At 32.4% G+C, this 60,948-nt stretch overlaps 3 protein-coding genes across 3 annotated transcripts; 1 reads left to right on the top strand and 2 right to left on the bottom strand.

Moving 5' to 3' along the window:
* The first annotated feature begins 10,259 nt into the window (after positions 1 to 10,259).
* Positions 10,260 to 15,694, top strand: TADA (tRNA arginine adenosine deaminase). Its single transcript, XM_039035874.2, has 4 exons — positions 10,260 to 14,516; positions 14,592 to 14,679; positions 14,969 to 15,096; positions 15,342 to 15,694. The coding sequence occupies exons 1-4, from the start codon at positions 10,945 to 10,947 to the stop codon at positions 15,601 to 15,603; spliced, it is 4,050 nt and encodes a 1,349-aa protein (XP_038891802.1). The 5' UTR covers positions 10,260 to 10,944; the 3' UTR covers positions 15,604 to 15,694.
* Positions 15,695 to 15,727: 33 nt separating this feature from the next.
* On the bottom strand, positions 15,728 to 18,169 carry LOC120081184 (Zim17-type zinc finger protein). Its single transcript, XM_039035875.2, has 4 exons — positions 17,857 to 18,169; positions 17,625 to 17,748; positions 17,415 to 17,543; positions 15,728 to 16,200 (listed from the first exon to the last, which is right to left on the bottom strand). The coding sequence occupies exons 1-4, from the start codon at positions 18,003 to 18,005 to the stop codon at positions 16,090 to 16,092; spliced, it is 513 nt and encodes a 170-aa protein (XP_038891803.1). The 5' UTR covers positions 18,006 to 18,169; the 3' UTR covers positions 15,728 to 16,089.
* Positions 18,170 to 19,816: 1,647 nt separating this feature from the next.
* Positions 19,817 to 24,956, bottom strand: PHO1;H1 (EXS (ERD1/XPR1/SYG1) family protein). Its single transcript, XM_039035843.2, has 14 exons — positions 24,447 to 24,956; positions 24,057 to 24,357; positions 23,397 to 23,793; positions 23,241 to 23,289; positions 23,080 to 23,151; positions 22,747 to 22,876; positions 22,269 to 22,389; positions 21,940 to 22,189; positions 21,721 to 21,825; positions 21,542 to 21,586; positions 21,278 to 21,430; positions 20,884 to 21,168; positions 20,339 to 20,475; positions 19,817 to 20,231 (listed from the first exon to the last, which is right to left on the bottom strand). The coding sequence occupies exons 1-14, from the start codon at positions 24,774 to 24,776 to the stop codon at positions 20,141 to 20,143; spliced, it is 2,466 nt and encodes an 821-aa protein (XP_038891771.1). The 5' UTR covers positions 24,777 to 24,956; the 3' UTR covers positions 19,817 to 20,140.
* Between the last annotated feature and the right edge of the window lie 35,992 nt (positions 24,957 to 60,948).

Raw genomic sequence — 60,948 nt, 5'->3', positions numbered from 1 at the left:
CGACAAATCCATATTTGGAACAACTTCCAAATCTAAAAGGAACTTTCTCAGCCAAACAGCCTCCTTAGCTGCTTCGCAAGTAGCTATGTATTCGGCTTCCATAGTGGAGTTCGTGATGCATCCTTGCTTGTTGCTTCGCCACACTACAACCCCTCTATTCAGAGTGAATACTGACTCCGATGTCGATTTACGAGAATCTCTATCAGTCTGCAAGTCAGAGTCTGTGTATCCTGTAAGGATCAGATTCTTATCTCCATACACGAACATGTAGTCCCTCGTTCTCCGAAGATACTTGAGGATCGTCTTGACCATCATTCAGTGATCAAATCCTGGATTGGACTGATAACGACCGAAAATCCTTACTGCATAACAAATGTCGGGTCTGGTACACAACATTGCATACATTAAGCTTCCTACAGCTGAAGCATAGTGAATCCGTCTCATCTCCTCAACCTCTTGAGGTGTCTTAGGACATTGGTCTTTAGACAAAACGATTCCATGCTTGAAAGGTAACAAACCCCCTTTGGAATCTACATCTTGTACCTGATCAACATTTGATCGATGTACAATGCCTGAGACAAGGCTAATCTCTTGTTCTTACGATCCCGTATGATCTGGATCCCTAGAATATACTGTGCCTCACCCAAATCTTTCATTTGGAGCTGGGCAGCTAGCCATTTCTTAATGTCAGTCACAAACCTTACATCATTCCCAATGAGTAGAATATCATCCACATATAGTACCAGGAAAACTACTGAGCTGTTGATGATCTTCTTGTATACACAAGGTTCATCAACATTCTGATCAAAGCCAAACGAATTAACCACACTGTCAAATCTAATGTTCCATAATCGAGACACTTGTTTTAGCCCATAAATGAACTTATTAAGCTTGCAAACTCTTTGCTCTTGATCTGGAACTACGAACCCCTCTGGTTGAGCCATATAGATGGTCTACTTAAGATTACCATTAAGAAAGACAGTCTTGGCATCCATTTGCCATATCTCATAATTATAAAATGTAGCTATGGACAGGAGTATTCTAATAGACTTAAACATGGCAACAGGTGAGAAAGTTTCCTCATAGTCCACTCCTTCAACCTGGGTATAACCCTTTGCCTCGAGTTTAGCCTTAAAGGTTTGCACCTTTCCATTTACACCTTTCTTTTGCTTATAGATCCACTTACAACCTATAGCTCTTACCCCATCGGGCGGATCCACAAGCTCCCAGACGTTATTGATGTACATAGACTCCATTTCCTTGTTCATGGCTTTAATCCATTCATCATTGTCAACATCCTCCATTGATTTCTTAAAAGACAATGGATCCTCGACTCTATCATTAGAAATGACGTTTTGGGCTTCAGTTAAGCCCATGTAGCGATCTGGTGGGTTCATAACCCTTCCACTATGTCGAGGGAGTCTCAACTCTTGTTGGTTGACTAGATGCACTGACCTCGACAACTCTTATTGATCTATCAGTCTGTTCAACAACTCTTGTTGAATCCTCAATAGTCTCGGTCTCACTAGAAATCTCACATAAAATGAGCTTACTTCGTGGTTTATGATCCCCGATGTGGTATTCTTCTAAGAAGATAACATTTGTAGATACAAACACTTTGTTCTCACTCGGATCATAGAAGTATCTACCCCTCGTTTCCCTGGGGTAGCCTACAAAGAGGCAAACTTTCGAACGCGGTTCCAACTTCTTCGGGTTAGTCATAAACATATGTGCCGGAAAATCCCAAATCCTGAAGTGGCGTAAACTACCTTTACGGCCTCTCCACAACTCAAAAAGTGTTTCAGAAACACTTTTCGAGGGAATGTTGTTCAAAATGTAGCATGCAGTCTCCACTGTAAAACCCTAAAACGAGTCTGGAATATGAGCATAACTCATCATAGATCGAACCATGTCCAACAAGGTCCTGTTTCTCCTTTTTGATACACCATTCTGCTGAGGTGTACCTGGGGCCAAGAGTTGGGACGCAATCCCATGTTCTATCATATAGTTCTGGAATTGGAGGTCCATATACTCTCCACCACGATCAGATCGTAGTGTTTTTATCTTCATACTTAACAAGTTTTCAACTTCAGCCTTATACTCCTTGAACTTGTCAAGGGCTTTAGACTTACATTGCATTAGGTAGAGATACTCGTACCTTTAATAATCATCTATGAAAGAGATGAAATATATGCCCACCTTGAGCCCTAACACTCATAGGACCATATAGGTCTGAATGTACAAGTTTCAAGGCTTTCTTGGCTCTGTAACCTTTTCCCGTAAAAGGTGGTTTGGTCATCTTGCCTTCGAGGCATGATTCACATACCGGCAAGAAGTTTTCTTCTAAAGCCTTTAGAAGTCCACTTTTCACCAACTGTTCAATCCTATTGAGGTTGATGTGACCTAACCTTAGATGCCAAAGATGAGCATTTTCTTTAGGAGAAACCTTTGGTCTTTTAGTTGTTGTTGCTGTAATGAACATTTCAGTATTAAACAAGGCTTTTATGACTAACGACTTTAGTATATATAAGTTACTTTCCATTGAACCAAAACCAATCTCCATTCCGTTCTTGTAAATAAACACTTTATTCTCATAAAAGGAGACGGTATAAACTTTTTCAATGAGACAAGAAATCGAGATTAAATTCCTCTTAATATGAGGAACTACGAAAGCATTATCTAGTAATAGGTAACATTTCTTATCCAAAAAATACTTTAGCCTGCCTACAGCAACAGCTGAAACAACCTCATCAGTGCCGACTCGTAGAGTCAAATCTCCCTGTGGCAACATTTGCCAGGAATTGAATCCCTGGTAAGAGAAACTGACGTGATCAGTAGCACTCGAATCTAGGATCCAGGCAGAATCATCATTCTCTACCAAACACGTCTCCAAGACTAATAAATCAGATTTACTGTCTTTAGTCATCTTCCTCTTTTGGAGAGTAGTGGGATCAGTATTAGGACTTAAATAAACTCCAAGTTCCATTTTAGAGAATATTTCTCTTCTATGAACCTCAAAAGAGTCAGTAACATTTGCTTCATCTTCCTAGAGTTTAACTTGGGAACTTACATTACTGGTTTTGTCATCCATCCCTCTGTGCTTGAATAGTAAGAACTAGTGTTCAAACAAATCTTGCAACGAGTCCATGATCTCACATGCAATAACCATGTTCTCAACCCTTTTGGCCAAAACATCTGGTATGCTAGTTAAAATGTGAAGTCGAGCCAATGAATTAGCCTTCATCCACACTTCATATGTATTACGAACGCTTCGTGATGCATCAAGGGTTGTGACTTGAGGACATTCTTCAACCATGACAAATTCGAGGTTGTTTACCACGAAATATGTTTTACAAGACTCTTTCCACTGTATGTAACTGGTCAAATTAGAGGCATTACACGAAAATACAAACATGTTGCAAAAAACAAAAACACATTGACCTACGTTAGGTTTTAAGCAATACCCGTGAAAAAACATACAATATCCAATAAGGTTTAGCAAAACTAACATGAACCCCGTGTGACATCTAGTTTCACAATGACGCTTCAAAGGTTTAGAACAAAAGCCACCAAAGGGAGGTCAATTATCCCTCCTCTGAATTGAGAAATTCTCAACCAGTCATTAATACCAAAACAACTTTTGCTCCTATAACGACTAGCCATCATTGATTTGATCAAGAAATCATTAACTTACTTGACAATTTCTCCGTAAGTGTGGTCCGCCATTTTAGGCCCTAAAGATCCACCCCAAGTAGCCAATCCGAAGGGAAAAAATCCGATTGGGGAAAAACCTAAAATGACCCTATCCATTTCTGGAGTTCACCTTGATCTTGCCCAACTGCACAAAACTCATCCGAAGGGGGACGCTCCCAGGGTGCCACGAGGGAGTACATAATGATCTCATGGTGTGAACCAATGACAGAGACCATAGGACGTGTTGACACACACCCTTCACCCACTTACTATAAACACTCTCTCCATCCATCTTGATATTGACTCATGCAAACACCATCCAAAGGTGGATGCTCCCAGGGCACCATAAGGCCAAGCATGAATATCACGACGTGAACATTTAGGGAGAAACGTGAGTGGAATCATTAACATATCATATACATTTTATCCTCCCATTGAGTATTTTATAACCTAGGGTTTAGTTTACTTAGAAAAAACACGACTAAGAATTTTAACTAAGTGACTGTTTAGGTTTGCCCAAGAGTAACTTTTACCTTGGATAGTTGAAAGAACTTTTGATCATCATCCATTAAACTCTTTAAAAGAGTCTTTAACCAACTGTCGCATGCTTGAAGAAAATCTATCTAATTCACCTTTCCAGATAGGTTCCCAGGTAGGGGTGTTCTGTTTCAGTCAGCTTAAGTACCCCAGCCTAGACAAAAGATCCATTATAGATAGATTTAATACAATTTTAATCTTTTATGCCAATCAATTTAATCATATTAAACTGATTTAAAAATATTAAACTAGGTTGCTAATCCCATTAGAACCTTGAACTTAGGTTTATCTCAATCCAATTTTAAAACCTTTTTAAGACATGAGTTCACCCTAAGTCCGCATGCAACTCTTTCTTATCGATTTTAGTTCCAATTTCTATTATAACGCTTATAACAAAAACAACAAAAACTAACCACAACGCAAAGCTAACACATACAAGGCATTCATCACATTTATAAATAGCCTAAGTGTCATGCTTCATGCATTGTTCATTCATTGCTACCTTTTTATATAACACTTATATAAACAAGCAACAAATCAAGCAAAATATGCTTCCATTCACCCTGATACTATAACGCTTATAATATAAAGATGATGCATGAATATGCTCACTGCATGCACAAATATAACTCTTATATTTTCATGATGCATGTGCATGCTTTCATGTAATTTCTTCATGTCATATTATAACTCTTATAATACATGATGCATGAATGATTGCACAACTTAAGGTGGGTTTCAAATCTATATGTCAAGCACTTTGCCATATAAACCATATACATCTCATGTATAATAAAAAAAAAATATTGATGAACTGGGAAAAATTGCCTTAAAATCCTTAAAACAAAAGCTAACTATTACAAAAACAAGGAGTCTCCGATTCAAACAGGCGAACCGGGTTTTGAACCATCTGGTCGAAGTCTACGTCTCTACTGATCGTGTACCAAACTTCTGCGCGATCGTCTACAGAAAGAGCAAACACTTTACTCAATCGTTTACTTACGCTTCTAGAGCTAAACGATTGTTTAGCAATGATTGTATACCTTTTACTATGCAATGAAGCACAAGGTACACAATCATGCAGCACGCTTCGCAACACAAGCCTTATACGATTGTCTAAACGACAACAATTCGATGAAGCACGATCGTTTAAACGATCAATGAGCGAGCTCCTTCGTATCGTATACCGCGTGATCGTGTAGTTAATAACTATGCGATGAGACATGCTAACTACACGATCTTTTAGCGCGCGTCTTTTTCTAAACGATAAGCATCAAATGCTCCCACTCGATCGTCTACCTCTAGTGTCTACATGATTGGGCAACCAACGCTACATGATGGAGTAAACGATTTACCCAACGATCGTTTAGTAAATACTATACGATCGTATAGAAAAATCTACACGACCGTTTAGCTAAATCCAACGATCGTTTACCTGAGTCTACACGACACGACCAACTCTTGGTCTTCTTCTTCGCTGAGAACCGCATCTCTATGCTTCGAAACTTCATCACGAACGACTCAAATAACTCAAACACTTTGAATTACATACTCAATAGCATGTTAATTATGTCCAAAAACACAGGGGCCCTTACAAATTAACACTTTGTAATTTAAAGAAAGCTTTAAACAGAGGCAATTAACCCATAAACATTCATCAATGTCATCCACAAACGCATTTAACAATTAAACGCAATGCAGAAAACCCACCATGACTTTAAAAGAAGTTCAAAACAGAAGTGAAATTTGGAATATCAGAATAACCTGGCTCTGATACCAATTAAAGGATACCATATATGAGGATTTCCATGAGCAGCTGAATGATCGTTCCAAATTTCATTCGTATATGAACATTAACAATTACAATCAAGAAACAGAAACATGCAGGCTATGCGCAAAACCGAACTTACAACATGCTTTACTATACGATCAAGGGAAAAAAATACATATACCTTTGAAGACTTATCTTCAATCTTCCTGGATCACAAACACTCGAACAATCAGCAAGACTGCAAACCTGAATGCTCGAACACTACGACTGCACAAACACAGCACAATCATAGCAGCCACAAACACAACGAACTCCAAGACCACGAACACAGCGAATGACCTCCAAAAACCTCGAACAATGTCAAGTTAAGTACGACACCACCACAATGGCTACCTTGGTATTCTCGGTGTGAGAATCTAGAAATGTGGGCTCGTGTGACTTGATTAGAGGACGAGACTGGAGGAATAATCATATAAATGATTGAGCAAGTGGGAGTAGACAATGTCTATCGTATAGATGATGCCCAATCGTTTAGAAGAAGCTCTGCGATCGTTTAGTAAAAGCTTTATGATCGTTAGCTAATCGGCCAGCTGAGTGATCTATCGTATAGAAACACTCCACGATCGTCTAGTCTCTCTTCAGCTGCTATTTAGTAAACTCATTTACTTGACAGACACCGTGAGTAACTTACTGAGAATAGCAACTCTAAAAAACTTACTAAATTTTGGAAAACATTTTTCCTTTTATCTCACAGTTACCATGAAACTACCAATAACCTCCCACTCAATTGGTTATTAGAGAAAAAGAGATAATTATCTAATAATTAATATTATTATAAATATATATGATAACCAACTTACCATATTATATTTATAACCTATAGTTTTAATATTTCATCTCATGAAACATGTAAACTATAGCTCCTTTTCTATTCCATGATCCTGAATGTAAATCTTATTTATATTAACCATCCACTTGATGTATCTCATAAATCATACCGATCATATCATATATAATCAAATTACCTCTTGTTAATTTGAACATTTCAAATCAACACCAAAAACTGATTCTCAACTTGAATCCATCGAGCTACCAAGGGGACCTTATGGACCTGTAGCTCGAAGCTCCAATGGTATGTAAATAACTGACTAAACTCTTTAGTCACGGGATCCGCCATCCGTTAACTACCAGGCACTCCACTAAAGACCGACAACTGAACTCTCCTTCTACAGATATATTACGTGTCCATATCAACCAACCAATAGCGCGATAACCCTTCACAGATCGCTCGTAAGTACAGTTGGGCCAATAACTGTTATGCCCCTGTAGTTACATCTAACTTCTTAAGTACCATTAATCCCTCTAATGAACATAAGTTATAGTCCTACTATGACTTAGTCCTCTCTTCCAAAGAGAAGTTGTGACCACTATGTTCAAGACCTAAAATCAGGCCTTAAGGGAGCAATCTATCTGCTTACCTTTGCTTCGGGGAAGGAGTGAATTCCATCTTGTGTAACTGAGTTCCCAGCTCCCAAATCAGACAAGTCCCCAAAAAGGTAGACATGTTGAGTTGGCAATCTGGCCACTCTCACCCATACTAATCAAAGAACCGTCCTCAAAGGCAAGAGTTTCTAAAATACTCAGGATTGAGGTCATGTCACCTATGGTTGTTTAGGTGAGATGTAAGTCTCCAATATCAACAACGTTATATACAAAGACTAGTCATTTCATGACCCTTATAGATCTGTTGGTGAATGATATTAAGCGAACAGATGGTTTTCTAGCCATTCCACCACTATTAAGGAAAAGGTATTGCATGCGATTGTTGGGCAAAACTAACTAATTACGTTCTCGGTGTTTGAAAGTTGGTTTGTTATTACTTTTTTGTAACTTCCCCTAGTCTCTTATTCCATAGTTATCATATATTTATTGATTTTTTTTTTTACATGTACAAATGACTTGTGGTATGTGGTCCTTAGATACGAATGCAAATATTTCTAATCAAGTTGTAAAATGGCCATGTACAAGACCATCAAATTATGTAAAATCTTTTGAGGGGAATGCATTTAATGAAATTCATATCCGATCTAAATTAACAAATGCATTTAATGAAATTCATATCCGATCTAAATTAACACTATTGTTTAATACCTGGCTTTCTTTGATGAGAAATTTGGAATAAATAATATAAAGTTGAACTGTATACCATATCTTGAGATTGGAAAGAATAAAAAAAAAATGCAATCAATGTCTTATTCCAAATAGGATGGATACAATAATTAGATTATAAGATTTTCTTTTTTAAATAATGTTTGTACAGGCAAATTATTATAGAGTACAAAAATTGAACTAGATAACACTGACATAACAACCTAAACACAAACATTTGAACTCAGACATAACAACTCTGCACACCCAAATACCGACATATGAACTCAGACATAACAACTCTGCACACCTAAACACAGACATCAAAACTCCACAGACATCAGAACTCTCCAGACATCAGAACTTCCCACATCCTACATTATCTCAGTGCCCTAAACAACTCCTTAGTATATTTTTACTATTTATGTAAATAGTTTGCCTTTTTTTGTCTGTGGATTTTTTTTTAGTAGATTAATTTCCATTTTTTTTTGCAAAGGTAATTGTAATTATAGTGTGAAGTGGGGGAATCGAACCTCTAACCTCAAAGTCGATAGTACAAAAATTTTCTTATTTATTTATATGTTAAATTAGATTTAATATATTATTTAAATAATCTCTCCATTCATCAACTTCTCAATCCATCACCTCTTTGGGATTCTATATGAGTTATAGAACAACAAAAGAAAAATTCTCTCATGAACACTAAAAATCTCTCTGTTCTCTTCTCTTTGATCTTCCAAAATAAGGACCTTACAATCATATTTCTTGTCCTGAGAATAGCAAGGAAGGCCCGGTGGTGGTGTCTTGGTGATTGATCGTGTTCTTGGAAGGAGCTTCGAATTCGAAGGAGATTTTCTCAGTTCGTGTTCTTAGAAGGTCTACAAGAGTATGTTCCTCTTCCTTGTAAAAGCATGTTTATGATGTATGTTTATCTTGTGTATTCTAATTTCTATGGTTCTATATCCTTCAAAACGAATTTCATTGACACACGCGTTCATACACTTCTGCTGAAGAATTTGATTCCTTCACCAGGGTATATAGAATTTATTATTCTATCACAAAAAATAGCAATATGTGTTGGTAGGTCACGTGTCAACATGATTCCATCTGCTAGAGAACACTGCTCAACCCAAAAGTGCAATAGGTGTTAGCAGCCAGGACTAGGGTTGGCAAAAAAACCCGACGTGGCGGGTCCCCCCCATTCGGACCGGGGATGGGGTCAAACCGGAGAATTTATTTGGGGCCCCGTCGAACACTGCTCAACCCAAAAGTGCAATAGGTGTTAGCAGCCAGGACTAGGGTTGGTAAAAAAACCCAACGGGGCGGGTCCTCGCGGGGACTCGCCCTGTTCGGACCGGGGATGAGGTCAAACCGGGGAATTTATTTGGGGCCCCGTCCGGGGACGGGGTGGGGATGGGGGCAGTATCCCCGCCCCGACTCTGACCCTGACCCCGACCCCGAATATATATATATATATATATTATCCCTTCCCCAGTCCCTTCTCGCTCTCTGCAACAGAACATCCCTCCCCTCTCACTCTCGCTCTCTGCATTCCTCCCCTCTCCCTTCTGTTGAAGTCTGCCACGAATGGGGCCCCACGGGGACCCCGTTTCCCCTACGGGGCTGGGGACGGGGGACGCCCCCTCGCCCCGCCCCAGCCCCGTTGCCAACCCTAGCCAGGACACGACAGGTCAACGCGCAACTAGTCTTTAACTTGTAATCGAAATAGTGAACAATGGGGATAGAAGTAATAAACGTACCCATAATGAGACCCTTCTTATATCGAGCTTCTCCTTAAATGTTGAGTTCAATTTTCAAAATTGGGCTTTCTTTTTTGAATCGGGTAGGACATTGTAGGTGGTAGTTAGGTTGGGTGGGGCATTCCTATCGCGAATGGAAGGTGCATGGTTCCCAATTGGTGAACGTATAGAACAGAACAAGGTTGTATTTCTAATGTCACGCTTTCTATTTGAATTTGGGTAAGGGCTTTGCAGGTTTAATCGGGTTGAGGTGGGGTATCTTATCGCGAGTAGAAGGTGCGTCAACGGTGAACAGAGTTTTAGTATAAATAATAATTATCAAACAATTTATTCATATATATGTATAATCTAAATTTAAATACTGAATTCAAGTATATTCATTATCTCGATCCTTAAACAATAAAATTAAAAAATAAAAATAATATTTATATAATAATAATAATAATAATAACATTAAATTATTATATTAAATAAAAAGAAAAGAGGCTAACTCGGCGGGGATGGGGATGAAGAATGGTCCCATCCTCATTTAGCTTATCAAAAATTCTTCTCAGCTCCCTTCCTCATTTTCCGCTCCGTTCTCGTGGGAAAAAATGGGCATCTCTATAATTCCAAGCTGCCCAATTCACCATTTGGGCCGGGCCGGGCCGTCTTGATATAGCTCTTTTCTAGATATAACATTTGGGCCAGGCTGAACACATTTGAACTTTGAAGCCCAGAAATCTGGCCGAAGTAATCGTCCATCGATGCCTTCTTTGTTCCGAACTGAAATTCCAGAACCGGCGAGTCAACCCACCGATACAAAGCAGAATCGGCGAGTCAGCCCACCGATTCAAAGCTCAGTCAATTTGTTTTTTTTACTTCCATGGTCGCAGCCGAGCTAATCTGCTATTCAAAATCCAGACGGCCACAGATGGTTGTTCTACTTTGAGCTTCAGCTTACGCGATCTGCGAACCCCTCGAGGCCCCTTTTTTTTCCTCAGGTAAGTAAAATTCCACCCATCTCTTTCACTTTGCTGGAAACTTAACAAAATTATGTACAACACTTGTGTCAGCTCAACTGTATATTCGATTCGGAGTAATGGGCCTCTTTCCCATTGCTTTAATGAGCGTCCCATCTTCTTAAATGAAAGATGTAATGGAAACCGATTTCATCCTTCATCGTCGTCATCATTATGTTGTTCTTGTTGTGTTTGTTATACATTTCCAACCCAGAGAGTGCCTGTAGGCCCTAGCATTTTCTATGGGCCGAGGCAATCCACCCTGCTTCAATGGTCGATATCTAGGAGGTTGATGTTGGGAGGCCGAAACCGGTTCTGTTACACGCTTCCTGAATATGGGCGTGTTCTGGATTGTTATGAGGTTCCTTTTTCTATAAGTGATGGTGGGACTTGTCATTGTAGTGAGGGAAGGAGGTATAGAAGATCTTGTATGATTTCTGATAGTGATTGTGAATTTGACAAATCGCATGGATTTGATGAAGAGGACATTGCTGAAGCAATGATCAGTTTGATAAGGGAGGGTTTTGGAAGCCAGGAAAGAATTAAGACATCTAAGAGAGTGGAAGTTGGAAACCAAAGAAAGTGCGGAGCAAAGGAGGGAAATTTAAGTTCATCGAGACGAGTAGAACTGGAGAAAAAGATGAGAAGAGGTGTCGAGGAGAAAAGGTTTAGTTCATTTGAAAAGATAAGAGTAGATAAGAAAAGAGAGAGTAACAGTCAGCAAGAAAGAGAAGAGAGGAAAAGCAATAAGTTCGATTCTTTAAATAGTAAACATAATAATAAAGTTGGATCAATGGCAGTTGAGTTGAGGAAAGATGGATATAGGCTGAATAGTGATCAGTTAGTTAATTCAAGAGCTGATAGTCAGAGTTTAAGAAAAGAAGGGTCTACTTGTTCATCTTATTATTCACTCTCCTCCACTGGGGATATTGAGAGTGATGCTGAAGTTGAAGACAAGAATGTGCAATTTGTTGAAGAATCGTCCAGTGGGTACAGATACGAATCTGTGAGTGATGTGGGAGAAAAATTAGATGGGCAGATCAAGGAAGCGTTCAAGAGACAAGCAGAGAATGAGAAGAGGCGAGAAGAGGAATCAGTGGTCCGCGATCCTACAGTTGGGAATAGTGCCGATTGGCATTTGAGGAAGAACTCAGATAATAAACTTAAAATGTTAACAACAGTAACATCCTCCGTGAGTGGAACCTCTGATATGAACTCAAGATTGTCAAGGGCCAGGGAAAGTGGTTATGCATGTACTTCAAGTCCCAAGAAGAAGTTTGTTGACAAGAAAGAGGAATCGAAAATGGCTGTGACTTTGAATGAGCAATCAAAACAATATGATGTATCAGGTAAGAAAGTGGGTGGTGTGTTTATAAATGAAGGGAAAAAACTTGCAGAAGTATCAGAAATCAGCCACAGTAGTGCAGAAGAAATTTCGCATTCTCATAAAAGACTAACCATTAAGAATGAAAACCTAGAATTAGATGCAAATCTCATCAAGAAAGCAAGCAACAACAATCATGGTACTGGCCGTCCTGTCCTTCAAGAAAAAAGTTCAAGACGAAGTTCATCATTTCAACAACTTTTGGGAGTTTCAGAAAATAGGAGAACTGAGAGAGAAAGTATCTCTCATCAGACAAGCCAGTCTGATGCAAGTGAAAGTACAGGTCTCCATGTAACTTCTAATCAAAAGGCTGAAGAAGAACATCATCAAATAGGAAATCATCCCACTGGAGAAGTGGATTCGAGACAAAAGTTTCTTCATCTTGGTGTTATATCGGTAATCAAAGAGGGTAATACCAACATCTCAAGTTCTGAAATTAGAACACAAAATGAGGAACAAAATGCAGCATTAGTTAATGCATCAAATTTTGTGGCTAAAGACATAAAGTCTTCGACAGATCAGAAAGATTCTCAGAGAGTTATGTCCAGAAAAGGTTCCCGAGATGCCTCTGACATTTCAATGGTTCATGGTACCGATAAAATATCTGCTACACATTCTGAAAAAACATTTGAAAGCAGAATCTTCAAGCAAGAAACTAATAAATCATTAGTGGAAAAAACCGTCAAGGAAACCATAATAAGACGTGGTCAAAATAATAATCGTCTGGTGCAAACTGAATCGGGAAAAGAGGCTAAAAATCATGTAGAAAAATCAGAAGTTCAAGGATCCATTAATTTAAGTTCCCAAAGTAGTTATCAAGGGATTGGTTTGAATAATGAAGAAAATAAAAGGTCACAGGCAGTGTTAATGCCTCCTCCATCTCAGCTTGTAGCTAGAGAACCATTGCGAATAGATTCTACTAGTGAAATGGCAAGCCAAGTAGTTTCCAGAAGAACATCAGGAAGCAGTTCAGGTGCTTCCTACATGCAGCCAGGAGGAAGCCCAGCTTTGGACCGTACATCCTACCGAGGAAGTGGGGCAGATGAGAGTATCGAGGATTCTGTATACCTTATCACTCCTGATGATACTCTAGGTTCAGCTGACCGTTTAGAGAGATCATCTGCACAGTTTGTTGGTGAGTTTATTGAGAAGTCCAGGGATGAACTCTTAATTTCTGAAATTCATAAGGAGAAAAATATCTCTGAGGTTGATTTACTACATGAAGAGAAGCATGGAGAACATAATTTGGTAGATTACCGTATGAAGGACCATGACTCAAGGCTCTCGTCTGGGAGTTCTGGAACCAAGGGTCCTTCTGATGAAATGTGGCATGTAATGGACTCAACTACCGAGCAGCCTCCCAAAACTGATGATCCTGAGATTAGTGCACACAGTGAGAATGCAATTGTCAAGAGAAGTGGCAAATCCTTGTGGAATGTCATTTCAGACATAGTTCGTCTCCGTTGGAATTCACGTGCTGAAACCTCTGAGTCAGCTTTAAGATCAGGAGGAAGAAATTCACCAAATGAGTCTGTTAGTAATGAGACCTGGTTTTCTGGCCGTGAACATGAGGAGACTGATAATAAGAAAATGGAAAGGACCACAGTTTCTGAATTCACTTATTTGGATCAGTTGGAAGAACCAAATCTTTCTGCCCAAGGCCAAGATTTATCTGATGATAAGACAGCCAAAAGTATATACTCTGAAGTAGATAATACATCTTTCCCAAATATAATGGAGACCAAACCATCAGGTGGGACTTTGTTAGTTTCTGGAGAAGCCATCTTAACTGATGGTAGGAAGGTTGACGTTATTTCTTCTGGTTTGGATATAGAACAGTCATCATTACCACTGTCTACCCAAGGCATAAGAGGATCTTCTATTCAAGAAATGTTTCGTAGTGGTAAAACTGATGCCTTTGCAAGCAGCTCTGCAGATCAGTTGGGGCATTCTTCTGATGCTACACTATCAGATATATCAACAACTGGAACCAAGGATGTGGAAGTGAAACAGAGGAAGCTTCAAAGAAACAAGCAAGTTCTAAAAGACAGGTTTGATGAATGGGAAGAAGCATATCTACTCGAAACTGAGCAGCGAAAAATTGATGAAATATTCATGAGGGAAGCACTAGCTGAAGCCAAGAAGGCTGCAGATACTTGGGAAGTGCCTGTTGGAGCAGTATTGGTGAAACATGGAAAGATTATTGCTCGTGGCTGCAACCTGTAAGTACTTTGGCGGAATGCCTATCTTGTTCACTTAATTGCTATTATTTGGATGTTGATGAGTTCATTTTTTAGGGTCGAAGAGTTGCGAGATTCCACAGCCCATGCAGAAATGATTTGTATTCGGGAGGCTTCAAAGCAATTAAAGACATGGAGGCTTGCTGTAATTTTCTGTTACTACTTCTATCACCTATTTATCATATGGTGTTCTTAATTGAGCATAATGCTTTTTATTACTATTAAACATATGATTGGTATTGAAGAACCGGATGTCTTTTGATGGGAGAGAGCATCCATACACCATAGTTTAAGGGCTGTAATATACACCTCGGCTTGCTGAAATGTCTGTGTAGAACACTAGAACGGATTTCCTTTGCATAGGATCTTATTGTTTTCTTTAGAAGAACTATTGTGATATCTAATTTGACTTCGATCATGTTTTATATTCACAGGACACAACTCTTTACGTGACACTTGAGCCGTGTCCTATGTGTGCTGGAGCGATACTACAAGCACGAATAGAAAATCTTGTGTGGGGAGCACCAAATAAGCTTCTTGGAGCTGATGGCAGCTGGATCAGGTAAGCATTTTACGATCAAATTATCTACTGATTACAATAATAATTGGACTTTCTTTTCATTCAATGGTATTTTGTGAATTGCTTAGTCAGTCTGAGTTTGATTGAGCAGATTGAAGTAAAATTTCTGGTTATAATGTGTATGTGAAAAAGTTTCAGAAATTGAAATTTTGATGTGTCCTGTTATTTTGGGTTTATCAATTTATAATCTTTCATATTTGCTCTGATTTGTTTTACCTTTTACACAGACTTTTTCCTGATGGTGGGGAGGGAAATGTCTCAGAACAGTCCGAGAAGTCTGCTGCACCCGTCCACCCATTCCACCCGAAAATGACGATCCGGCGAGGTGTGTTGGGATCTGAATGTGCTGATGTAATGCAACAATTCTTTCAGCTGAGGAGGAGAAAGAAGCAAAAGAAAGAAAACACTCCACCTCTAGCTATTACGCATCATCCATCAAAATTTATTACTAAGATGCATAACATTTTCCACATATTGTTCTGTTTGTAATGGAAATGAGATGATCAGAGTGCATATGTCCATTTGTATCTAACAATAAGCGAGCAAGTAGTAAATTGATCATTCCTTTTCTAGAGTTCAACAATTGCAAGGGTTGGAGATTGAAACATCGACCTTTGAAATAAGTACTGATAATTCCTTGCAAATTGGAACCTGAATTTTTTAATAATCCTTATCAGCTCATATGAAGCATATGATGGTCAGAGTTATACATCAACATGGCTAGCTGTAGATATAAGCCCAACATGACTAGCTGCAGTTATAAGCCTACCTATACCCCGATCAAATGCTATAAATAACAATCCATTTTGTGTGCCAAACTGTGTTATATCCTGGTGATATATCCGTCCCTGGAGGAATAGATAGGATTGCAAAGAACCCAGGAGGGATAAGGGAAAAAGAGGGGTGCATCAGCCTTCTGCATGAATTTTCAAGAACGCATTGTGTTGCAAAGGAAAATGACATCGTTGAACCATATCAAACTTGATCTGAATTTGAGTCCATATCCATGTCCTCCTCCCGGAAGTCATACTCTACTATAAGGCCAAGATTATCAACCAATTTGTGATACTTCTGACACCCTGCACACTGTACAGAATATTGATGGGAAGTATCTGATCAACCAAATTAAGAAACAGTAGATAGTATTTACTATGATAAAACAACCATATCACTAACGAATGGAGGTCCTACACAGCAAATACGTGGAGTGGGGAAATTGAACCTCAAACCTTATAAGACCAAAGCTATCATAATTGCTAGCATTCAAGGGTATTCCAACATCATAAAACCATCTTGCAATACATATGATGAGAGCTCCCTCATTTCTATTTTTGTAAGCATCATTTACAATTGATTGTGCATTTATTGAACTCTTGTGCTTCTTCCTAGAAGATTTAACCGATCCTAAACTATCTTTTTTATTGCTTCGACTTTATGTCACCTCTTCCTTGAACAAGTTACCACCAAATCATCATCTTCCTTATCATGAGTTCTACATCTTCAACTTCTTGTACAAAATTTCTTTGAACCTTCAATTCCTTTTTCCTAGATATATATTCTCTAATTTCTTCTTTGGAATGATTTGGACATTTATTGCAAGTAGTTACATTTCTATAACCACCAGAAAGATGCTGCTTCACTCTATATACTACTAGTTTTGTTGTTTTGGAACAAAAGTTGCAAACACAAGTAAATATGTCGTGAGAATTTTCTAAGTGTGCATGTTTCCATGCTGTATCTTTTCTTGGACCTTCGTTAGACACCCTAATCAATCAAATCAACATTCTCTAGCTTTTAGGAATTGTTAATTATTATTAGAGAGAATTCAAAGAGAGACAGAGAGGAGGGAGAGATGAGCAGAAAATATCTTCCCTCAAATTCTAGACATATAAGGAGAAATATGAGTACTAATCTTCTAAGAATATTTTTGAATTATAGCAAAGGACTATAACTATGCACAGTTGACCATCCATCCTTCATGAGTTGTAAACGTTGGGGTTTCAAGAGGAGTTATTTACAGCAGTCCAGTCAAAAAGAATAGTGCATGCTTAAACTTGAAAAAAGTTTGAAGAAGCTTGGGGTTTCAGGGTGTAATTCCATAGTATTGCAACACTTTCAGTCAGAACAAATCCACACATTCGTTTGAAGCGAAAGAAAGAACAATGATCAGCTTACTCGAATTGCTAATGTAAAATGGTTCATCATATCATTGAGATTTTGCAACATAATAGAATGTAAAATGGTTCATCATATCATTGAGATTTTGCAACATAATAGAACATTGAAAGATAATGGTGTACCTGAACAAAAACAAGCCCCCGTTCATAAGCTAACCGATTGATGAGCCTCTTCGTTCTCTCACTACATTGGTTACAAGTAAACGTTACCATCAAACTTCTTCTTGGAAGCTTTATGTCAATGGCTGCCGCCTGCAAATGGAAGAAAGATAAATACAAGCCATAAGTTCAAGAATCTCTAGCGCAGTTCAAGATCCATTACGGAATTCATACCGTATCCGAATTTCTCTGTGCAGATTCATCGTCGTCTCCAGGATAACCATCCACCAACCTAGAAACCGTAAGCACCTTATATCTGCGTTCCCGAGTAACTGGTACAGTGCGGAAGTTTCTACTCCTGGAAAAGAAATGCTCAGTTTGCTCGTGTAAAGAGATCAAAGAAACAATAAAGAAGGCAGAAATTGAAGATACAGTGAGAAGGAAAAGAAGAAATTTGATTATTCACCTAATGAAGACGCCATTGCTAGGGTTTGCTTTTGAAAAGAGTATAGATTTGAATGAGTTGATAGATGAAAGCGGCCGAGTCTCCGAAGAGTTGAAGGAGTGGTGAAGAAGCGCGGGAGAAGAGAAGTATACAGTCTTTGCCGCGGCCATGGATGAAGTTGTCGCTTATACAGTAAGCTTTCCTCCTGGTGCTCTCTTCATACTCTAGAAAGCCGACATGTCGTTTTCCTTTTCCTGCAGCCTCCAATTAACCAACGACACTTGACGAACGAACAGTATTGGTAATTTGGTATTCTTTCATTCTTTGGTAACTGGCTAGTGGCTAATTGCAGTTCATTGGGAAAGTAGTTGGGAAAGGTGTAGATAGCGATATTTTTACTATATCGTAAAAAAATTTATGAAAAGCAAAAAGTAAATAATAAAATATTATTAATATAAAAATGATATAAATGATAGACGTCTTGACTTATTTAAAAATCATAGATAGTTTTTTTGTTAATTTATTTTTTTGTTTTTATAAGTTTTTCAGAAATATCCATTGAAATTCGACATTTTATCAATATTTCTATAGAAATTTTCATAAAATTAAGACCTTGATATTTCCATCGATATCAACATTTTAAACCTTGGTTGGAAATAATCTCGATTTTCATAAAAGAAAAAGGAAAAAAAATACATTTTTACACCTAGGTTTTGGATCTAATTTCTATTTAATTTTAGGTTTCAAAATATTAAACATTAAGTTGTTTTGAGTTCAGTTTCAATTTAGTCTATAGATTTTAAAATGCTACAATTTTACTCTTTGCTTCAACCTGGTATTTATGTTTCAAAATTTAAACTTTTAACTTAGATTTTGCACTAAATACGCACTTTCCGTCTTTAGAATTAATGAAATAAAAATCATTAAGAGAATTATAACTAATTAAGTTTCACTATTTTTTTTCAATTTTAAAATTAAATTTAAAATTCCACTTCAATAATTATTTTTTATTAATTAAAAGAAATTGACGTCAATGATTGAAAGTAAACATTTAATAAAAAATTGAGGTTAAAAATGTAAAATCTTGAAACTCAGGACTAAATCGAAAGAAAATTCAAATCTTGAAAGTAAAATTGTAACATTTTGAAACTCAAGGACTAAATTGAAACAAAACTCAAAAAATGACTAAATGTGTAATATTTTAAAACCTAAGAATCAAATAGAAACTATAGTCAAAACGACTAAAAAGGTATTATTCCAAAAAAGAAAAATAGCATCTTGAAGCTCATGAACTAAATGGAAACCAAACCCAAAACTTAAATACTAGGTCCGGTTTGGTAATCATTTTGTTTTTTGTTTTTTTTTTAAAAAAAATTAAGTCTATTTTCTCCTATTTTCTTACCATTATTTGCATTTTTAAAATTATAATGGCTGAATTCTTAACTAAATTACAAAAACAAAAACAAGTTTTTAAAAACTTTTTCAAAATTTGGCTTGGTTTTTTAAACCATCGATAAAAAGTAGATATCAATAGAAGAAATTTGGGGGTGAAAATAGTGTTTATAGGCTTAAATTTTAAAAATAAATAAATAAATAAATAAAACGAAATGTTAATGAACAAGGCCTTATGTGTAACATTGTAAAACCAGAGACTAAATAAAGATTAAACCCAAAACCTAAGAATGAAAATGGTATTTTCTCACAATGTTATAACTTGCAATTCAATCATTTATTTCTTTCAGTAGAATGAAATTCTTTTGCCAAAATTTCAACTAAAAAAGTTTTCTGTTATGCTATTTCGGTGCTTTTAGAGTACGAAGTTGAATTTCAGGCAATTTGCTGCTTTGGATTATGGCTTCATTTGATCATATGAAATTAGGTATGATTCTCAAGTAAATAATGAACAAACTCTTTATATTTTGAAATGCTGAGTTATTTTCTGCTTCTCTTTTGTGAATGATGAGTATTGCTGACACTAATGTATTAGTAAAATTATGTGTATTCTTGTAAAATCATATGATGAATTGTGAATAATGATGGAGAAGAACATGATAAATTCTTGTCACAGTTGGTTGACACAACTGTGCAATTTTGAATGATTTTCTTTTCATTAGTCAAATAAAAAAAATTGTATACAAGTGTATGAACTGTCCCCAAATTCCACTGAACCACAAGCAATGAGGATCAAGTTGCTTCTTTGCTGATGGTGAAAGGGGACAATAAGATTCTTCTGGAAAACATTTGTTCCGTGAAATCGTCGGTTGACGTCGATTCGAATTCCGTTAGTGACTGTTGCTGATAGGCATCAATCTACCTCATCAATTTCATCAAATGGAAGTGGTACTGGCTTAACTGCTCTAAATTTTCCAGCATTATTAAGATGCTCATTCTCCAACCTGGGCCATTAGGACAGATGCTTATTAGAGTGATCAAAAAGAGGAAGACTCGAACAGTTAGATCGTTCTAAGCGTACCGATAAACCGAAAAAGTTTGTAACTTTTACCTGAAAAAATTCCACAGCCCTCTTCTTATGACTTCAAGAGCTGCTAAGAACAGTCCAGTAACTCTTGAATCAACGTGTCCAAAAGTTGAATGGAGAACAGTTTGCAACCAGGCAAGCCTAAGAATAAAGTTCAAGCCCTGCAAACATACCAAAAATTTTGGTAAGAGTCCACTTCATTATAGGACAAAAGACAAGTGAAAATTAGTTAAATCCTAGAATGTGTACTGAACAAGACACCTAAAATCTTCCTGTATTGTACAAAGTATTGGGTTCTATTTCTATCTTATCAGGAGTAGATTGAGAATATTGCTTTGCCTGAACTAAAATATGAGCCAATGAAGAGCAAATTTTAAGAATCTTTTTACTGTCTTTCCTATCTTTTATAGTAGCCATGTGGATTATATTCAGAAATTCAGAATCATTTTGAGTGCTAAATCTCTTTCCATTGGTGACTCATGTCACATTCGTGCTAGTGCTTATAGATTTTCTTCTGCTAAAGTTTTCGAAACCGAAAAATAAAGCATTGTCGCAACTCGTGACTATACCATGGAGAAGTAGTAAATGGTCTTTCGTCGAAGCATTAGATCATTCCTAAGCCATGGATTTTTGGAATTTATTTGAAGCAAACCCCAATCCTTTACAAAGTCCCAATACAATTGGTATACAGTTGCTCCACTTGACATAACCACCACAAGACATAACCATCCAACTCCTTTGGCCTTGTCTTTCTCATATGCCACTTTGGCCCCTGCAGCCAACATTGCTGACACATACTTTCCTAGATTGACAAGGTGGCTTGTCTCTCCCTCATCAAACCAGCGCCTTGCACACTGAAAACCCAAAAAATGTAAAACTTTGTTAAAGAAAATATAGTGCAAATGATATCAATGTTGAATTATACAAATTCTTGGCAATGCCAAAGATGACTGAATCCTATACCTGCATTGCTCTCCAGTAGTAAGGTAGAAACGAAACTGCATAAGCGAGATCTCGGTAATGCTTGGCCTTCATACAGTAGTTGTAATTCTGTGTTCTGTAGCTTCCTGTTATGTAGTAACAGGCCATATACTCGAGGTTTCGCAGCATCGGAACCTATACCATGAAACACAGAATAATCATTATGAGTAAAGGCATTTTCTAACATATCTGTCATGCCCAGTTTTTCAGAAATTTGTAGCTAAGCATGCTGATTTATATATATACCTGACTACATAGCTGATCTGCCATGAAGAAGTCCAACATCACTACCTGCAGAAAGTAATTGAGAAAGTGATGGGAATATGATGAAACCAACCTTGACTTTGAAGAAGAGTTTTAAGATTCCAAATCCACCTTAGTGTAGGTAAAATGATGGGGAATGGATCTTTGGAGCAAGTATTTACCTTGTAGAGAGGCGAAAAGGCTATATTTCTCATCACACGGAGGAAACGGTAGCGGCTTGATCGATAGTAAACGTTGAAGGGACACACAAGTAACAGCAAGAAAAACTGTGACATGAGGAAAATGTTTAAAAAAATCACATATCGAAAATTTGACCGAATAGATACAAGGCTCAATGAATGCTAGATACAGAAACAAATGGCTTCATATTGAGAAATTACCAGCAAGAGAAGGCCAGGGATCACTTGAACTTGAGTATAAGAGTACCCTTTTGAAAGCAGTGCCAAATGAACAAACATGACACCGACGACAGCAGTCATTGAAGTGGTACATATCAAGAACACGTCTCTGTATTTAAGTTCCTTTGTGGCCGATAACTCGAAAATGAAGCTGTAATTTATCCGAGTCTTTCTCCAGGCAAAGATGTTGCAGCCATAGAGGAAGAAATGTAAGAACATCAAGCTGAACATGCTGTAAAAAAGATACATCCTTTTTAATTACCATTCATCAATAGCAAAAACTATTAAGAAAAAGATGCACAGATACTTGCCTAAATATTGGATATACAGTCTCCATGTAAAGTGAGAAAGGGTGTCTTTTGTACATCCCCATGATATGAGCCATGATAACATATCCAGCAAGTAGTGCAAGGAAACACCCAGTGAACAGTCCTGTTTATGTAACAGATTGTATTTAATGTTTCCAACAGTTACTGCTATGTAGGTAAAAAAAACTTAGTTAACATAACATTTGATTTCTTCTAGTGTTTTTTAGTGTTGAAATTTCAGCCTCATTTGGTGAACCAGCTGGGGACAACTGCTTTTGTTGTCTAGTGTCCACCCAAAATAGTGGATTGAACCATGGCCTTTAGTTCAAAGCTAAGTAGTCTGATGTGGCAATGGCAGTACTCTTTTAGTTTGTTTGTTAATCTGTCTTGATTAGAAGCTTGTCGAATAGACACTAAAAACTGCAAGGATTTTCTTGTCAAGATCTCTTGAAAATGATGTGTTAAAGATCGAAGAACTCACCGACGAAGAACGTAATGCCATGTGACTCTTTACGCTGTTTCGGTTTAAGGTATTTCATGGCCTTCCTTTTGTCTTCCTCAGCAAAGTTTTTGATAAATAGCTCCTCTACCTCATCTGCTAGCTTTATAACCTGTCATTTCAAGACTTTAGTTCAACTTTTTTAATGACAGACAACCGTATCTGCTTCCAAAATTTCATACGAATTAGAGGCCAAAGTGCAGACAAGACCAACTATGAAACCAATAGCCACTTCACATTGTCTGAGAACTTTCTCATTGGAAATTTTCAGCAGCTAATGACCTAAATCTAAACATGATCCAATCATAAATTTACCTTGTCTGAGCTGTTGAAATAAGAACTTTCCACAACTTTAAGATAAATGGGAAGAACTTGTTTTCCAGTGACCTGCAAAAAAGCAGGATATTTTATGATTACAAGCAGGATTTAAGAGGCAATGATGAAGGAATGAGTTTTCAGTGGCCATTTTTACTTACTTTGTCAAACTTCTTCAAAATCTTTATAAAGGCAAGCATGTTCAAGTGCCTGAAGAATGGTCTCATAAGGATTAAACAAACATTAAAAAAAAAAAAAAAAAAATGAAACTTGAATAATCTGTTCTTCATTCAACTTTTAGTATCGTCATTTAATACCTGTAAGTTTTGAGAAACCCCAAGCCCTTATAGAGCTCAACAAAAGCTCCTTTGATCATCTTCTCTGCATGGTGCAACCTGGTCTTGTTAATGTGAAGTTTTGTTCCTTCATTGCATTTCTTTGAGTTTGCCAAATCTTCCCTAAATAAATGGCTTATAGCTGAGAATGTACGAGATGGGGTTGTCAAAGGAATGTTCATTTTTATGTTCTTCCCCTGAAAACTGATAACTCGTCCCGAGAATGATCTCCATTTTTTATCCAAGCTTTTAGTTCTTGTTGAGTTTCCCATTTCTTCTGATCTTGGTGAGTCTGAAAATGCCAAATCTGTCTTCTCCAATTCATCATTGATGTTCTCTTGGGACTGTTCTTGCCCTGTTGTGTCCTTAACAGACTCCTCTGCATATCAAAAAACGTCAAATTAAGATTCCTTTGAGATAAAAACCCATAACAACTTCCTTCTACTATAAGTTAACTTCGAATTTTCTGACATCATGAGTAGGGGAAAAAAAAAAAAAAAAAAAACAAGTCTTGGATTTTTCCTAGTAGGAGCTAGATTAGTTAAGGGACAAAATGAGATATTTTTAGGAACACCCATCTCAGAAAGTTGGCAGCTGAAACTTTTTGGTTGCATTTGAAACAAGGCAAGTTTGATGATTTACCACAAGAAATTGTGTAAGAAATGGAACCATCCTCCTTAGAATCCGGCGCAATATCGCCGGTCTGACGCCGGTGCTGTATGGCCAATTTCAAATCAATGAGAATCTCCAACTGTTTCTTCAAGCTGTCTCCTCTCTCCATGAATTCAGTCTCCTTTGTCTTGAAGAATTGATTCACCTTGTTTAGCTGAATATCAAGACAAGAAAAGAATTCCTTTGCTGCAGTTGTATCAGCAAATTGATCCAACAACTCTGTTTCATACATGTCTCCCTTGCTAGCAGAGGAAGCAAGCTTCTTATGGACCTGTTAGCAAAAAGATTTCAACTTTATGTCATATTAGTACACAAACAAACATTAAAAATGAAATTGTAGGAATTTGAAAGAAAGGGTACATGAATAGGTCCATGATCTCTACGTTGGTGACAAAATATAGAGAGTTTCTTTATAGAAGAACAGAAGGTAGTTGCTGCGGTGGTGGCGGCGACGGAGGCAGTAGCGGGATTGTTATCATTTTTAAGAAGATAGAGTTTCTTGAGGTCTTTTTTTAGTTGCCAATAATCAACAAAAGCATGTTTCCATTCAGGGATCAATTGTCCTTCAAATTGCTTGGAGAATTTGACCATATTGGTATACTCTGTTTGAAGCAGAGTGTGAGAGAGCGAATGATGATGATGAAGAAGAAGAGATTGCTGTGAGTGTTGAAAGGAAGAGGATGATGACATTATTTATGGAAGAAAAAAGGAATTGGATTGATGTGGTTCGTACTGATTCTCGACAGCACATTCTAAAATATCCTATGCTTTCTCCACTTGAAAGAGCATAGTGGCCAAGGTTCGCCGGAGATTTATCGACTGCCACCGGAAATGGCTGACTTACTGACCAACATGGCTTTCAACTTTCATGAAGTTTTTGAAAAGGGTGGGGAAATATAAAGTAGAAGACTCGTGGGACCCTCCAAAGAAAAAAACAGAGACCAAGCTAGGAGGGAAGAAGCCTAATTCCTCCCTTACAAAAGTTACAAACTTTTTTATTAATTAAAAAAATCAATGGATCTCATAATTACGATATGGAGAATCAAACCTTCCATCTTTAGTAAGAGGGTTGTATCAATTATTATTGAGTTAAGTTCACCTTACCGTACTATTTTATAAGTTGAAAGTTTAACACTTTCTTCTATATTTATAAACTTACATTCTTTCCTTAGTAGTGAAAAACATTGATATGATAATTTTTTATAACAATGTACAATACCATTAATGGTATAAGGTTTTTTCATAAGTAGTTTGGAGAAGTAAGATGACTTGAGTCTAAATAAACGATACAAAGATATAGAGAGACTCGTTATTTAGATGCTCCAACCTTTTGAAAAAAAAATGGAAATGACAATAGTTTTTCTTTCTAATTCAAGTAGGAATTAGAAAGTTTGAAGTAAACTATATAAAAATATGGATAGATTCGTTGTCTCAAACACTCCAACCTTTTGAGAAAAAAAATGGAAATAACAATAGTTTTTTTTTTTTCGGTTCAAGTGAGAGTACAAGAATATCAACTTCTGATTTCAAAGGAATGAGAGTATATGTCAATTATTGTTGAACTATATGATGTTATTAGTTTAGTAGATCGGATTAATGTTTTTTTTTTTTTTTTTGGCCTCATAAGAAAAATGCGTAAAGTTTATGGGATTTAAAAGACTTTGAGACGTTTGAAAGTCTTGAAAAATGGTATAAGGTGATAAGGGAAAAGGGAAGTTAATTGGGCAAAGCATTATTTTGCATGCACACACCAAGGCTAATTCTTATTAGACCAGCATGGTTCCCACTTAGATTTTAGGATAATAAACAATACACTATTTTAAAAGTGTTTTAGTCATTAATCTTTGGTCCATATATAATTAATTAAAATTGATTTGTCCTTGGTTTTGGAGTGGAAGGGGAATCATTTGGTACATATTTTTGCTCTCTTTTTCCCATTCTTTCTGTGGATCATGCAGTTGATTACTGTGTCAAATGGAAATTTAAGAACTGACATTAATGCAGATTTGGGAACTTTTATTCCATAACATGCCAATAAAAATCCCTTTTTAAAAGACAATTTTTAAGATTAATTTTTTTTTTTTTTTAGGGTTGAAAAAAGATGACTTTGATATGGATGTGGAATGTGGATGAATGAAATGATCATCTAGTTAAAAATGATTTTCTTAAAAGTATAAGTTGATGAAAATATCTTTTAGAAGATCATTTTTAACTTCTTTTAAGGCATGTTTTTAACTATTTTAAAAGTATAAAACTCCTCAAGATATGTTTCATAATCATTTGGATTTATGGTTTTCATCGTTTTAGAGTAAAAATTGAATTCTTAGCTATATTTTAAAAACAAACACAAATTTTTAAAAACATTCTTAAAAAAATACAAAGAAATCGATCGATGAAAGTACATTTACAATTTATTATCTTTACTATATTAAAAGGGACAATGTATGGATAATGTTTACATGTTTCTTTTGTCCTTACATTTTTCATAAATTTCCATATTATTCTTTTGTTGAGTGGTTGTGACTTTCCGAATGTAGGTGTCCGTTTGAAAGATCGTGGTGGTGACTTTTTTAATTTTTAGTTTACAAAATAAATTTATATACTCAAAAAATAAAGTATTAGATTGAATAAGTGCAATTGAAGTTGATGGGACCAAAGCTTTTGAGATAGGATGCAATAGATGCCAACTGGATGCATCTGTTCACCGTAGAGGTGACACACATCGAATTAGTGCATTAACTCTTCCAATGTATATATGAGATGCACATGTAAAAAAAAATTAAAATAAATACTTGCATTTATATTCTTAAAAAAAATAATTCAATGAGATCCAAAGTTTAGACAAAGTATAAAAAAAATAAAGAATTTAATTGAATCAAGTAGTAATTAATATAGTGAAACAATGCATCCTTTCATATGACTTCACACTAGATATGTACTAACATTAGAATAAAAATTATTGCACTATATATATTACAATGGGGTCTTTTTAAGTATTAAAAAATATTTTTCAAAATATTTACGCTTTATAGGAAAAAGTTCCAAAAGTACAAAGCACTTTTGAAACTTTTTGCTATAAAGTGGAAATATTTTTTTGATTTTTCTATTTATAAGAATTTCTCTATTACAATATTGGAATATTAACATATTAATTCAATAATATAATCAAGAGTTTTTATCTATTTGTACTAGATATAAGTTTTTTTTTTTTTTTTTTTTTTGAAAAAGACGATAATAAGATAACATTAAAATAAAAAAATACATTTATTTAACTTTTAAATGTTGATGGTAACTAAAACAAAATTGTATAATATTTATTTATTATATATTAAAAAGTCGTTATTTAAAAAAATAATTAGAACTACAAGATTTCACGTGCATTGCACATGTTTCTTGACTATAAGCTTAAAGGCCCATTTGATAAATATTTGATTTTTAATTTTTTTTTCTTTAAAAATTAAACTTCAAACTATATTATTTCATATAATTATTTTTTATCTACTCTACAAACGTTTACAAAATCTAAGCCAAATTTTAAAAACTATAATGATTGTATTTTAGGCCCATTTGCAAAATGTGTTTATTTGTTTTCTTACAACTTCTTTGTCATGGTCCTTCCATTTGGGAAATTGGACGAAATAGCAAGATTCCAAATTTCGATTGGATTTTTGGCAAATTCGAAAAATAATAAGATTTTGGACAAAATGTGTCTCACTCATTTGAGGCCAGTTTTGTAATACCTGATTTATCCTTCGTGTGGTCTTCTATAAATGTACTGAATCTAATATAATTGCTATAGCATGAATCAATCCATAATGGAAATATAGTGTAACTGAGCTGGTTATCAAATTCAAACCCAACCGATGTTAGAGAAAAAAGTGGCGCATTTTTCACTCAATTTGAATTTTGAGTTGACCATTTTTCCTTAGATTTGATTTCTATAACTACTTTTTGAATCCATTAAAAAAAATCAATATCTAATCTTTATCTCTCCATTTAAATTTCAATTTATTATAAATCTTTAAATTTTACATTATCTTTTTAATTTTTTTTTTTAAACTTATTAGATTGTTAGTAACATATTTAATTCCAACTTAATCATTCGTCTTGATTCTTTGATTTTTTATCCGTTTTAGCACTTAACATATTATTATAGTTATGTTTATATCAAATTTATCAATTAACTAACATATAATTACACATACAAAGTAATAGTAATATGAAGCTATGAGTTTTAATTAATCTATATTTACACATGCAATGTAATTGTGATGTAAACTTATGAGATTTTAACCTTCACTTTTTCGCAATTCGTTCTTATGACAAAATTTTGTATCTTCATGATTTTTTTCCATGAATATCTATCCAAATCTATCTTTTGTTATCAAATTCGATTTTATCTTATTCTTTTATTTATTTATTTATACATTTTCTTATCAAATTCAATTTTATCTTATTCTTTTTCGGTTTATTCATACATTTTGTTATCAAATTCAGTTTTTTGTAACCTTCTTTTTTCGAATTGATTCAGTTTTATCTAATTCTTTTTCAATTTTCTTATATATTTAGAGATTTGTATTTTTATCATGGTTTATCTTTTTCTTATTATTATTATTATTTCATGCGTTTTTTGTTTGTATTATTACTATTTATATAATGTATATTTTTTAAATGTAATATAATAATACATCATTGATAAACTGCAATATTTCGAGATTTTGTAAATTTAAATTAATTATCTCAAATTATTGGATTTGATTTCATTTTAATTTTTATATTTTAGTGTCAAAACTAATATAATTGAGAAGATAATCAATTTAAATTTATTTGATACGACATTTGAAAACTTTGCTTTGAAGTTGATAAAAGATTTTTTTATAAATTTTAAATTTATGAGGGAAGAATATAAGAGTCAATCTTTTATATATATATATAAACCAAATTTGAAATGTCTAGAATTTGTTTTAGAATTCAATATTGATATAATTCAAATCAATAAAAAGTAAAAAAAATAAAATTAAATTAATTAATTAAAAAATTAAATGAAAAAGAAATGCAACCCTACAGGCTACAAAAAGAAATGCGATCCTACGGGCTACAACTTCTTTCTCTTCTTCTCACTTTTGTTGTGCTACCATTATTGCAATCACATACCATACCACCAACAGGTTAAGATATATTTGAAGTTTTTTTTAATTTTTTTGCAATTGTCCAGCTTCAACTTATGATCGTTAGATATTTATTTGTAAGTGAAAGTAGTCTTGACAATTTGTCATTATTATTTTTAATTATTTAATTCGTTTTTGCTATTTTCACAAATTTGAAACTTTTTGCTATTTTTTCAAAGGAAACCTCTAAATTTGCTATTTATCTTGCCTGCTCTTTTCAATTTTTCCTAACTAAACATTTGAATTCTTTGTCAAAATTCCAAAAACAAATGTATATATATATATATATATATACAAACTTATTTTTATTTTGGAATTAATTTGGTCAAGAAGTCAACAAACATCTCTTCAAAACAAGTGAAACACATGATAAAGAAATTTATGAAAACTAAATATAGTTTTCACAAACATAAAACTAAAAACAAAACCATGATCAAATTGTATCGAAGTTTCTTTCGATCATATCTTATTGAAGTTTAGATTAAAACTATGGTTTAAGAGAGAAAAAATATAATTAGAATGATGTTCTTCCAAGATGAACATACAAAAACATTGGTTGATTTGAGGTTGGAGCAAAAAATGAGTACCTAATAAAAGGAATCTTGTTCTGAATTCTGATACATATGCTTGGTTGAGATCATTCTTTTTGTTGTCGTAGAATCTCCACAAAAGTTAGTCACAAAGTCAAAAAAAGCTTACACTAAAAGTCAATTTTTCTTTCGCATTCTCTTCATTCTAATTACCTCAAATGCATGGATCTTGGACGGTTTAATATTATATATTCTCTCTCTCTCTTTTTTTTTTTTTTTTCTTTACTGTCTAGAAAACTTTATGACTAATTACAATACCTTTGAGAAACTTTCCCTCCTTGTGATTTGTAATTTTATAAATTATTTAAAATTATTTATCTTGTTTGGAATGATTTTTTTTTTTTTTTTTTGAAATGAATGTGCTTGAACATTTTTGTTTTAATATTACATGAAAATGAAAGGAAGAAAAAATATCGCTTATATATATATAGATTTTTTTTATCTTGATTTATTACCTAATAAAAACTAAAATTCAAATATGACAATGTTGAACAAGTAATTTATAATATGAAATCTACTAATTTTGTTTACGTTATAATCGAAGTTTAGAAAATATTGATGTTGAAAAAAATGTCAAAATCACAATTTTATGAAAATATTGATGTTGGTGGATATTTTTGAAAAAATTATATAAAAATTTCAAAATAATTTTTGAATTAGTAAAAAAAATATATTTTACATTTTTTAACAATTTAAGATGTTTCTCATTTGCATTGTATTTATATTAGTGACATTTTGTTGCTTATTTTCACATATTTTGTAGATTTTTTTAATATAAAAAAAATGTTGATTCACATTTAATGTCTATGTTGAACTCATGAAAAGGTGAAAATATCAATGGAAGTGTTGATATGTAGATAAAAATTTAATAAAAAAATGATTAAAATGTTGTCAAGATTTGCTTGTAATATAATATATGAATACATGAAAATAATGTATATTTTTTTTTTGGGATATTATATTTTTAATATATGGTTGTAAAATACAATAAAATAATGTAGGACTAGGAGAATAATTTGAAATTCCAAAAATAGTGCAATATAGCAATAATGTTAAGAATAAATACAAATATATTATTATATATACAGAAGAACAAAATAATTGATAATATTGTAGAGAAATATGAACCCAATTATGAAGCTGCTGGTATTGGTCATAGCAGGTCTGCTGCCTAAATCATTTGTTCCATTATGTTATTCCATTATTATTTGTTCTATTATTCTTTTGGAACAAAGCTTTGGTTCTTAATTCAACTCATTTCTATTCCTCTCAGCACTTGCCAACCTCCTTCTCTTTCCCACTCCATTCTCTCTTTAATTTCTCTCTTTTTTCCATTAAAAGAAACTCTCTCATTTATTTATTAGGTTAGAATGCATTAGATACGTTAGTTGTCTCCAAATGATCAAACACACAGTCTCTCAAATATAAAACTGCTCTCTTCCTCTACCTCGTATTCATAGTTAACACATTGTTAGTGAACCACGTAAACGTTTGTATCGATCTATATCTGTTTTACGCTTTACGCTTTTTTGCTTTATCGATTCTGTTTATGTCATAATATTCCTTATTTCAAATAGGACACAAACTTGAGCTTAAATTAAGTATTAGAGATGTGAGTATTATTATCCGTCAAAGTGAATTTTGCGTCAGAGTAATTGACAATTGGCATATATTTTCTTTTTTTTAGAACAAAAGTTTGTTCATATATATCCTCATAATTGTTTTACTAAAAAAAAATAATGACAAATTATATTATATGACAAATACAATTTAAGAAACCAAAGTCGTAACTTCATTTTTTTTTTTCTTTTTGTAATTGCAGGTGTGACAATCACATAACAATCACATAGAAATTAGATAGCAATCAAATTTTCAGACGAAAGTTTTTTTGACATATTTGTAAAAATTCAAAACCTAAAGACATGTGTCAAATTTTCATTTTTTTTAAAAAAAATTAAAGTTGCAATTGCTCCAAAAATAATTGTCTCTCATAGATTATAAATAAAAATTGAGAAAAATATATTATGAAAGTGCAATGTTAACTAATGTATACAAAACCCTTTAACAAATAAAATCAAAAGAATATTCATGCTACTTTAGTCTTATATATGATGGGTTACAAGTTTAATTAACTATATTTAATTATTACGACCTTTCTCGAACTTAGAATTTTATAGTGGAGATAACGAGTAGAAACCAATATTAATATTATTATTATTATTATTTAGTACTAGTAGAAGTTAATATTAATTTAACTGAAGAGGTGTTTAAACATAAGACCTGCTGCTTTGATATCATGTTAAATCATCAATCAGCTCAAAAGTCTATCTTGATTGGTTACAATAATATTTTTTAAAAAAACTACACTTTTGATCCATGGTATTTGAATTTATAGTATTTCGGTTCCTTAGTTTTCAAAGTCAATATTTTAACCCTAAAATATAAAACTAACACTAAAATACTACTAAATTCAAACCTTTGGATTAAAATGTTGAATTTGGAAAACTCAAAAACAGAATATTAGTACATCCAAACTTTAGAGACCACAGACCTAATTTTTTTTATTAATATATATATATATATATTAATATTTTAACACAGTGATGATAACTCAAAAGGAGGGTGACAATTATGAACTACCCATCTATTGTAAACGTGTTTTCTTATACTGACTAATTAGTTAATAAAAAATACCCTCGAACTATTCAAGCTTACTCGTTAATACTAAACTTATTATTATTATTATTATTAAAAAAAATTAAAAATCATTTGAATCCCTAAACTTTTAGAAATAATAATTTAGTTTTTAAACTTTAGTTTGTAATGCTTTAGTCTTTGAACTTTCAATTTTATAATAATTCAGTTCAAACTTTACTGTGTTATAATTTAATTCTTATACTTTCAAATTTGTAACAATGTAATCTTTATGGTAGAAATTAGTGTTAAGATTTGATGAGATTTCTTACATAAATAAACCAATGAACTAATTAAAGACTTAACTTTTTATAAAATACAAAGTCTACCTCATAAAATAATAAAAATTGACATCTAATTTTGATAAATTTGTTTACGTTAGAGACTAAATTGTTATGAATTTAAAAGTACAAAGACTAAATTGTTACATAGTAAAGTTTTAACAATAAGTTGTTACAAAATTGAAAAGTACATGGATTAAATCGTTACCATCCAAAGTTCAAAAACTAAATTATTACTTTAATGAAAGTTCATTGATGAAAATATTTCTTAACCTAAAAAAAAAACTATTTTAAAATAGTGCAATCAATCACATATATTTTTATTTTTTTAAATCTTCAATGTTTGTAAAATAAATTATTTGTCTCACTCTTTAGTACTGCCATATCAATCATGATATGAAAATTTTATCGATACATGTTTGATATTTTTTTGTATTTTTATAAATTCAACATTGATATAGGTGAATTGATAAAAATAAATAAATAAATAAACGAAATGTCACTAATATAAATACGATATAATAATAAAAAAAGGGTAGAATATGCATTTATTAATTTAAATATTTTTTTGAATTTTTTATAATTATTTTAAAAAATTATCTATTAAGATCGATATTTTCGTTAACATTTTCATGAAATTAACGTCTTTTAAACTTCAAAAGAAAGAATCTACATATATTAGACCTTGATGTCAACAAAAACCAATAGTTGTGGAGAATTGACAGCGAGCGTGGTTGCTGAGGCTGACTCTAAAAGATACGCAATAATTATTTTATTATTTTTATTTTTACTTTTTAACTTTCTTTCTCAAGTCTCAACCCATAAATTCATAATTGTTCTCTCTCATGGTCGCTTCATTTTTTCTTTTGGCAATATATGCGATGGGCATGAAATTTCATATCGCCAATTTAATAATACAAATTTTTGTCAGTTGAGTTATATTCATGTTGGCGATGAACTTCTTTATTTATGAGTTAATAAGATTTTAATTGAATAAAAAATCAATTTTCCATCTACTCTATTGTAACAATTAAAACTTTGAGGAAGTATTTGAAGTAATGAGTGAAATTGTTTATCCTAGTAGGCGTAAAGTATGGGGAATTTTGTTTAGTGGTAGAGTTTGAAGTATAAGGACTAAGAGTTAATAGGTCACAGAATTGATGTTTTATAATTGTGGGATCCACAAATTCCTTAGTCATACAAATAATTTCACCCCTCTCAACTCTTACTCCTTGGGCCAAACATACCCTAATTTTTATGAGTGAACCGATTTTATACTTCTCTTACGATTCTATTTTAAGACAATTAATACATCATATTTATATTAAATTAATTTATTTTTTTTAATAAAAAGATAATTTTTATTTAAAATATCACTTTTAAAAGTATTGGATTTAAATTAATATAATTATTATTTTAAAATTTTAATTATACAACAAATAATTGATATAATTGGCCTAATTCTTTTATTTGTAATATAGCTTACTAAAACAATAATAACAATAATAACAACAATAATAATACAAATATAGTGGCACCTATATTCATTACCTGTTATTTATGGTCAAACTCATTAAAGCATATGATTAAAGGTATTATTCGTACAAGTCTGTTAGATATTTTATAAAATAAAATTTTTAACTATAGAAAAAATGTATAACTATTTATAAAAATAGTAAAAAAAAAATATTTATAGATATTGATAGACTTCTATCAATGTAAATTATTAAGTCTTTATCAACCTCCATAAAAAAAAGATTAAATTTTGCTATTTTGTATAAATAGTTTACCTTATTTTTCTATTTTTGAAAATTCCCTTTCATAAATTACTTTTGCTCAACTTCTTTAGTACAACAAATAGAGTAAAAAGAAAACGATATACAAAATAAAACACTTATTTTGGTAGAACCTTTAATCTTTTGGTTGAAGATCACAACGTATCTAAATCTAATAAAATCAATTAAACAATTATATATACTTTGATTTGCGGCATTTTGACAAACCTTAAAATTATACCATGTTTAGTCAAAAACGAAAATGAGTTATTAACTCAAAACATATTAGATGTTTAAGTGCATTTCAATTACATTACTTATGACTTAAAAAACTTAGAATAATTATCAAAATATGTTACAAAGAAACTCACAAATGCTCGAATCAACAACAAAAACTTTAAACAGACAAATCTAACATAGCATGCAATTAAAAATGATGATACGATTGATTGATGGATGAGAGGAGGCAGAAGTGAAAGAAGGGGGTTTCTCAAAAAAAAATTTCCTTCTTTATTTATTAATTTATTTGAAAAGTAGTGTCTACAAAAAAAAAAAAAAAAAAAAAAAAAAAAAAAGAAAAAAAAAGAAAAATTAGGTAACCGTAGGATTGCACCCATTTATTGTACAAATTATTGTTGTAGACACGTATCCATTTATTATTATTATTATTTAAAAAAAAAGGAAGAAGAATATAAGATTTAAGCTACATTTAACTATTGCTCTTCGATAAATAAATAATAGTAAAAAGGCAAAGAAGAAAAGAATATTTAAGAAGATAATGGTAATGAATGAGGGGGAAAAAAGAAAGAGCAAGGTTTGGGTCAGAATGTGGCAGGGCGCACCAAAGTTGTTATGCAAATCTGAATCAACCATCATTTAATTTTTCATGCTTTCTAATTGGTTCAATTCACCTAAAGCCTTAACATTTTGTGCAACAAACCTTTTTATTTTTTATTTTTTTTTTTTGTTCACTTCTTTTTATCTGATTTTCTTCCAAGATATTATTTGTTTCTACTTTTTTATTTTATCATTATATAAAAAACCAACAAAAATGTCCAATGTAGTAGACTTTGCCTACATAAGGATCATTAGGATTATTAGGTGTACTTTAATCACATCCACTAAAGTGCTCATTTTTTTCTTTTATTTCTTTTTTAAACAAAAGATATCTTCAATTTTGATGCATAAACTAACTCAAAAAAGAAGTGGCATCTCATTGGGGGGGAAAATAAACATTATTCTCATCGAATATGATATTGATTTTTTTTTTCTCCATTTATATCATATTTTCAAGAGTTAAATAAAAGAGGGTAGTTTTTAATTTTTCCACCTTTATTGTATATATTTTACAAAGTAACAGTATTACTTTTTTTTTTATCTTTAATAGACATTTCAAAACTACTCAATTAATAAACATTTCAAAACTACTTTTAATGTTAGAAATATGTTATAATGTTAGACGAAAAATTAAGATTTGAAATAGTGTATACACGGTTTGAAACAAATATCGAAATTTAATACTGCTACATCAATTTCATATCTCAATTTACATTAAAATGGAAAATTATTTCAAATGATAAAATTGTTGAAAATATTTACAAGATATAGCAAAATTTTATAACTATCAATTCTATCAGTATCTATCAATGTCACTTATAGACACTGATAGAAGTCTATCAGCGTCTATCATTGATAATTCTAAAATTCTGCTATATTTTGTAAATATTTTCGTTCATTTTTCTATATTTGAAAACAATCTTTAAAAAAATCTTAAAAAATTTATTTGCAAGGGTATAATGTCGGAATTCGATTATTAGAGCCAGGCTACTATGCGTTTTAATTGAATTGAGTTGTTTTCTTAAACAAATGACAAAGTTCAAAAGTATTTTTTTATCATTTAACCAATAATAAACAAAAATTTATTGGACATATATATAGTAAAAGAAAGTGAAACAATTGACTATTCAAACATAAATTGTATTTAATTATGTAGATTAAATTCATTGTTTATAAACTTTTAAATTTGATTGAAACTTCAAATTAAAATGATGTTTCATGTACAAATTTAATATGTATGAAAATCAAAATTTTAATTTCTTTAATTTTGATTTTTGTTAAGTAACAACTCAATTGAGTTAAAATTAACAAGTGTTTCAATTTTTGTATTTATTTGATTTTATTTTGTATTTTGAAGATTTACTAAGTTGCTAGCCTATAAATAGCAACTTGGTTTTTTATTTATAGCATCCAATTCCAAAGTGAAGAGTTTCCTCCTTTCATTCTTTCTTTTGTTCTCGAGTTGCGTTGAGAGCAAGTATCCAAGAGTTCTGCCAGATTCGAGTAGTTCGAGATTGTAGTTCTATCGGAGTTAGTCGTTGTACCTGCTGAGATAATCGCTGTAATATGCTTGCTGGCCATGCAAAGCGAATAATTGTCTTCAGGACAACTTATCAGAATCGTGTCTTAACTACATTGTGAAGTCTTCAAAGGTTTTGAGGTTCTTTTCAATTCTTTGATTATTTTCCTATCTAAGCCTTGTTACACCATCTGACTTTCGTTTGAGTTTGAATATTATACGTTAAGTGTATTGTTTTTAGTAAGGTTTTGAGATTCTTTCAAGTCTTTGATTATTTTCATATCTAAGCTTTGTTACACTATCTGACTTTCATTTGAGTTTGAATATTATACATTAAGTGTATCGTTTCTAGTAAGGTTTTGAGGTTATTTCAAGTCTTTGGTTATTTTCATATATAAGCCTTCTTACACCATCTGGCTTTCATTTGAATTTGAATATTATACATTAAGTGTATTGTTTCTAGTAATTGAGGTATAATCAGTTTGCTAGTTGAAGGGAATGGAATTCCCACAACGAAAGCGTACAAAACGCCTTCGTATCTTAGAATTTAATTTGGAACTCTTTAAAACAGAGAATAACATAAATAGGGGATAAATATCATAAACCTAAGCATGCATTTCTACACAATTACAGAGAGAAGAGGAAAAATGGAACTAACCCTTGAAGAACTGTTCTTCTCGTTTCCTCTCCGATAAATAATCACGAACAATGAGCACTTCTCCTCCGAACTAGATCACGGACTTTTCTCTCCCAAAGTCACAAACACAACAAAAACTTAGACAACACCACAAGAGTTACCTTGTTATTCTCAAGGTGAGAATCAAGGAGAGTGTGTAGGCTTCCTATTCAATTTTGGTGAAAGGGAGATGAGAGAACTTGCGAGAATTTTGTTGAGGAAGGAGATGAAGTTAGAGAGTTTCTGCAAAGATTCTAAAATCACGTACTGCATTAGAATCTCAATCCTCTACCTAACCATATGAGAGAAGTGTGAGTGGAGGGAGTTATTAAAATATCTCCCAAGAAGTTAATTTGGAATTCAAAATTCAAAATTCAATTTAATTATGCTACATTATTATAATTAAACACAACTATATATTATATCCCATACAATACATAATTTATAGTTTATTATATCACATATAAAATAACCTATAGTTTAAATTCTCTCATATAACCTATAGTCTTAATATGAATCATATTCACATTAATTTTAACCTATAGTTTTTATATGAATCATATTCATATAATTAATATTTGAATCATATTCAAATAATTTTTTCTCTCATTTAACCTTTATAATATAATGTATCGTATATATTATATTAATTGTATCTCATACAATTAATTTTCTTTAATTAAATTGAACAATTTAAATTAATCTAAAATTAATTGATTCTCATTATTCTTTATGGAGCTAACAAGGAGATCTTATGGACTTATTGATTAGAACCTCTAATGATACGAGATTAACTAATGAAACTCTTTAATTAAATTAATCTCCATTCATTAACTGTCGGTCACTCCATTAAAGACTGGTAGTTGCACTCTTCGCACTGTAGATATATTTATGTGTCCATTGGGTATAACCAATCAACAACATGTTAACTCTTCACAAATTGCTCGTAAGTACAGTTAGGTCAAAATTATCATTTTACCCATGTAGTTACATCTAACTTCTTAAGTATCACTGATCCCTCCAATGAATAATTAGTCATAGTCCCACTATAGCTAGACCCCTCTCTAGCTAATAAGAAGGTAAGGGTCCGCATTGTTCAAGACCCGGAATCAACTCTTAAGGGAAAAATTCATCTACTTACAAGGGGTGAATTTCATCTTATATAGTTGAATTCCTAGCTCCCACTCAGACGAATCCCCAAAATGGTAGGCATATTGAGTTGACTAATCTGACCACTCTTACCCATACAGATCAAAGGACCACTCTCATAAGTAGGAGTTCACAACTCACTCAAGATTAAAGCAAGTCTCTTATGATCATTCTAGTGAAATGTAAGTCTCTTCAAGTAATGTCGTTGTAAAGAGAGACTAATAATTTCGTGGTATGGTCTTATACAAATTCTTTATATAGGATACTATCACTCATATGTCTCCACATGAATGATCACGATTTGATCATTTGTAACACTTTACAACAATTGTAACAATTACAAAGTGGGTCGTATCTGCAGTGTCACCAAGATAAAGTATCCAACCTTATCCATATACTATAGACCATTTAGGTAACTTAAACATGATCCATCTGTATGCCATCGCATACGTGTTTAAGCTACATAAAATAACTTAGGATCTTAGTTTATTAGATTGAGTTAATGCACATATAAAATAATGTTTATTTTATAAATAACAATTTATTTATACAACATTACAAATTACAAGAATATAAAAGATTTAGGGCACAAATTCCCAACACTAGTATATTGGTTCTATATATACCATTTTCCCCCAATAGATGTTCATTAAAGTACCTTTTTTTTTTCAAATAAAAAATTTAGTCACTATTTTTTCACCAATTATTATCACGATAAGGCCACATGATTTCTAAATGATACAATTTACATCTCATATATAAGCCCATGAAAGCAACATAGTTAAGGGCATGTTTGGGAGTGAATTGAATACTTTTGCCATTTTCAAAATCATTCTCAAATGCGTTTCAATAGTTCCAAACCAATTTTGATAATATGAAAATTGTATTTAAAAGTGTAAAGTTAAATATTAAATTAATTTAAGTGATAGAGTGATTTTAACGATTAAAAATCACTTTTCAGATATTCTTTTTAAATAAAAGTTCAAAAATATTATAAATTTAAGATTATGGACCAAAATTACAATTAACCATTTTATTTTATACCTCTGTAAAAAAAAAAAGAAAAGAAAAGAAAAGAAAAGAAAAATTGGTAAGTAAAAGTAGAGAATATAATAGGTAGGTTCTTTTGGTTTGATTTGGTTTTTTTTTTTTTTTTTTTTTTTTTGGTAAATGCCTGACATTGCCACTTTTTCACTTTTGATTTTAACATTTTATTTGACTTTTTTCAAGGGTGGTTTATGACTCTTTTGATTTTGTCATATATATATATATATAACTAACATAGTACCAATATCAGTAGCTAATCTAATGGGTAAATATATCTTCCAATCCTTTTTAGATCTAGGTTTAAGCTCTATTCCTTTACATTCATTTTTTCAGATTTTCCTTCCTTAACAATCTTTCGACTATAAAGCCCCCATTAACAAATTTTTTGGATCCGCCACTGGGTGGAAGAGGCTAATCTTGCATCGGTCCCTTTCTATCACGTTTCTCGATCTCTATAATTATGCAGCTCACTTGCTAATTGGGTTGGAGTACTCCAAATCAAGCATTCTATGACATTAGTACTCAAGTCAAGCGTTTTATGACATTTGAGCTCATGAGGGAATTCTATCTCTGTATCAGAGTGATATCTCTTTTATTTCTAGAGAAATGTCATTGTAATAGTTGAAATTTAGAATGAAGAACTTGGTGAATTTTTACTTTCTGGTATTATTTCACACACTGAAGGAAAGGGGCCTTTGGCCATTATACAGAGAATGCCAATTATTTAGGCTCAAGAATAATTAAAATAAATTTACGATAGAATACAAATGTCGCAACAATATTGGTAGAAAAGGACTCTAACCAATTTGTACTAGCAAATCCTTATGAAATTTCTCAGATTTACCTCATTTGATTATTTTGGCATCATGGTATTATCCAGGTGAGTTGTTGACTGTGCAGCTGACTTGCTTAGGTGTGTTGACTTCCTTGATATCCTTGATATCCCCCCTCAAACAAGTGGGTACTTCCAGGACACCAAGTTTGGAACGAAGGCAAGAAAATTGGGAATGTATCAATTGTTTGGTTAGGCAGCCTGCAAATTGATTCAAGGTAGGTACATATCTCACATCAAGAAGTCCATTGAGATCCTAATCTTGAACAAAATGGACATCTATCTCGATATGTTTTGTCCAGGCATGAAACACAAGTTTTACAGCTAGAGCCCCTATGCTCAAATTGTCACACCATAATACCAGTTTACCTTTTAGAGATACACCTAATTCATTTAGGAGTTGGATCAACCAAGTAATTTATGCTGTGGCATGAGCTAATGTCCTATATTCAGATTTCGTGCTTGACTGGGCCATAGTTGTTTGCTTTGTGGATGACCAGGAGACTAAATTCTTCCCTAGAAATACGCAGTAGGCAACTATCAATTTTCTATCATCAATGTTAGATGTGAAGGGATTGAATCCCACAGCGGAAGTGTTTTGTGAATGCCTTGCATCCCTCAATGCGATTTTTACATAAACAAATTCAGTATACTAAAACAGAGTATAAACATGTAATATAACATGCTTTAGGAAAAATGATTATAATCATTCTTAGCTTTGTAGATTCCCAAGCTTCACGAATAACTCTTTTAAGTTCCAACGAATGGCTCCTCCAACAATCTTGATCACGAACGATTTCTTGAACAATCTCGAACACTACCACGAGAGTAATCTCGTTATTCTCTAGGATTCCAATAAAGGGATAGGTGGTATCCAACTATTGGGGAGGGAGAGGCGAAAAGAGTTTTGGAGAGTAGAGAAGATTCTTTTTGTGGCTTAGGAAAAATTTTGCACAATAACACTCATGTGTTGTATATTATCAGTCTTTGTCTCTCTTAAATGGACCATAGGGGGGTCTTTATATAGAGAAGGGTCAAACCCTTTTCCTACTCATTTTCTTATTTTCCTTTTCCATTATTAATGAATTAAACAACACTTATTTAATTAATTAGTCCAATGAATCAACACAATTAAATAACACTTATTTAATCTAATTTTCACATAATTAAATAACTATTTATACATTAAATTTAATTTAATGTATATATTTAATTATCATAAACATTGTATGTATGTATATGTGCAATACCTCTTTATTAATTAATTCTTTGTGAATCTAATTCACTTGAATTAATTAATTGAATCTTATTCAAATCTTACTTTCTAATTTAATTTGAATTAAAGATCATATTCATAATCAATTATATATTAACACATTAATATATGATTTCCTCAAATTAATTTAAACAATTCAAATCATCCCTCTTAAATATCTTCCAGTGAGTAAGGGGACCTGGTAGACCTGTAGATCAGAAGCTCCAACAATATGAGATTAATTGGCTAAAGTCATTAACCAAGTTAATCAATATTCGGTAACTTTGAGTACACTCTACTAAAGACCCACAACTGTACTCTTCTCACTACATATATATTTCTGTGTCTAGAGATATAGACCAATAACAACAAGTTAGTTATTTACGAGTGTTCGTAACTCTAATTGGGTTAAATTATCGTTTTACCCTATGGTTACCTCTGATTCCTAAAGTACCAGTGGTTCTCTAATGAACAACCTGTTTATGGTCCAATCAATAAATAGAAACCCCTCTCGGGCCAATAATAGAGTAGGGTTCTTTGTTCAAGTCTTGGAGACACCACTTAAGAGAACATTCATCTACTTACCCTTAAGGTGAGAAAGAGTGCATTCCATCTTATATTATTATGTTCTTAGCTCCCCACTCGGTTTTGTTCCCAAAATGGTAGGCATATTGGGTCGGTGAACTGGCCACCCTCACCCATACAAATCAAAGGATAATCCCTCATGAACAGAAGTTCATAAAATACTTAGGATTAAGACTAAGTTGCTTAGGTCATCCTATTGAAATATGAACCTAACTAGTTAACGATGTTACATCTAGTTATTACTATTTCACGGTTCAGTCTTATACAAATTCATTGCATAGGATACCCCCACTCGCATGTCAATTATACAAACGTGTTGGATCATTGCGTTTGTATCAAATACAAAGTAGGTTGTATCCATAGTGTTACCAGGATAAGGTACTCAGCTTTATCCCTATACTATAGACCATTCAGACTGTATCTTGACCATTGATCTCTGTATATCTCCACATACAGTTCAAAACTCATAAGGTAGCCTTGAATGTTAGTTTATTGGATTTAGGGTTATTAAGACAAAAATAAACAAACAACACAAACAATAACATTTATTGCATTAATATCTATAACTCTTTATTGATGATGGTCAATTAATAATGTTTACTATCTACGAGTTTTAGTATATAAAACCCAACAAGATGTCCAACCGGCATCCGAGTAGGCTGAGATATCAAGTCTCGTGTTATGTTGAACAAGGATACTGAAGTGTTTAGTGCCACTAACGTATCGCAATACTCTCTTAACAGCTTGTCAATGGACATTAGAGGGCTTTTGTAGGAATTGGCTTAGGTGATTTACCATATAGACTATTTCAGGTCGCGTGGTTGTGAGATATTGCAACACTCCGATGACACTTCAATAAATAATCGGATCATCCAAGGGTGTCATATCACTAATAAAAAGGTGTTTCCCCATTACACTTAGAGAGGGAACAAGTTTCAGATCTATCAAATTTAGTTTAACAAGGAGATCATTAACATATTTTTCTTGATTGAGGACCAAGCCAGCTTTCAAATAATGCATTTGTATTCCCCGAAAGTAGTTTAGAGTGCCCAGATCTTTTAAAGCAAATATTTTATCTAGTTCTTGGATTAGCTGATTCATTAAAAAGTTATCATTTTCTGTTAAGATGACATCATCAACGTAGACCAAGAGTATGAGTGTTTTACCGGAGGAATTGAAGATATACAACAAAGTGTCTGACCAGAAGTTTATGAACCCCCATTATAGAAGAGTGGTTTTTAAGGTGTTATTCCAAGCTAGTGGTGCTTGTTTAAGGCCATAAATTGCTTTGTTCAGCTTGCACACATGCGTCGGGAACTCCATACTTTCATATCTGAGTGATTGTACCATGTATACATCTTCTGTGAGAACACCATTCGGGAAGGTATTATTAAAGTCTAGTTGTCTTAATTGCTACCCATTCGTTACCGCCATACTGAGAACAACCCGGATGGTATTTGCCTTGACTACAGACTAAATGTCTCGAAGAAATCGATTCCAGGGTTTTGATAAAAACACTTTGCAACTAACTGGGCTTTGTATCTTTGAATGGATCCACCAATCCATTTATTTCCTACAATGTTGAATGTAGACGATGGAGGAATTAGTTGCCAGGTATGATTTTTAACAAGGGTTGAGTACTCACTGTCCAAGTGAGTTGTTGACTATGTAGCTGACTGGTTTAGGTGTGTTGACTTCCTTGATATCCTTGATAATAATGATTCTTCGCGTTTGTTTGTATTAAAAAAAATTAAAAAAAAAAAAAGAAAAAAAAAAGCGGAAAATCGTCTACCAGTTCCGCACTTTTTGAATTTACAACAATTTCTGGAAGCAGTAATTAATCAATCAATTAATTACTTATATTCTCTATTGTCCGGTGAATGACGTTTTTTGGGCACGCGAGTAGAGTAATCATTATTCCAGAATATGGATTACATTATCCCGATACTGTTTTATTATAATTTAGTCTTTTGACTCTTTGACCAGCCCTCAATTTGGAAGATTCAGTTCATAGATTAAGGATAAATATTTTAATAGGGGAATCATGGATAAACTAATTCTTCTTTGGCATATCCTCTTGTAACAACACGAGTTTTAATGCGTTGTTTGGCTAAGATATAATTATAATGTAAAAGGAGATTCCTATGGAATTGGATTCCTATGTTGATGTTTAAATTTGAACAAGGAAATCCAATTCCATGAGGTGGGGTTAGCCAACCACTTTATATAATTATAATTTCAAATATTCCCTTTTGGATTTACATCTCTCCAAATAATATATTTTACGGTGAGAGATTTTCAAAAATAGAAAAATAACAAAATTTTAATTTTATTTGATAGAGATCGATAGAAATTTATCACTAATAGACGTTGATCGAAGTCTATCCATGTCTATCAATATTTTTTTTACTATTTTTATAAATAGTTTAACATTTTTTCTATCCGTGAATTTTTTTTATTTTATTATTTAGAACTAAAATGATTTTATAATTGTGACAAATTAGAATCTAAATAATTGTGAATTTGTCTCTTGCTATTGTTTGAATTGAATATAAAATCAAATACGTCTCCTTGAGTACTAAAATTAGTACATATTTCACAAACAATTAAAGGAGGAGACGAACAATATAGGACTGTTGAATTCAAGATACCTTTCTCTATCTTAGACTCTCGACAAAAAAAAAATTAATCTATGTCTTAATTTCTTGCTTTAAATACGAAGGATCAACAAAGTTTAGGATTCTTGATAGGAAAATTACGTTTGAATTGAATCTAATATCAAATATGTCACAAACAATTAAAGGAACATACGAACGGTATAGGACAATTGAGTTGAAAATATCTTTCTTCTTCTTCTTCGATTCTTATAAAGATTTTTAATCTTCGTCTTCATTTCATGCTTTAAATACGAAGAATGGACAAGAAAATGATGTAACTAGATCATGAAATAGTTTTGTTAATTGTTTAAACTTTCTTAATGTCTTTGTTTAGTCGTTATTTTCTCCCTAAACGGAGAGGTTTCAAGTTTTTTGTTTCGGTATATATTCTAATTAGTCCATTGTGGGCGTTAATCAAGAGCGCTTTTTTTTACAAGAGCTTTAGGCGTTTCATTAAATAAATGTATTCATCTTTATAATTAAACATTAGTATATATATATTTAATCTAGAATTTGAGATACATTTTCTCAATCAGTAAGAAGTATGATATTAAATTTTAATTAGCACATCGATAATATTTTAGTCGATATTTCTACATTTTCATGAGTTTGACAATTAACATTAATAGTAAATTGACAATTCTATTATACTGTTGAGACTCATGTGCTATGTGATGACATTATTAGTATTGTTCTTGCTGAATTTTTGGGTAAAGTCTTTGTGTCTCCTGATATTGTTGTTGAATCTATTGTTCCAACTAGAAGCGTTGAAAATATAAGTCATATGTCTGTTACTTCATTTGAAAATATAGACAATGTTAAGTCTCTAATTGTTGATCAAGTTGAATTCAATGTTTCTGTTGATACCGAGTTTGAGTCCCAAGAAACTGTTGATCTAGTTGTTTATGAGGTTTTTTTTATAATAACTCTACTGACATCAATTGTGTACCTGAGGTGAACAAAATTATTAGTGTTGCTTCAACTAGTTAGTTGGATGGTTTTTGTGAATGTCTTAAAGGATGACATTGCTTCTACTGATGTATCTACTAGTGTTACTACTGGAAATTGGTCTTCTATTTTTGGGGCACCTGAGAATTTAATTGTTGATAGTGGTCTGGTTGACAAAATGGTTGTGAGTACTTGTAGTCTAGATGCTAGTAAAAATGTTGTTGTTGAAAACGTTGACAAACTTGTCTCAAATATTGGTCTGCCTGATGTTACAAATAAGTCTACTGTTAGTCTAGAAGAAACTACAATTCTTGAAATGAGTGTTCATGTTGTTTTTGCAAATGTGACTCATGATTCTGTTGAGATTAAGTGTGTTTACATTGTTTCTTCCTGTAAGACTAATGATGTTTTAAAAAATATTATTGGAAATGTTGCTGCCTCAGTTTTAGTCTATATTGATATTGATAATGTGAATAGTCCTACTAAGTTAGAGTTGTATGAAAAGGATGGTATTGTTTGTAACCGGGTCGGAGATTTGCCTCATTTGTCTATTGTGGTTCCTGAGAATCTGGTTACTGAGAATGTTAATGCATCTGACCCTGACTCTGCTTGTGATGTTTTTGAAGCTAGTTCTCCTAAGTTTGATGTTATTGAAAAGAATCTTGAAGAAATTTTTTAAAAAGAAAATGTTGTTAAAGTTAAGCATATACCTGAAAGCACTGTGAAGAATAGTTATGATGATGATATTCTTCTGATTGCCTTTAGTAAAAAGAAGATGATGAAAATTTAGGACATTGATGACTCAAGTCCTAACCATGGCTTTCATTCTTCTAAGAAGAATAGTTATGTACTTGAAGATTTTGTCTATGAAGAATATATTCTTTGCTATATTGATCCTATTATTCCCAATTCATTGCTCTCTAATGTGAATATGCGTGAAGATATTTCAGAGTTGAATGCTTGTGCCAATAATGAATCAATTGTGGAAAAGGTTGGTGTTGATTTTGTTACCAATAAAATCGTTTCGGATTTGAGCATTGAAAATTTAGGTTCTAAGGGGCTTAAGGTAGTTAGTATATCTAATATTCCTACTGTTGATCATGTTGATACTGAAGATGTTGTTAAATTTGTTATTCTCAGTGTTGGGCCTATCATTAAAGATACATCTTCTGATGATTTGGTCGTCTTCTCAGCCTCTTCTTACTGACTGATTTTCTTCTTGGAAAAAGAAGGAGAATGGTTTGGGTTGCAACTATGAGTTCTGAGATTGTGATATGTTTCTGTTTTGGTTTGTTTGGTATGAGTTGTTGTGGTTTTGTTTGACAGATAATATTTTTCTTATTTATCTCGTCAAATTTGTTGTCTCTGGCTTTATGAGTGTATTTTGGCTCTGGTTTCCTTTCCATATTTGGTTGTAGATTTATTGGGTGATTCTTTCCGATTTTATTCTTTTCGAGTCTGTGGTATTCCTTCCTTTTATGTGTTGAAGTTAGAGGTTTTATTGTTTTTGGTTTAAGGGTAAGCCTCATATTATTGTGCAAGTTATTTTACAAAAGTTTGCGTAAAAGAGACAGACTCTCTAGAGGTGTTTGTAAGTGTTGTTGATCTCAATGTTACTTATGTTGGTGTTAATCTACTTCACGACATCTTATGTCTGTCATCATCTAGGGAATTCCAATATGTGTTGATGGGGATATTGTTCCTACTGATGATATTATTGTCCTAGATGAAGCTTTCTCTATTTCTTCTTATGTTGGCTATTGTGTTAAGCAGGGCTAGTTGCTGAAGACTCTAAATGTGTGTTGGATGATACGCACTCTAATGGCTATATTGATAACTTTGCTAATGAGTCAGTGGTTTTGTACTTTTAGATTACTCTTACTTGTTGTTAGTTGGTTTCTTGTCTCTATTGTCATGGTTTTTGTTACTTTTGTCTGTTTTTGTAAGCCAAACAAAAGAGGGAGAAGAAGTTTGGTTCAATACTTTTCAGATGGTTTGTGGTTATGTGTGTGTTGCTCTAGTCTGGTTGGTTTACTTTCGCTATCATGCATAGCCAAAGAGGGATATTGTTATTATAGTGTAATTGGCTAATATTATCATAAGACTGTAGTGTGGTTGGTGTTGACGATGATGCCTTAAACTCTCGTGTCCTGTAGTTTGTAAACACAGTTTTGAACAAACGCTTGTGATGTATAATATATGATATTTTCTTCACTTATTATCTATGAACATTGGATGCTTTATTTGCTTTACCACAAATCAATAAACTAAGATCCCTGGTTGTCATTTGTAACTTAAGCATGTATGTGGAGACATACAAGTGGATCATGTCTTAAGAGATAACTAAAACGGTCTATAATATATGGATGTAGAAGGGAAACCTTATCCTGGTAACGCTACGGATGCGGCCTGCTTTGTAGTATAGTTACAAATGTTGTGACTTGCTATAGATGGTTTAATCCTGATCATTCATGTAGGGACATGCGAGCAGGGGTGTCCTATACAAAGAGTTTGTTTAAGACCGAACCACGAAGTATTATAGTCTTGTTATATAACATCATTCATGACAGAGGCTTCATTTCACTAGGATGACCATAGGTAACATGACCTCAATCCTGAGTGAGTTGGGAACTCCTGCCTTTGAGGGCGGTTCTTTGATTTTCATGGGTGCGAGTGGCCAGATCGCCGACTCAAACCTACCACTTTAGGGATTTGTCTGATTTGGGAGTTGGGAACTCAGCTACACAAGATGGAATTTACTTTTTCCCCGAAGTAGAGGTAAGTAGATAGATTGCTTCCTTAAAAGATGATCCCGATGCTTGAACTATGTGGCGCCACACACTTTCTCATGGCCCGAGAGGTGTCCACACATAGTAGGACTATGTTGTATTGTTCATTAGAGGGATCAGTGGTACTTAAGGAGTTAGACGTAACTACAGGGGCAAAACGGTAAATTGGCCCAACTATACTTACGAGCATCTGTGAAGGGTTATCGTACCGTTGATTGGTTATCTAATGGACACAGAAATATATCTGTGATGAAAAGAATTTAGCTGTGAATTTAGCTGTCGATCTTTAGTGGAATGCTTGACAATTAACGAATGGTGGATCTCATGGCTAAAGAGTTTAGTTAGCTATTCATGTACTATTGGAGCTTTGAGCCATAGGTCCATAAGGTCGCCTTGATAGCTCAATGGATTCAAGTTGAGAATCAGTTTTTGGGACAGTTTGAAATGTTCAAATTGACAAGAGGGAGTTCGATTATATATGATATGATTGAACTGGTTAATTATATATGATATGATTCACTTTATATGAGATACGTTATTTGGAGGAAATTTATATAAATATGATTTATATCTAGTGGAGGAGAAAAGACTATGGTTAATGTATTACATATGATGTGATATTAAATCATAGGTTAATGAATATAATATGATTATATTTATTAATTTTAATTGGATAATTATGGGATAATTGTGCTAGCGTTTTCTCCGTAACTGTATGATAGTAGAAGGTTACTTGCAGTTTTCGTAACTGAAGAATAAAATGAAAATCGTTTTCATTTTTATGAGAGATCAGAGAATTCGCTCACGAGTTGTATATTGCCTATCGCGTAGTAACCCGAGAGCCTACATGATAGCTCAACGTTTCTACATGATTGTATATACACGCGCTTCTTTCTAAATGATCGCAAAGGATTTGCTAAACAATCGTCTAACTCTTTCCTAGACGATCGCTCGCTCGAACAATTACTAAACGAGCGTCTATACGATTGCTGCCTATTTACTAAACGATCGTGTACCTTCTTCCAAACGATCAAGCATTGTCTATACAATACTCGATATTCTCCCACTTGCTTGGTCGTGGTATAAGATCTTCCTTTCCTCATTCCCTCTGCCAAATCCAACAGAGCCCACACCTCCTGGATTCTCACACTGAGAATACCAAGGGTTCTAAGTGGTGGTGTCCTCCTCATTGCTTTGTTCGTGGGTAGACGACCGTGATTTGGTGAATGACTGGAGTGTACGTTCTCAGCGAGAGCGAGAGGAGTAGTTCGTTTGGAGAGAACGAGTTCGTTGGTGAAGAAGAGTTCTTCAATTAGTACGCATCTTTTGTTCTTTAGTTGTTTAAGTTTAAAAGCATGTTTGTAATTATTTGTGAAATGCATATCTATTTTGTTAGAATGTAAATGTGGTAATTCTATCACAATGAGTTTGGAACGATCTGCTTACGCTCAGAGTTCCTTCAGTTGCCTGATTTTATTATAGGTAAAACTTGAGCAACATGTCAAAGACATTGTCATAAATATTGTTACATGTCTGGTAGCAGATTCTGCATAATATCCTTTTCATATCTATCTGTGTGATTTGCAAATTTCCATATTTGCTTTCCTTATTTTCCTATAGATAATATTTATTCACTCAAGAAATATACTCCCATAGCTAGCCTTATTTATATTGTATTCTGATTTATTTTTAGGATCAGCCGCCTTATTAGATTACTATGTATTGAGAGTTTTGAGCTTATGGTTTGTCTAAACCTTAACCTCCATGTATTGTTATTGAAATTTTTTGTATTTGTAATTGAGATTTTTGGTCCGATAACCATTATAGAACTCTAAAGGAGTTAATTTGATATTGTATTTAGGGGGAGCCTAAATACATTGAAGATGATGAAAACTCATATTTAGGGGGAGCCTAAATATGATGAATGTGAAGGGATCTCTCTCTTAGGGGGAGTCTAAGTATGTGTATTAAGAGGATCTCATTAAAAAGCTTGAAGAAGTATTATTGTGGAAATGAGGGGAGTCTAAACTTAGATGGAGCCTTAGTTGAAACTGAAGAGGAAGTTATACGTGAGTCACAGAAGAAGGAGTCTATCAGATAAGTACTTTCGTTGTAATTTTTAAACTCTTTATAGTGAAGTTTCATTCCACAGGGCACACTACCCCATAGCTGTAGGTGTTTTTGCAACGAACTAGGTGACTAATCTCCATGTCGTTATTTTTCTATTTGTTTTTATGTTGCCCACTTGTCATACATATTATTTATAAAGCCATACTTGATATTGTACTCTGTGTTAGATCCATCATTTATTTTTCAACTTTTTTCTCAAGTCAATCTAAACGAGTCCTAAATATCTATCGTGGGGAATGATATTATGTGTTTCAAACAAGTTGAGTTATGTTCGAGAGAGAGAGAAACATGAAATTAAATGTTCATATATATGTCACCTTAATTAATTAATTAATTAATGTATGGTAGTTGGGAGTTAGGCAGCGGGAAAAAAGGGGTGGTCATTTTCTAGGCTTATTTATGCTGTCTGCGAATTTAAAAAGTTGATGTAAAAGTAGAAGAAAATTAGTGAAGGAGAAGAGAAAATAGGGTTTGTGAGGTTAATGATAATATGCTTTGGTACGAAGAGATTATTCAGAGGACTAAGCATATGCTTCTCTGTGTTTGTGTGTACATGGTTCTCTCTTTGTTTAAGAGGGAATTTTTCACATTTAATTTTACATCATTTTTTTAAATATATTTTTTTTCCCAAGGGATTTTCACAGAGTATATGCTTCACCTTTGCATCTTCCATAAAATCAATCCTTGCCATAGTATGTTTTAATTTTTTTTTTTTTATTTTAAGAAAAAAAGGTTCTAAATTCTCTTTTCTTTTTCTTTAATTTGAGTATAGTCTCTAGGGAATTCTTGCAATGAGCACCAAATTCTGAATAGATCGATTGAGATTGATTTATCTTTGAATTCTATCATCATTTCTACTCCATGTCTCGTTTTATCCAAATTCCACCCAACAAAAACTGTCTAGATTCAGCGAATTTAATTATTTTTCACATTCAAACAAGTTGCTATACATGTATTTATAATAATGTGATTTTTTACAACCGTCAAATTTAGAACGTTTTCAACATTTAAATAGGATATGAATTTTGGTTGATGACCTATCATCCCACAAGCATGTTGAAAATCTTACGTTGAAAAGATTGATGGATGAGCTACTTTTCCTATTGTTAATTAGTTTTGAGATGAAATTTCATAATATAAAATATGGTATCAAAATTCATAAAGCTCGAACAAGTATTCGGTCCAATAAAAAGAAATTGTGATCCGATCAAGAATGGTGAACCTAAAAGAAATACCATATTGAGAATACCACATTGGAAAACCAATGGATCGCACAATCCTAGTAAGATAGATATGAATTATTCCTCATATTCCCAATTGGTTTTGAGATGGAACCTTGTACTATCAAATAGTTGAAAACTTCACAATCTTAAAGAGACACTATTTTGAGGGGTACCTCGTGTTTCTCACATGGAAAAGATGAAAAATTCTCATAATTTTCTTAAGATGATAAATAGATACATTTTTATTAGAAACGTTCAAATTTCCTATTTTTTTCATTTAATTAAATTTAAAAATTAGGAAGACGATTAGGGTGGGATCATAAAGACCGCTTTACTAATTTGTTTTGTGATGAAACTCTCTTATCTATTTTTTTTGATAAAGGAATTTTTTTGGCCACATATTTTAAAAGTTGATATAAGTTGATATTAGGGGCATAAGGATGAGAATGCATGCATTCTCCATTCACGTTCTACTTTTGTTGACAATTGCTATGTATGCACGTATCATGCAATTTAATATCCCGATTTTTGTCTCCCAAAGCTTTTATTCGAGGGATTGCTCTTAACTTAAGTAAAATCTTTTAATTAATCTCAAGAAATGTAATACTTGAATGATTTGTGAAAGTTATTATTTGAACTCATTCTCTTAAACTCTCCATTGCATCAATTATATTACAAATGTGATAATACAAAATAATTGAATAAGCTGGATCATTTTATTATTTTTTTTTTACAATTAATTAAATAAGATGGATAAATCAAAGATTTGGATTCTTTAAATTGGCATACATGTGTAAAGAATAAGGTATGGGAATCAAAATCTTCATAGTTGATTGAAGAACAAGATATAATACATCAAAAGGTACACACTCGTTGATTCTACCGATCGTAACCACATGTTCTAATACCAACTATTCTCTGATTTGTGTATATTTTAATTTTTTTTTCGTTCCAACAATTTATTAAGAAGTCAGGGACACTTGCCTTATATTGATTTCCATTCATTATTAAAAAAAAAAAATCATAATTATATTATTATTATTATTATTATTATTATTATTGTCGTTATCCATTAGGTGTTAGTAGAAACATAAAGATCAAAAAGTTAACTATCAGATCAACCAAATTGAACAAATGATAGGAAATCGTTCAACAATACTTCTTCCTATTTCCTATTTCTTATATATATATATATATATATATATATATATATAAACTTTGCTTCAATGGTTTGCAAGGCCATTAGTAAATTTTCCCACCAACCCAAGGTTTGAATCTCATGGGAAGCACTTTGTTTATTTATAAAAAAACATTTTTTTATCCCTATTTCATAAAAATAACAATTTAGTCCATGAATTTAGTTCATAAAAGTCACTTTTAGTCCCTTAATTTTTATAAAAATAATAATTTAGTCATTGAATTTTGGTTTGTAATGATTTTTAATCCTTATATTTTACCATGTAACAATTTAGTCCTTGTACTTTCAAGTTTTTATCAATTTAATCTCTGAAATTTGGTATGTAATAATTTAGTCTTTATACTTTCAAATTTGTAACAATTTAATTCCCAATGTAAAAACAAATAATCAAAATTTGATGTCAATTTTTACTATTTTGTAATGTAGACTTTGTATTATATCAAATTATTGAGTCTCTAATTAGTTTAAATTTACTTATGCAAGAAATCTCATTAAATTTTCACACTAAGTTTTACAATAGAGACTAAATTGTTACAAAGTTTAAAATACAATGACTAAATTGTTACAAGGTAAAATATAGGGATTAAATTGTTACAAAATTAAAAGTTCAAAGACTAAATCATTACCGACCAAACTTTAAGGACTAAATTGTTATTTTTATAAAAATTAAACTAAAAGTGACTTTTATTCTATTTAATTTGCGGTGAACTTGCTAACACATCTTTTATATTTCTAATTTTCAAATATAAACGTATATTTTAAGAATTATTCCTCACATATTTTTATATCATTTTTAATTTTTTAAAAAGTATAAATAATATGTTGATTTTTAGTTCATTTGAAAACGGAAGTGGGAAGTTCTATATTATTTTTTCTCACGTAAATATGTAGAAATATACAAATATTTTTTGATATCTTTATAAAATTATCTTCCAAAAATTGATTGAGTGATTTTTTTTCTTATATATTTAGGTAAATAATTTTATAAAGGTTTGTACTTCTATAATAATTTTGTAATTAGTATTACTTAATTTATACACAACATATCAATGCATTTAAAATTATATGAGTGTATAATTACAAATGTAGTCTAAAAAGTTTGCAAATTGTGGCTAATAAATTTGTCTAATCAATCTACAGCTTTTAAATTTTATATTTAATAGACCTTATGAATACTAAAAATGTTTAAAACTTAACTGTTTTATAAGATGATGAAAAATTAGGTTTGTGTCTAATTGAACGTTACAGTTTAAATTTTATAGTTAATAGACATATTAATTTTTAAAAATATGTCCAGTCGCACTTATTAAGCATAAAATTAAGTTTAACGTCTAATATAACATTTAACTTTTAACATAATTGAATATGCAAGAGACCTATTTGTCCTAAAATTGATATTTTAGGAGTCTATTAAACATAAAAATCGAAAATTCAGAAATCTATTAGACATTTTTTAAAGTTTCAGAAACTATATATAAACAAAAACCTAGAAGCTCAATTCTAAATTGTTAACCTTTTATATATATATTTGTGCCCGACATGATATTTTGGATCCACCATTGCGTCCTCACAAATTCATACATATATATAAATATCCGTAGATGCATACATATGTATATTGTTTACATATAGCGGCACATTCTTTTGATTAAAATTCTTGCCTTAAAGAACCTTTTGATTTAAACTTTCAAAAATCAGTTTAATACAAGTCCAAAGGAGGGTTAAGAACTAACTACTCATTTCTTATTCTAATTATTGAAGGTATGTTGAACACATTATATAAATAAATTGATTATACCTACTTAAATGTTTAGAGTATACAATCTTATATAAAAATAATTTAGGCTTTTGAGGAGTCATTTTTATGTCTCAACTAAAAGAAAACTTATTGAAATCACTATGTTTTGTGTATTACCATTAAGGGTTTGTTTGACAACAAAGAAAAGTTGGTTTGAGTTGGTATTTTTTACCAACTCAATGTTTGACAACCAACTTTAAATGCTGGTGAGGTTGAGTTGGTTATTTTACTAACTCACCCCAATTCTCTCTCTCCAATGTTTTTAATGGTTCTACTCATCCGTCTTCATTGGCGATTACCGCTACCACACTCCGATGACCAACTCCGAGCTCCGACAACCACCTCCGACGGTACTCCGACATCTACCTTGGAAAAAAAACTCTGACTTCGCACGACCAATTTCAACAAAGAACTCTGGGCTCCACCAACCATCTCTGATGACAACTCTAGCGACTAACTCCAACGACTACCTTCGCACAAGCAACTTCGGCGACATACTCTACCTACTACCTTCGTGTGCCCAACTTCGACGACCACTAATAAAAATAAAACGGTGGGTTTAATTACCCACCATTTTATCAATCTCACTCTCACTCGTTTTCCCACACGTTTTCGTTACTCTCCCAACTCCCTCAATTACTTTGTCGTTTCTCTCTCTCATGCTCTCTTCATATTTACTCCTCTTCTCTCATCTTCTCTCTTCTTTTACCGTCCGGTTCGTCTTTCTCATTTTCTCTCTTCTTTCTCTGTCTTGCTTGTATGGGCTTCATTTTCACTTTTCTTTCTTAACTCCTCCTTTCTCTTTTTTAATTTTCTTTCTATGACTGTTCTTTTAAATCTAATTATTCTTCTTCTATTTCATTTTTTTCTTAGATCTAAAAAATATTACATATGACGTCCTATTATCGTTTCACTAAACAAAAGTTCAACGATATGTTTTAAACAACCTATCTCTTGATGTGTTCAAATATTACATAATTCTACTGAAATAGTGGAATTTAAAATTATGGCTCAAATTTTTTTTTTTTTTTTAAAAAAAAGGTAGTTTATACACTGATGCAACATAACAGTAGAAAAAATAAATATCAATATTTCTAAAATTATTTCACTGATTTTAGAAAAAGGTAAATCCATATTCCACAAATTGGTAAAAAAAAAAAAAACTATTAGTTGGTTTTATGATTTAAATTATAAGAATTTGGTTTTTTTTTTAAGATTGACTTTTAAGTGTCATCCCTTCTGTCTAAAACAATGTCAATAGTTTCATTTGATGACACTAATCCTTTTAGTTCTTTTTTATTTTTACGGTAATTAATGATTAAGTTGATTTTTTGAAGGGAATAATCACTTCTATTTGAGTGTTTAAACAATTGAATTTAAAATTTTGTGTTTTGTATATGAATACTTTGTAGAGAATTTATTATGTTTTGAGAATGAAAAATAATTGGAAGTTTTTTTTTTTAATTTTATCTTAGAAAAGTTTGAAAAGCATGTGTATAGTTGAAAATTAAAATCAATAGCAAAAAAAAAAAAATCAATTTCAGTTACAAAAACAGCACTAGATACCCTAACTCAACTCAACTCTACTCTACATCCAAATACAGATAATAACTACCAACTCAACTCAACTTTGCACACTAAACACGGACAATGTAACTCTCCAAATAACTTAACTCTTCTGATAATAATTATCAACTCAACTCAACTCCATGCTTTTATTGCACATCAAAAGCCCCCTAAAAGAATGACATTAATTAGTCAATGTTCTTAACACATAGGCTAACCTAAAATACAAGTCAAACTTATAGGAAGTCAACTCATGTAAGCTTATTGAATTTGAACTTTAAATAAAATAATAATAATAAAATCTAAATGCACGTGCCTTTTCTCTACTACGTATTTCTTTCGTGTACGATTCCACAGAATCAATCTTGACGTCATCCCTCTTGACACGTGTCATTCTTCCAGACGATGCCTTTTCACCCTCACCAAAATCCTAGAAAAAAGTATTAAATTGATTTTTTAATACAAAAAATAGCCCTTTAAAAAAAAAAAAAGACCACACGCACACACAGAGCTTAGTGTATATAAAATGTCATATGTGATCTTTATACTTTCTAATTTATTAGATTTTGTTTTCTAAATTTCAAAAGTCTAAATTTACTTACGGTACTTTCAATAAATTTTAGATTTTCACTTAAAGTTATATTTTATCGAAATTGATTAAATAATAATAATAATAGTAATTTTCATACAATAAAATACAATACGAAAATATATTTTCGAAATTTATAATAAGAATGTTAATAAATAAAAAAAATTGAAAAAATCATAATAAACTAACTGTAAAGACTAAATGCAAGATTTATTGAAAGTTAAAATTAAAATTGAACAATTCTAAAAGTACAAGAAACCAAAGGATGATTTAACCATTATAAAAATTTAGGATCCTTATTTTATAATCAAAATTTTGATATTGATACTTGATATATTTCACTCTTTGATACAAAGGTATAGATCTTCATACTCTGCTTGTTGTATAAAAAAATAAACATGTTTTTTTAAATGAAAAATTACATTTTTATTTCTAGAGGTAGGAAGATCAGAAAGGAAGAGAAATAAAGTGGGTGGATTAAAAACAAATGGTTTTCTTGAGTTTAATAATCAAAGAATTAAAAATTATTATTTTAATAATAATATTAAAAAAAAAAAAAAAAAAAAAAAAAGTATCACGCCAGCTTTCATTAAAAATGTTAGAGAGAGATGATATCGAATGCAAACTTCATGAGTAAAATGATTGAGTTTAAAAACGCATATATATAAACTACAGACTAAACCAAACTCCAAACTAACAAAAGTGTTATTTATTAAGAAAAAAAAAACATAATCCTCTTCTAAAATCCAAAGGTAGATCGACGAGGGTCGAAAAAAACATCACCAAACATATATTGCTTCAACTTATAATACTCATGTTTTTTTTTTTAAACGACTCCATCTAATGTATTAAAGTAAAATAGGGTTTATTCTTAATTAGTATTTTTTTTAATAGTATTTTTCCTTTTTTGATTTTTTTCTTTTGTTGGGATTTTTTTTTAGGTCTGTTGGTGTCTATTTATTCATTTTTATAATGTATTTGGTTAAGTTAATTATTCAATATTATATACAAAATTAAGATGGTATCAGAGTATTAGGTTTTGTCTCATTGAACCCTAACCACCAAAATCTTGAGTCGACGGAGGTAGATTGGTCGCTTGTTAGGGTTTGAATGCACTTATTCCGGCCACCATGCTCAGAGCCCAACCGCATGCCATATGCCTAGTTGTCGTCCTTCGCCGCCCGCCTCAGATCTATTTGTTTCTGTTTTTCTCAGTTCGTGTTGTTTTCCAGTGCGTGTTCCGTCTGTGGCTTCCAAATCTACTCCTCTGCTCTAAATCTACCGCTTCCCAGCCTCTCCTCCATTAGATGTGCTCTACCACTGCACTCTAGCTCACACACGTTTAGATCTACCCACGTTGGCGTCCAGATCCGTGCCTAACATAGCGTTGTTTCATCTCCATTCGCACCGGCCTTCGTCACACCCAAATCCATTTGTTACAGATCTATGCGTCGTCGACTGAGCACACTCAGAGACCCTTCATCCATTTTAGATCCGTTCTAGCTGGTTTGACACCAGATCCATTGATTTATTCGCCTGTCGACTTGAGTTCCAGCCCGAATCTCTGTTTGCGCCACCAACCGTCCAGAACCCGTGTATTCACGTGAAGGAGAAAAAGTCTAACCCAGTTCCGCTACTTCCAAACGGTCTTTTCCGGTTCAATTAGTTAGAAAGGCCATTGTGGTTTATCAAAATGGTTCAGTTAAAACAATCTATTTTGGTTCAATCAGTCTAGTTCGGTTCACTAAGATCGGTCCACGTTCAGTCAAACCAGTTTGTCTTTGTTTGAGTCCTTGATTTTCGTTTATAGAGTTCAACTCTATTCTGTTTCGTTTTCAAATTGGGCATTCATGAATTTTGTTTTGGATCTATATATAAGGATCTTTATTTCTAGTCTAGAAGTTTGTTTCCATTCTTCGTGGATTTATGTTTTCAGCCTACTTCGTATTTTCATTCTTTGTGGGGTTAAATGTGTCATGTGTCTTTATTTATTTATTTATTTTTCATGTATAAATTTAGGATTTGTTCATATAAACAAATTCCAAACTTTCGATATATAAATTTAATAGTAGAAATCTACTATGCTCGTTTGAAATAAACTTCACCGGATAAAATAAAACTTTTAAAAGTTACAACGCACCATAATATTCATGAATATTTTTGGTAACTTAACCATTACTTTATATGGAACTAGTGCATGTGAGTGACACACCTTGAACAAGTTGCATGAGTAATTATATTCCTATTGAAGTTTAATTAACGATAAAATTTTAACATGGTGGTATACTTTAATTTTTAGATTTTATTAGCTATTAAAACATGTTTTGTATTTTCATAATAATTAATATTTTATCTTTATTGGATGAATATTTATATTACTTGTTAAATTAAAATTAAGTTGGTCTCCTCAAATGTTTACCTTTTTCACTTTGTGAGAAAGGCAAAGGGAAGGACTTGAAAGAGGGAAAAGGAAAGGGAAGTGCAAATCCCCCACATGATTTGAATTTGTAATTAAAGTGAAAAATGACAAATTAACCCAACCAACAAGACATAAAAGAAAGGGCTTTATAATAACAACCGTCCTTTTCTTTATAAAGGAATTTCATTTCATTTCCTCACCATTTTTCTGTTTTTTCAAACCCAAATATTTCATTTCATACACAAAAAGAAACTTTCAAGCTTCCCAACTTTTCTTTCCCTACCCTCAAAGTTCCACTTTTTCATTCAATCTCATTAATTTATAATATACCTTTTATCAAAATAGTCCAACAGGTTTCATCTAATTTGCTTTCGATCCATAAATTTTAAAATATTATACTTTTATCCACGTATTTTAAATTTAATTTTCATGTTGTTCCTAAAATTTCAAAATGATACATATTTTTACTTTTTATTATTTCTAGTGTTAATGTCTATTTATTAGTGTTCACTACTTTTCCATTACGGTTAAAATTAATAATTATTTTTAATTACTTAATGACAAAGATGAAAGTTAGTATTAGAAAAAATTCATAGGTAAAAGTGTAAAATGTTGAAACTTCAAGACCAAATGAATACGAAATTCAAAATTCAAGGGTCAAAATGTAACATCTTGAAACTTAAAGAACTAAATAGAGATTAAACTCAAAACTTGAGAGTGAATATTATGTAACATTTCAAACTAGAATCAAATAGAAAATAGACCCAAAACTAAGCTAGGCATCAAAATTTTTTCAAAGGTAAGATTGTAAATTTGACTTTATTACATTATCAACATAAATAAATAAATAAAAATTTGAAAATTTAATTCACATTATGTGATATTTTGATAAATCAACTATTGATACATATATAACCAATTAATTTAATGATTGAGTTAATATATATTTCGATTATAATAAAAATATAATTCAACTTATTTCAACAAAAAGAAAAAAGAAAAAAGATGGAAAATTGTCAGAAATAGAATTGGCAACGAACGATGTCGGGGAAGCACACCATCCCTACCTCATTCTCCATTTTGGAGAGTCGGGATCAAGGTCGAGGAATCCTCTTTCAGGGATCAAATCCCTTGGGG

This window comes from Benincasa hispida, chromosome 7 (assembly GCF_027475165.1).
Source record: "Benincasa hispida cultivar pf3 chromosome 7, pf3_genome.v1.1, whole genome shotgun sequence".
Lineage (NCBI taxonomy): Eukaryota > Viridiplantae > Streptophyta > Magnoliopsida > Cucurbitales > Cucurbitaceae > Benincasa > Benincasa hispida.
Note: the sequence above shows the minus strand (reverse complement) of the source record. Positions and strands in the feature narration are given on the sequence as shown.

What these genes read in the sequence shown, in the direction of transcription:
- TADA (XM_039035874.2), top strand. Translation starts at nt 10,945, where the DNA reads ATGTACAACACTTGTGTCAGCTCAACTGTATATTCGATTCGGAGTAAT. An exon ending in ATTGCTCGTGGCTGCAACCT is followed by an intron (nt 14,517 to 14,591) that starts GTAAGTACTTTG and finishes TTCATTTTTTAG; the next exon opens with GGTCGAAGAGTTGCGAGATT. An exon ending in TAAAGACATGGAGGCTTGCT is followed by an intron (nt 14,680 to 14,968) that starts GTAATTTTCTGT and finishes TTATATTCACAG; the next exon opens with GACACAACTCTTTACGTGAC.
- LOC120081184 (XM_039035875.2), bottom strand. Translation starts at nt 18,005, where the DNA reads ATGGCCGCGGCAAAGACTGTATACTTCTCTTCTCCCGCGCTTCTTCAC. An exon ending in AGCAATGGCGTCTTCATTAG is followed by an intron (nt 17,749 to 17,856) that starts GTGAATAATCAA and finishes TTTCTTTTCCAG; the next exon opens with GAGTAGAAACTTCCGCACTG. An exon ending in CACAGAGAAATTCGGATACG is followed by an intron (nt 17,544 to 17,624) that starts GTATGAATTCCG and finishes TTCCATTTGCAG; the next exon opens with GCGGCAGCCATTGACATAAA.